Raw genomic sequence first — 72,089 nt, forward strand, 5'->3', positions numbered from 1 at the left:
AAACCAGAGAAAACCACGGTTAGAAACTTACCCAAAGCTCGGCTTATGATGGTCTTCAATGGTGGAACACACTCCCAAACTCCCAAGGCTTGCTTCCCAAGCTTGAATCCTCAAAATGGGTTCAAAAACCACAAAGAAAGGTGAAGAGAAGAAGGTACGGGAGAACTCTTTTGCATACTCTGTTTTTCCACCACTTTCTTTAGCTGTCAAAGGTTATATCTATCCTAGGGGTGAAATTTCCATTTTACCCCTAGGTCAATTAATAGTTTCTAAAGACTCCCAAGGGCATATTTGGTACTTCCCTCCTATCTCGTTAATCATAATTAACACTCTCCAATCCCCGCTATTCTCAATAATATCAAACACCAATAATTCACAACCCGTTACCCTTTATCTCCCGGTAATGTTCTAATCATCAAAATCACCCCGAGACTCAACCCAAGTCCTGACAGTTAAACTTGTTGTGACTAAACCGCTAATCAATATTCTAAGATCGTCTCATGCCGAATAGCTCGAACAAACCCACATCATAATGTGGTCTCAACACATATCATCGACATGCATACAATTAACATGATATTATAATATAATTCTCATAAACATGCGTAAACACATTTAATGGCATAATTAAACAATTATGGCCCTCCCAGCCTACTAATCCAGCCGCTAAACCACATTAGGGAATCCAGGGCATTACAACAGCTGCGTCTATTCCTACCATATCCTCATGACTCCAGGCGAATAAGTCGAGGTTGGCTTTCAAGAATTCTACTAGCTTCCCCTTCACGTCACCCACAAGGTTTCTTCATACCTTCAACTTTCTTAACAGCTCATTCATGACTGTGACTTCCTCCAACTCCTCTACTGGTTCAACTCTGGGTTCTTCTGCGACTTGTGGGTATAATTCGTGCGGGTTTGCACCTTTATGCACAACCATTGCCATAGGCGTTGATGGCTCTGTGGGCGTGCGGAGGGATGTGTTATAGCATTCCCTTGCTTCCTTCTTCTCTCCTTTCATCCATGTTATTGCCCCGGGAGTTGGGAATTTCATAGCTAAGTGGTATACAGAAGTTATCACCTTCAATTCTCTTAGGGAAGGTCTCCCTACTACTGCATTGAAGGCTGAGGCACAATCTACCACAACAAAGTTTGCCATTATGGTGGTTTGTCTGGGTTGTTCTTCCATAGTGAGGGCTAACTCGATTGCCACTAGGGGCTGTATTGAATCTCCCGTAAATCCATACAAGGAGGTACTGCAAGGCTTTAGGTGCTGGATGTTTAACCCCATCTTCTCCAAAGCTGGGCGATATAAGATGTCCACCGAGCTTCCATTATCCACCAAAACCCGATGCACCCTCATGTTAGCAAGTTGGACAGTCAACACTAGGGGGTCATTATGGGAAAATGTACACCTCAGGCATCTTCCTCAGTGAAGGTTATTGAGTCATTTTCACCCGTAAAACTCTTCAGGGGGCGTTGCTCCAAACTTAAGACACACAGTGGCGGACTTCATCTGGCCTCCCTAGCATATTTATCTCGCCCGTTCCTTGATTCGCCCCCAAATCCTGGCCCTCCAAAGATGGTCCTGACCTCTCCTTGTACTTCTGGGGCCACCTCTCGCGCCTGCGGCAAGGATGCTCCTTCTTCCGGCCTTTGGTTCTCCTTGTGGACATATCTGCCCAAATGTCTCCTGCGGATAAGCTCCTCGATTTCTACCTTCAAATGGTTGCATTTCGCGGTGGTGTGGCTGATATCTTTGTGATATCGGCAATATTTGCTGGGGTCTCTTTTGGACTGGTCTTTTTCATTGGCGGGGGCCTTCTAAAAGGGACCTGGTTTTTGTTCGTGAAAAAAATATGCTCTCTAGGATGGGTGAGGTCAGTATAAAAGGTGCAAGGGCCCTGTCTGTGCTCATCAATGTGATGATGCTTCCGGGGTCGATCAGCTCTCGTTCCCTCATATACCCTCTTCTTCTATGTACCACTTTGGCTTTCTCGGATTGAGGGTTTTGTTGGCAAGTGGCCTTTTCTGACCTTAAGGCTTTCGTGACCATCTTCCACACGAATATATTTCTGCGCCTGCTCGTAGAAATCATCCAAATCCGTGACCTCCCTCTTGAGCATGTTATCCCATAACTTGCTTCCCGGGCGTACTTCGGCTATGATGGCCATTTTCAGCTCTCTATGGGTCAAACTCCCTACTTTGGCCGCCTCCATATTGAACCTGTGAATGTAGCTCTTTAGACTCTCATTTTCTCCTTGCTTCACGTTGGCGAGGCTGGTGCCCGGCATTGTGTAGTCCCGCACGGCGTAGTGTTGCTAGAGAAATTCATCGGAAAACTGTTGCCAATATCTGATGGACCTTGGTCTAAGTCTTTTGAATCATTTGTACGCAGGTCCTTTCAACGTGACAGTGAAGCAATGGCATCTGGCCCCGCTACTAATCCCCTTTAACTTCATCAGGTCGTTAAATTCATCCAGATGGTATTTAGGATCTGTGCTCCTTTTGTATGGGGTCATATGGGGCTCCTTGAAGTTGGCTAGAAGCCGGCTGGCTTGGATCTCCTTGATGAAGGGCGACTCATGGTCGAACTCATCCTCAAAGGCTTGTCCTCCAGAGGCGGTGATGATTTTTCTTCGTAGGCTCTTCATTTCTATGTCTAGGTATTGTCTCCTCTTGTTCAAGGAGTCTCTCAGCGTGGATGGGTTAGGATCTCCCTTTCCTTTGCCTTTCTGGGGTGCCATAGGAGGCATGGTCCCTTTACCCGCCCTCTTTTTGTTGAGTTCCTCTCGTAAATCTGAGGGTGTTCTCCTTGAGGTGACATCGACATCGTTACGAGGGGCAGCGTTGGTCTTCGGCTCTGGCCCTTGGGGCTGCTTCAGTGGTCCGGGATGTTCGTGCTGCTTCGTTCGGGGGGTGTTACTGGTGGAGAGTCGAGTCCTTTAGTCGTCTACTAGGACGGTGGTTTCTACCCCCTCTTGACCTCTCCCTTTCCGCTTGGGGAGTGTTACATTTGATCTCCCTTGCAACAGGCCATTTAACACCTCTTGCATGTTTTCCGGGGTGTTTTCTAGCCTCTGGTTCTTACGGTGAAGTTCACGTATCTCTTCTTCGTAGAATCGAGACCTAGAACTCGAGCTCAGGGAGTGGACCTGAGGGTGCTTTTCAGGTCTGTGCGTCGATGGGCCTGGATCCTGCCGGCCGGAGTTTGGCACCTGCGGCGGCCTTGGAGGCAAGAACTCACCGACACCCCTTGCTGGGGAAATCGTTGGCCTTGGACAATCCTCTTCAGGTGGGACCACCAAGGATGAGGCTTCCCTTTCATCTCTATGAACTTCAGGCTCGTTTGGGGCCTCCACGTTTGCAGGTGGAGGAGGATCCTTCATAGAGCCTTTTAGCTGATCTCCGTCGAGATGGACCTCCACCTCTCGTGGCTTTCTTAATCATTTCGAATGTCGCAACATTTCTTTCTTATCGGAATCGATGGAAGAACAATGGCTTGAAACTTACTGTTCCCACAGACTGTGCCAAACTGTTGACGGTGAGAACTCGTCAACGAAGTTAAATTAGAAAAATCAAAGTATAGAGATTACCAATGAAGAACTTAAAAAATCTAAACAGAAACATAGAGAATAGTTGCTGAAAGAAAATGGTGAAAAGAACTTGTATTTCTTATGGTATGATGCTACAATGTTTTTTCCAGCCCCTTAACATGTGGAAGTGGGGCTCTTTTTATAGTGGGCTTTAATGGCCCCTAATACATTGTGGTCCGGGGACCAGATGGTATACAAGTACGCTGTTAGGTGAGTGGTCTCAGAGGTTAGTGGTGTTGGCTACAGTATAAGGTCAGGTTCTGTGGGGATGTCTCCAATTATTTTATACAAGTGTCAGAGGAGTGGCATTAGGCGTAGTGGTGGTGGTGGTGGTGTCGACTCTGACATCTCATTAGAAGCACACAAGCCATGTCCCCTCTCCCAGTACTCCCACTATTTATCTGGCATGAGTATTTGGATCAGACGTACAGGGTCTTACAGGTCGTACCCCATATGAGCTCCGTGCTTGTATGATCTTTTTCAAATTATACTTGTTCTTTTGCCTCTAAATGTTGGAGTTTCCGCAGGTCCTCATAGGATACACCGCTCTGAGGTGCCAGGCGTGAGGCCACCTGGGATGCCTTGGGCGCACGAGGTGCTGGCCTGGGTGAGCCACAAGAGGGAGCATTGGGTCGTTGGTGTGTGGCACTTGTAGGCGGGGGCGAGACACCATCTCGCGAGGCCCATGGCGAGGGGCCTTGGGTGTGCGGCCGAGGTGAGGGCGAGACACCGTCTCGTGAAACCCATGCAGTGGGGCCTTGGGTGCGTGGTCGAGGCATGGGCGAGACACCGTCTTGCGAAGCCCATGGCGCGGGGCCTTGGGTGTGCGGTCGAGGCTTGGGTGAGACACCATCTCGTGAAGCCCATGGCACGAGGCCTTGGGTGCACAGTCGAGGTGTGGGCGAGACACCGTCTTGCGAGGCCCATGGCACGGGGCCTTGGGTGCGCGGTCGAGGCGTGGACGAGACGCCGTCTCGTGAAGTCCATGGCCTGGGGCATTGGCTGAGCGGCCGAGGTATGGGAGAGACACCGTCTCGTGAAGCCCATAGCGTAGGGCCTTAGTTGCGCGGCCAAGGCGTGGGCGAGACACCGTATCGTGAGCCCCATGGTGCGGGGCCTTGAGCGCACGGCTGAGGCGTGGGCGATACCCTGTCACGCGAAGCCTGTGGCATGGGGCCTTCGGTGCGCGGCTGAGACGTGGGTGAGACACCATCTTGCGAGGCCCATGGCGCGGGGCCTTGGGTGCGCGGCCAAGGCAAGGTTGAGACACCGTCTCGCAATACCCATGGTGCAGCCGAGGTGTGGTGAGGCGCGAGATGCTCCTAGGCACGAGGCGCCTCCTTGTGTGGGGCTCCTCCTGGCGCAAGGTGTCTCCTGGCACGAGACGCTTGTGGACGAGGATTATGGTGAGGCATGGCGAGGCGAGGGCATAACATCCTCGTGGGGATGTGGGGGTGATGACCTCGTGTAGGTGCCTGAGGGGCTTGAGTGGCACACCTTCTAGGCTCGCGAGGTGCAAGACAGGGGGTCCTGGGTGGAACACTTACCGGGGCTACGTTTGTCAAGATTTCCCAATACACACCTAGGGACATGGGTCTTAAGCACGTACTTTAAGTCTTTCATCAGCGTGGAATTTTGAGCATCTACACAGATATCAAAACCATATTTCGAAATAATAATCGAATTATTATCAACAAAAACATTAAAACCTTGTTCATGCAATTTTGATAAGGAAATTAAATTTCTAATAAATCTAGGAATAAAATAAACATTGTCCAACACAATAAATTTATTATTACCAAAATCTAGGTGAGCTTTTCCAACTTCCACTGCCAAGATCTCATGTCCACTTCCAACTCTCATGGTCACCTCTCCATGAGCCAACTTCCTTGAAGTATTAAGAATCTGTGAAGAAAAAAAAACATGGTTAGTGGCTTCGGAATCAGCTATGCAAGATGAAAAATCACCTTCGACTAAAGAAGATTCTAAAACAAGTAAATCAAGTTTACCCTTCCTTTTGTCTTTCAGTTCAGCTAGGTACTTGGAACAATTCCTTTTCAAATGACTGTCAACTCCACAATGAAAGCATGCGCCTTTCAGTGCCTTCTTTTTGGAGTTCGTTGAAGAATTATTCTTCTTGGAAGACTTGTTGGTCTTCTCTAGTTGTTTGTCCTTTTTTTGTCATTTCCTTGGCTACCCTTCCTTTTCTTTGAATTACCCTTTGAAGAGGAAGGCTTGGTTTCAGCAACATTTGCCTCCTCAACCTTAGTGGAACTTTTGTTTAGATACTCGAAAGTTTGCAACTCATTTAGCAATTTGGGTCATATTGTAATCCAACTTGTTCATAACATAGTTGGTAGTGATTGCTGCAAAAACTGGTGTGAGAGATTCAAGTATCACACTTACTTGAGTTCTCTCATCAATGGTCACACCATGGATTTCTACATCATGCAATATGTTGATCATGTCTTGGACATGTTCTCTGACAAAAACATTTTTCTTCATTTTCATCTTCATGAAGCTTCTAGTAGCATCATGTCTGCACTAATCAGATTGCTGGCCAAACATGCCTTGTAGAGATTCCCAAATCTCATAGGCTGTTTCAACAGTTTCAAACTTCTTTCTGTGCAAATCACTCATACTAGCAAGCATAAAACATTTGTCCTTATTGTTAGATAAGATCAAATTGTCATATTTCTCTCTAGCAGTTTTAGCAGTAGCGAGAGCAGGAACCTCAGGACATTTCTCATTAAGGACAAACATGTGGTTTTCACATACCAAAACAATTTTCATGTTTGATTTACATTTCATGTAGTTATCACCAGTCAATTTCTCATTAGAAAGCAAAGTAGTTACAGGGTTTGGATTGGACATATTGCTGAAAATTAAATAAATAAAATATAATGAATTAATGCATATATTAAATATCAGTTTATATTTGGAATAGTAAATATGATGCATGAATACAACACATAAATAATTAATTACTAGTCTACGATAGATTAATTTGAAAATTAATTGATCGCCTTAGGGTAGGTCAGACTAATCACAAATTAACCTTGAGACAAGATCTCAACTCCATAAGTGAAAACTTAAAAGCTCTTTTTTCTCTTTTGACTTATGAATTACCGTTAGTTTGGTCAAGATGCACCAGTCGCGCTCGAAATCCTAGATACACCTTCAGGGTGTAACCCATTATTTTTTCGATCAATGACTTAACCCAACAGTGTGCCTTAGGGCCAGTCAAACAAGAAATACATCACTAATTTTAATCTCAGATGAGAAGTCAACCATGAGATCAAATAAACATATTCAGAATCCTTTCCATAGGGAGGTTGCAAACGGAGGTGGCACGGGGCCCTTCCTATGCCTCTCGATGTTTAACTAATAATGGAGACCATGGGACTTATTGTCATAATTCCCTCTCCCACTCACTATTTTAAAAATTGTGTTTTTCTCAAAATCAATTATTTTCAATTAGGTTGTAAAACAAATTAAATTAATTTTACCAAACGATATTCTAATAAATACTAATCCAATTATGAAAAATAAATAATTGTGCCCTAGATTTTATATTGCATTTTTAAATAGAATACCATTTTATTTAATAAAACAATTTTATTATATAAGAAAATAAACAACTTAAAATTCTTCTTCTTTTTTTTTTTTTTTTGGGAAAGGAAGAAAATTATATTCAATCAATAATCACAAAACAGATACAAACCCAGCAGTAGCTAATAGCTACAGCAAATAATAAGAAAAGAGGAGTTAAAGGGAGTTTATAAGGCCAATTACATCTCTTTCTCGTTTCTTAGCCTTAGTACAATTAATTCCCTTAACTCTAGCTTTGATAGCTAATTTTATAGATAAACTAACTACCTACACCGAGCTACAACACAAATCAAACATACATCTATTTCTATTACACCAAACATAATTGAACACTGCTGAAAGTATAGCATTCCGCACCGAAGACAGCAAGTCAGAACAGGCTTTGGTGCACCTAATCTTCCAAGCTTCAATGTTGGAAGGCCAGTCACTAAAACCAGACCAGGAACTAACATCCTGAAGCAGATTCTTAGTAAAAGTGCAGTAAAAAATGAGATGTTGATGGGTCTCAATGACACTTTCACAAACAGGGCAATAATAAGAGGCCAGCTCCATTATTTTCCCAAGATGATCATGAGTGAGAAGGTGATCATTCATCACTTTTCAAGAGATAAATCTGTGTTTTAGGACACATAAACGATGCCATATTGCAGAAGCATATTGAACTTTGCTAGCTGTTATAAGAGAAAGATAAAAAGATTTCGCTTTGAATTTACCTCTTAACCCCGAAGAATTAACAGCAGCACAATCAATAACATCCCTCAACTTCAAGAATTTCCGAAAGTACCAACTTGTGTCATTTTATAAAGGGACAGACCAAAAACCATGACCTTTAAGGTAGATCGAATCGATCCATTTGGCCCACAGGCAGTCCTGTTTGCTCGAAATTGCCCAAATGTGCTTGGCCATCATCACAATGTTCCATTTCATACCTTCAAAGAAGCCAACTCCTCCATACTTTTTGGGAAGACAGACTTGTTCCCAAGAAGTGAGGTGAAGCTTGCTCTGATTCCCTTTTAACCCCCAAAGAAAATCTCTACAGCTTTTATCAATGGCAGCAACGACTTTTTGAGGTAAGATGAAGATACTCATCCAGAAATTCCTAATGCCAAGAAGGACTGAATGAATGAGTTGGGCTCGGCCCGCAAAAGAAAGATTCCTGCTCGCCCAAGAATGGAGGTTCCGTTGAATTTTATCAATAATTCCCCCACAGTCTGCAGCTCTCCATTTTGTTGGTCTTAGATGAACTCCAAGATACTTAAGCGGGAAAGAGCCTTCTTCCATTTGAGCAATCTCCAAAAGTTTAGTTTTACAGTTATCATTAATGCCTCCAAAGTATATATGAGACTTTAAGTTGTTGATTGAAAGGCCTGTTGTAGCACAAAAACTACTAATGGCTGACTGAGTGAGACTCATTGATTCCTCATTACCCTTGCAAAAACTGACTAGATCATCTGCAAAACAGAGATTGACAAGTTTTAAATGTTTACATAAGGGGTGGAAACCAAATCCTTTCTGTTCAGAAGTCTGAAGCAATATCCGAGTTAGATACTCCATTATCAGAAAAAACAAGAGAGGAGATATCGGATCTCCTTGTCGAAGACCCTTTTCCCCTCTAAATGTGCCATGAAGCCGACTATTGAGCATCAGCGAATAAGAGGTTCCCTTTAAACAAACTAGTACCCAATGAATGATTCTCGAAGGGAAGCAAAGACCCTTGAGAAGGTCAGCCACAAACTGCCAATCAACTGTGTCGTAGGCTTTACTAAGGTTGATCTTCATTATGCATCTTGCTGAAATGTTTTTCCTCGTATAACCCTTGAGTAAGTCCTGAAATATAAGGATATTATGAGCCAGGAGACGATTTTTAATGAAAGCCCCTTGATTACTGTGGATCAATGAAGGAAGGACTTCAGATAAACGAGAACATAGAATTTTTGAGATGCATTTATAGAGCGTATTGCAGCAAGCAATAGGTCTATAATCTGCTGCAGTATGTGGGGAATCAATCTTCGGGATGAGGGAGATAATAGTCTCATTAAGTTCATTGGGGAGCACACCATCCCGAAAAAAAATTAGCACTGCCATGCTAAAGTCATTTCCTATCTCATTCCATAGACCTTTGAAAAATCCTGCACCAAACCCATCCGGACCGGGGCTCTTAATTGAGTGAATACCAAACATAGCTTCTTTCACTTCTTTCATAGAGAACGGCCTAATTAGTTTGACCTGCTGCATAATAGTAAGCTTTTCTCCAAATTTCAGACAGTAGATATCAATCTCTTTATTAGTCGAACTCTTCTTCCCCATAAAATTCCTGAAGTGATTAAAGTAATGCTCTACCACCTTGTCATAATCATCGTTCACCTCATCATTTACTACATAGGAAGTAATTCTATTTTCAGCCCTCCTCTTCTTCATAATAGCATGGATGTAATGGGAGTTTTCATCATTAAATTGCAGCCATGTTATTTTACTGGTTTGTTAGAGGAAACTAACATACCTCTTCCTTGCTTGAGTAAACTCTTAAAGCTTGGTCTGTTCAGCTAACTGGTGCACTGAGTTGAGCGGGTCGTTACCTAAGTCATCTTGGGCCAAATTGAGGTTTTCCTTAGCTACTTGATAGCTGTGAGGAATGTCTCCCAATTCCTTTTTGTGAAATTTCTTCAACACATGTTTCACCCTGTACAGCTTTTGAATGATGCCAGCAATGCCTTCCTTAGTTGTGGGCTTGTTCCAACTATCAAGAACAGTATCTTTGAACATGCTATGATACATCCAGCAGTCAAAGAACCTAAAAGGCTTGATTCCAGCATTCCCTATAACATGGTTCTTGATAACACAATAGCTGTGATCTTAAATACTGTCCCATTTACAAATTCCTTCAGTGTTTGGAAAGAGATCCAACCATTTTTCATTGGTAAAGACCCTATCCAACTTCGAATAAATTTGATCCCCTATATCATGCTTGTTGGACCAGGTGTAAGAGGCACCAGCACAGCGAATTTCATCCAATTGGCCGAAGGATAGCCAATTTTGAGCATCATAAACCTCTTTAGCAGTTATAGGTCTACCTCCATTTCTGTCTTGATAGCTAAACATAGCATTAAAGTCCCCTAAAACAATCCAAGGAAGCTTCAAATGCCCTAGCCCAGCAAGCTTATCCCACAAAACTTTCCTTTCCACAATTGAGTTTGAGCCATAAACAGCAGTTAGGAAGAACTCTGTTTTATGACCTGAAACTCTAATCTTGCAATGCACAAACTGAGTATCTTCATCAAGAATTTTAACTTGCACAAATTTCGATTGCCAAATTAGCAATATTCTGTAAGAAATCACCCTACTCGAGTAATAATCCCAGTTGGGAAAAATATTGCTAATTATTCCTGCTACTTTCTCATGGCGAACTTTGGTCTCAAAGAGCGCCATAAAACCAATATTATTCAATCGACACAAGTCACGAATATCTCTCTGTTTATTACCTTTATTCATACCTCGAACATTCCAACTAAAGATGTTACACTTCTCCATGTTAACTAGAATTAGAAGTGGTAGCCAAATCCCCATTCCCAGGCTCTTGGAGCGCTGCATAACCATTTCAAGTTGTTGCTTTAGAAGGCTGGACAGTAGTGATCTTGGTTCCTCTCCTTCTTGGTGTTATCCAATCACCCCCCATTCCTGTTTCATTAGCCACCCCTGTTTTGTTAACAGTAGCTTGCTTTGCTGCTGTAACTACATTAGTTTCAGCTGCCTTGTTTACAGTAACAGTAGCTACTTCACATGATTTTGAGGCATCCTGAGACATAGCAGTTACTGCAGTAACAACAGCTGTTTCACTTGAGGCCTCCTGAGAATTAGTAGCATCAGCATTGACCTGTTTATTATCAATAGAAAGCTCAGTAATTTTCTTATCAGTGACCATCTCTGTTTTCTTATGATCTGGTTTGAATTTCTTAACCCAAATGTGCCCCTTGTCCTTCGAACAGTTCACCACAGTATGTCCCAAATAGTCACAAGCTTTGCATTTAGAAGGAAGCCATTCGTACTCCAACAATTTTTCAACTAGTTGATCTCTCTCATTAACAAACAAGATAGTCTTAGGGGGGTTCTCAGAGATCTCCATGTCAACAAGAACTCTCGCAAATTTGACCATCGATCTATCACGAGTAACTTGATAAATCATAATGGGTTTGCCTATAGTGCTAACTAGAGCACTTAGACTATTACGACCCCAATATTGAAGCCCCAAGCCGATTAATCGAACCCAAATCGGAACCGATTTCACCATCTGCACTGTGTCCATGTCAGGTGTCCAGGGACGAAGAACAATTGGTTTTTTGTCGAAATGAATCACACCAGTTTCCAGGACTAGATCCCTAGTTGCAATCTCTCGAAAGCTAACCAGAGTAAATCCAGAATTCATTCGAACTATCCGATCAATACCAAGGTTACCCCAGACTCTTTTCACAAATCCTTCGAATACTCGAAAGGGGGGATTAGCACCCAAAACTACACAAACAATCGATGTGTGCCAAAAAGAAGCTTCAACCTCAACTTTGTCAATGTCTAGTTTAGCAATTATTTGATCCCCAACCTTCATAGGCTCTATGAAATCCAAGCTAGTAGAAGGAGTTTTTACCTGGTTGGCTTTGAATTTGCTCCACACATCTTTGGCTGAGTTTTGATAATCTGTTTTCTCCACCTCCTCGGCCCAACTAGCAGCATTGGACGAACCTGATATGCCCTCTATATACACAGGCAAAAATTTCTCAACATACGAATCAGCTTCCAAAACATCACACGGGTCATGGTATTCCTCAACGCTATTCTCCAGTACGACTTGTTCTTGAATTGAAGGGAGATCTGGTTTCGTCTAAATCAAATCTGTAGAAACGGCCACCGCCGCCGGCTTCGGCACCTCATTTTTCTTCCGACCCATGGGGAGAGAGAAGGAAGCTCCACACACCGATCACAACTTAAAATTCTTTTACCATCTTAACAAATTAAGACTAAATTAATTATATGAGTTATCAAATAAAAAACATATAATCTATCCTAAGCATGTTTCTAAAAAAATGCATGCTTAATATGTACTATGTGGGTAATGTGTATGGAATGTTATTTTTCATGATAAGTATTAAACAATTTAATCATGTTCAAATAAATAAATAAATGCGGGTTGGGTGTATTGGGTATTTCTAGAAATTACAACACTTGCAAAATATACACAAAAATAATTAAACTAACTAAGGCCTAATAAAGAGCAACTCTTTTGATCTTGGACCTTCTCTTTTAGTCTTTGGGCCATTACCATTTTAATTAACCATTATGAGTTAAATAACCTTTTAATTATTCTAAACAAGTTTAACATAATCAAACTTTGGATTTTAATATCCAACAAGTTATTGAGGCCCATTTTGAATTTGGACTCCCCGCAATTAACTCAAAAATTATAATTAAATATCCTAGATGGATAATTAAACATCCATTAGGGTTTTCTAGACACAAACCCTAATGGGTGTGTCAATGGTGGTCGGTGGCTGGCATGGGTGCGGCTGGAGGTGCGCTGGGGCGCAGGGCCGCAGGGGTGCAGGCGCGGGTGCTGGGTGTCATGGGCTGACATTTTGATAGCAAAAATTCCCGTGTGGTACCTTGACTCCTCTAAGCCAAGGTCAGCCTTCCAACCATTCGAATAATAATGGGCACATTTTTCGCGTGACCGTGTGCCTCTGCACACTTTCGTCTCTCGAACAACTCCCACTGATTCATGCTCCCAAGCATCTATGAGTGCAATCATGCATCAAGGATATCTAGCCAAGACACTCACACTATCCATAGGTTCTCGCTATGGCAAGGAAAATCCCAACATTGATGCTCACCCAGACACTCGCAATCCAAGGTAGCATGTGTGGCTAAGAGCCAACACCTCTCATCATGACTCATTGGATACTATCCGAATAACTCCCATCATAGACCAACGATTCCCATACATCCATAGTCCAATCCTCAAGGCACCATGCCTTCACGCATGTTAGCAGGCCTTCGAGACTAGCTGCCAAACTGAACAAGTACCCTGACCCATCGAACATATGAATTAGTGGGCTCCCCCACTTCAACTTGGGAATAAATTCTCTTTGCAAGGTATACCTCTCAAGTTATAGCTCGGAAGCTAACCGTTTTCTCTCGTGTGGTCCCTCGTTCCATTTATCACTTTTGAACATGATGTTGAACTAATGCCTCGGTCATTCTGACTCTTTGCCCCTCGACATCTCTACGTTGCCTTAGTGCCTGAGTCCTGCTGACTTTAACCTTAGGCAAAAGTTGCACTGATGTTACCTTAGTACCTGAGTCTTGACGACTTTCACCCTAGGTAACTAGCTGTGTCTTTGTCTTTAGTCTCCTTGAATTTACATCCTGAACAACTAACGATCTCCATGATAAGTCATGTCGACGCTTTTGTAATGAAACATTGGTATGCTATTTGGAAGTTTGAACCATGAAAGTCTATTCCCTACTTCAACTGTTGGTGTCCTCGACAACTTTCCCACACACAAGAATGTTTGACCACCCCAACTCTTCATGCACACAACAAATCTAGAAGTGCACCTCGCAGGATGTGACTCTCAAGTCAACTACTTCGTGTAGAGCCCCTGTCGATTCCCATATGCGTGCACTCTCCACATAGCTTTCCATATGATCCATTATAGCATCTCTCCCTTCCGAGCAGCTTCTCTAGGCTACTATGGTCACTAAGTCCCAATAGAAAGGCTCTTAGGCCCGCATTTAAACTCTAGCACCATCTCGACCTCCTTAAGCCCTCTTGCAGTGCTAAGTTGCCTTAACGCAACCCTCCAGCACTCAAGAAACTCTTGTACCATTATGACCACTGTACAACTCGACCTTTCTGACCTTTGATGTCTATATTCCACAACTCATCATCTCCTCTGATGCCTTATTGTTTCTTACAACAGCTAACATCTCTGTGAGCCAACACGTCCCACTCCATTGTCTTGGTGCCTCCCCTCTGGGCCTGAATAAGATAACATGTAAACACTTCCAAGTACGACTATCATCTGAAAATTGCGGCCACTACCACCTAGTTCTCCATGTGATGCCCTTTGGCACACAAGTAGCAACTGAAGCATTTCATGCTCATTTTTATATGATTCTTCAATGTTTTCCACTCTTGACCACTGTCGTGACTACCAAGCATTTGACGGCCACTATTATGCTTCCACACTCTTGCGTACAAGTTCCATTTTCAACAACAACGCTCTGTGAGACTTACACTATCACTCAGGTGAACCTAAACTAGTGAGCAAAGAAAATAACCTTGACCTCTCCATCAAACGTTTACTCATGTCAATGAGTTCCAACTCATTTGTAGTGCCCCTCCACAATTGCACATGGTTGTTGTCTTTCTAGCATCACTGAACTTTCTGATTCGAAGCAGACATAACTTGTCCCCTCTTTAGGATGTCCAATATTCCCACTAAGAAGAGTAACCAAGTCTCATCCTATCCCAACCTATTGGTCCTTTATAGGTGACTAAAAGGCTCAACGACATCTATTCAAGCATCCAGACCTTTCGGGTCCTTCTACACACCTATATCCCTTCTAGGATGGGCCAACCAGGTTCACCCCAAATTGAGATGAACCTAGCTCTGATATCACCTGTCACGGGCTGACATTTTGACAGCAGAAATACTTGTGCGGCACCTTGACTCCTATGAGCCAAGGTGTAACACCCTAAATTCTAGCTTTAATTGTAGAAAATAAAGATGTTGAAAAATAAATGTAATAAATCATAAAAGTGTTGCCTTCTTTATTGATAATTTAAAATAAATATAACACGGGTTTAGGAAAAATAAATAATAGTCTTTACAATAAAAAAAAATTAAAACTAGGCAACATTAAATCATAAAGTTCATAATTTCCCAAGAAAATAACACGCAGCTATACGACCCCCACATATTCACACCACTCTTGCTATTGGGAATCTGCTCGCCATCGGTCATCTAAGGTTAACTTATTCTGCAAAAATAAAAGAAATAACGGATAATTTCACATGCAATACTATAGTCATAACAGAAACCAAGGTCATAATCTATCCTATACCACCGTCATACTAAAAATTACACATAGATCTAGATCATAAATTATATCCTGCAATCATAACATTAGTCATAAGCACATCATAAATAACAAATCATATAATCACATAGTCATAACAATCATACCATCAGTTCATACAAGAGTTCATAACAATGCTAATTTATATTAATCATACAAGATCAAAATATATCCTAAGTCATAGGTCATAGTCATAGGTCATAATCATAGGTTATAATAACAAGACAGGTATAAGAAAAAGATAAGTGCTTATACAGGGGTGGCAATTAAGCCACGGACATAAGCCCATCATACACCGGACATCAACTTAGGTCCATCATAAAATTTTCGCATCCGAGCCTATTGGACATAAGTTCATCATACATAATTGGACACAATAGGTCCAGCCACAATTACCCCTTTATTGTACCTAAAATGTTAGATCATACAAAACATAAACTAGGTCATAAACTAAACTACCTAATTTTCCTTACCTTGAGTGTGGTGCATAGAAACTACACTTGAGTTCTTTATATGATAATCCCGCTTAAAATCATATTTCATAAACATATTGCCATTATTAAAACTTAAACTAATAGATCTAAAACTTAAAACAATCAAAACATAACTATACCTCAACCTTGATCTTGAAGAAAAACCCTAGATCCTTAAAAGCTTGCTTGTTAGGTTTTGACAATAAGAAAGATAGCCTCGGTCGTGTGGCCTCTTTGGGTACTAGGGTTTCAAAGATTTGAAGAGGTGATGGTGATGATGAATAGGGAGAGAGAGAGAGAGTGAGAGAGAGAGAGTGTGCGTGAGGGTCTAAAGAAGAGCAAGAGTCAATGAGAGAAAAATGAGAAGGAATAAGCTCTATTTATAGGCTCTCAAAAATCATAATTTCATTCTAACAATAATCCAATTTTAAATTTAAATAAAATAGAATCCTAACTTCTATAGAAAATATCTCTACATTATCTTATTAATATTTTTATAACATAATTGAAAAAATAATCTTAACATCAAACTAGCTAGGAAAAATATCTCAACCTCTAACTACATAAATCTCTTAAGTCTGGACTTATCACTAGTAAAAAAAACATAATTGGAGTTGTAGAAGTTCGATTTCAACAATATTTATACCATTAGAAAGCTAATTCAATTATCTACAACTTCTTAGAAATATTATTTTACCAAAATCAAAACATAACTGGGTCAGAAACAAGTCCGAAAATACAGTATCCTAAAGTTATGAAAACTGTATTTAATTATCTAAATAAAAACCTAATCCACAAATATCCTAACTAACCATAAAATAACAAATTCTAATTCTATAGGATGATTTTGAATTTACTAAGCCCAAAATCTTATTGGGCTTTAGGGCTTTATGTAGACTCGACCCGTAACAATTCTTAATAATACCATAATTAATTTATTCTTACGCAATCACCCATTTTTCACAAACAATGCTACTAATATCACAAAACTATACTATATTATAGTAATCATAACCACTAAATACTATAATCATAACCACTAAATATTTCAAAAGTTAAACCTTATTCTATCACCACAACTCAAGTTAAATCTATTATATAAAATAAAGACAATCGTTAATCACATAAATAAAAATGTCTAAGAGAAAGGTAACCTGGGTTACTACAATTCTCCCCTCCTTAAAGAAATTTCGTGCTCGAAATTTGTCTTACTAAAAACCTCAGGATATTGTTCCCTCATATCTTCCTCCAATTCCCATGTTGCCTCCCTTTCATTGATATTGCTCCACAAGATTTTAGCTAAAGGGATACTATTAGACCTTAACTCCTTAGTTCCCCACTCTAGAATGCGTACTCATAATCGAGAACATGGGATGGATCTGATACATACTTTCACAACATAGATATATGGAAAAAATTATGTGTTTCAGCTAATGATGGTTGTAAAGCCAACCGATATGCTACTTGCCTTACTTTGTCCAACATCTCAAAAGGACCTATAAACCTCGACCTTAACTTTCCTTTCTTTCTGAAATGCATAATCCCCTTCATCAAAGATACTTTGAGAAAAACATGGTCACCTACTACAAACTCTATGTCTCACCTCTTAGAGTCTGCATAGCTTTTCTGTCAACTCTGAGCTGTGACCATTCTCTGCCTAATCTTTTCTACCGCTTATGTTGCCTCTCTTACTGCGTCTAGACCCAACAGTTGCCGTTTACCTACCTCGTCCCAATGAAATAGGGTTCTACACTTATGCTCGTACAACATTTCAAAAGGTGTCATTCGTATCGTGGTCTGATAACTGTTGTTGGAAGTGAATTCCATAAGTGGTAAATATTTACTCCAAGACCCTGGAAAGTCTAAAGTACAAGCTCTCAACATGTCTTCCAAAATATGTATGGTACGTTCTCACTGACCATTTATTTGAGGGTGAAATACCAAACTTAGCTTTAACTTAGTGCCCATGGAATGCTATAGGCTTTCCCAGAACTTCAAGGTAAAAACCAATCCTCTATCAGAGACTATCGTCTTTGGGACTCCATGAAATCTTACTATCTCCTCCATATAAAGTATTGCATACTGCTCAGCGTTATAAATTTTTCGTACTGGCAAGAAGTGAGCAGATTTTGTGAGGCTATCTACTATCACCCAAACAGAGTCATGCTGCTTGGTGGTCCTTGGTAATCCCATCACGAAGTCCATCGCTATATCTTTTAATTTCCATTCGAGAATCTCTAAGGGTTGTATTGTTCCAGTGGGTCTCTGATGTTCGGCTTTAACATGTTGGCATGTAAGACATTTTACTACAAACTATGTTATGTCTTTCTTCATTTTTGTCTACTACCACTTTGTCTTGACATCGATTTACATCTTGGTCTATCCCAGATGAAGTGAATACAGAGTGTTGTGCGCTTCTTGCATGATATTTTCTCTTAATCCGTCCTGATTTGGCACACACACTTTGTTTCTATATCGTAGCATACCTTCCTTTGTTATTGAAAAATCAACATTTTCCGAGCTTTGTAGTGCTGCCTTTTTCTTAAGAAGAAACTCGTCCTCTTGTTGTTTCTCCTTAATTTACTCCATAATTGTTACTTGGTTGTGAGATTAGAAAATTGTCCCATTATCAGCTCAATTTTGGATTTCTTAATATCATCTTGTAAGGGTTGTGAAATTCCCTTAAGCGTCGATATGCTACCATAACTGTGTCTACTGAGTGTGTCTACCACGACATTAGCCTTTTCTAGATTATAAAAAATCTCATAATCGTAGTCCTTAACTAGCTCCAACCACCTTCATTGCCTTATGTTGAGTTCCTTTTGCGTAAAGAAGTACTTTAAACTCTTGTGGTCCGTATAGATCTTGCACTTCTCTCCTTACAGATAATTCCTACAAATCTTTAAAGCAAAGAACACTGCTGCCAACTCCAAGTCATGGGTCGGGTACCTTTGTTCGTACTTCTTTATTTGTCTCGAGTCGTATGCGACCACATTTCAGTCTTGCATCAAAACCCATCCAAATCCTTGTTTTGACGCGTCACAATATACTACATACTTGCCCTTGTCATTTGGGATGTAGAGAACTGGGACTATTATGAGCTTGTCCTTTAGTGTTTGGAAGCTAACTTCGCACTTCTCCATCCATACAAATTTATGTTGCTTCCTTGTCAAATTTGTTAAGGGCATAGCTATTTTGGATAAACCTTCAACAAATCTTTTGTAGTATCTTGCTACGCACAGAAAACTTCTTTCTTTGATGGTGTTCTTAGGCTTGGGTCAATCTTTCACAACTTCTATCTTGGTTGGGTATACTTCTACACAATTTTTGGATACGATGTGTCCTAAAAATGCCACCTTCTCTGTCCAAAATTCTCATTTCTTAAACTTGGCATATAATTGGTGTTTCTTGAGCCTTTCTAACATCAGTCAAAGGTGCCCTTCATGTTCGGCTTCTGTCTTTGAGTAGATTAGTATGTCTTCAATGAATACCACCATGAGCTTACCCAAGTTACCCAAGTAATCCTTAAATATTCAGTTCATAAGGTCCATGAACGCGGTTGGTGTGTTTGTCAATCCAAATGGCATTACTAAGAACTCGTAATATCCATATAGAGTTCTGAAAGACATCTTTGGGATATCCTCCTCTCGTACTCCTAGTTGGTGATATCCATGGCCGTGGATCTATCTTTGAGAACACCATGGATCCTTGCAATTGATCAAAAAGATCATCTATTCAAGGAAAAGGATACTTGTTCTTGATAGTCACTTTGTGTAGCTCTCGATAATCTATGCACATCCTCATGCTCCCATCATTCTTCTTGGCAAAAATCTTTGGTGCACCCCAAGGTGAAAATCTTGGTCTAATGAAACCCTTGTCTAAAATCTCTTGTAGTTGTATCTATAATTCCTTAATCTCTGTTGGCGCCATCCTATATGGATTTTTGATATTGGTGTCGTTTCTGGTGCCAACTCTATATCAAACTCGATCTCCCTAGTCGGAGGTAATCTCGGTAGATCTTCTGGAAATACCTTGGGAAATCCGCATACTATGTGCACATTCTTTGGTTCGAGTTGCATCTTTCGCGACTTGTCTACTACGCTGGTTAGAAATTCCTAGAAACTGCTATCGATTAAACGTTGAGCTTTGAGAGTTGAGACTATCATATGCGAGTTCTATAAATTATTTCTCTGTAAGTGAACTTCTAGCCATCTTCTGTTTGAAAATTGATTGTCTTACCCCTCACAGTCAATTGTTGCCCCATATTTTTCTAACCAATCCATTCCTTATATCATAGTCCTTAAGGTCTAACTCGATAAAATCTACTGGTAATTCTCTTTCTTTGATTCTAACTACAACGCTACGCACCCCTCTACTATATAACATTCTTTCCCCCCGAGGGTAATTTCGAGACGAACTTATCTCTAAAAAGTTCTCATGGATTATCTAAGCTATCAATCATATTCATAAAGGAAAAGGAATGCATCGCTCCTGAATCGAATAAAACATTGAATTGCTTGCTGGAGATTCTGATCTGACCCGATCCTAGTGTATTGCTAGTTTTTGCCTCACCTTATGTGTTGATGCTCATAATCTCATCGATAGAAAGCATGAGGCTGAGGCAAGGCCCTTAGGCCACCGTCGTCTCAGGAAGCCATCGCACCATCACAACACAAGTCTGGGTTCGGCTCACGTGGAGTCGATGCCAAGTGGCCTCGCTTGGCCTCGCCAGCCCATACTGCCAAAAGTGGCCTCGCGAGATGCCTAGGCCACATCCCTCAAGTGGCCTCGCAAAAGGTCTCGGCCACGCCACCCAAGTGGCCTCGCGAGACGCCTAGGCCACGCCACACAGGTGGCCTTGCGAGATGCCTAGGCCACATCCCTCAAGTGGCCTCGCAAGAGATCTCGGCCACGCCACCCAAGTGGCCTCGCGAGACGCCTAGGCCACGCCACCCAAGTGGCCTCGCGAGATGTCTAGGCCACGCCTCCCAAGTGGCCTCGCGAGATGCCTCGGCCACACCACACAAGTGGCCTCGCGAGATGCCTAGGCCACATCCCTCAAGTGGCCTCGCAAGAGGTCTAGGCCACGCCACCCAAGTGGCCTCGCGAGATGCCTAGGCCACGCCACAAAAGTGGCCCGCGAGATGCCTAGGCCACATCCCTCAAGTGGCCTCGCAAGAGGTCTCGGCCACGCCACCCAAGTGGCCTTGCGAGACGCCTAGGCCACGCCACACAAGTGGCCTCGCGAGATGCCTAGGCCACATCCCTCAAGTGACCTCGCAAGAGGTCTCGGCCACGCCACCCAAGTGGCCTTGCGAGACGCCTAGGCCACGCCACCCAAGTGGCCTCGGAGATGCCTAGGCCACATGTAACGACCCAATTTCGCTAATAAGGCTTTAGGACCTTGATTAGCGTGCCAGGAGGGCATGATGGGATTTATGTGTGACTTTGATGAGTTAAATGCATGATTATGATTTAAAGCATGTTATATGACTAGTTGTTTATCTGAGATGCATGACTATGTATATTAGTATGCATGTAGGCCCGGATCGTGTTAGAAGGGCATAATTGTAATTTGGCCATGTTGGGCATAACTGTATTGATATGTGATGATTGTGGAGAACACAGTGGTATGTGGGCGTATCTGTGATTTGTGACTTGAGGCGATCCCAGTGAGCAGGCTAGCGGAAAGTCATGGCGGGAATTTGTACCCGGCTCGGGGCGAGCCTGGGGTATGAATAGGATCTGTTGAGTTTATTGGCGTTTATTTTGATATCGAGGAATATTGTTTTGGTGATTTATCAGGTGTTGGGAAGCAACGGGAATATATTAGAGACACTTGAGGATTAGCGGGAATTGAGTAAAATGACTAAAATGGCCCTATTTGGACAAAAGGATTTAGAATTAGTAGGAAGGACATTTTGGTCATTTGGCTTTTAGAGATTGATTTATGAGGCTTTACACTTAGTGGGATTTATAGAGAGTGTTGGTTGTGGAGAGAAAGAAAGAAAAGAAAGAAAAAGGAAAGGAAGAAAAGAGGGAAAACAGAGGGGTTTTCACAAGGGTCGGTTTGTGCATTTTTGCACCATTCCGCTCCATTTTTCTTGGAGCAAAGCTTAGTGGAGAGCAATGGTAGGCTGTGCATCAAGGATCTTGGGTTAGACTTGAAGATTTGGCAAGAACACATCAACTTTTGAGGTAAGTTTTAGAGATTTCAGTTTTAAGGGTTTTTGATGGTTTGAGCTGAGTTGATGGGAATTTTAGGGAAATTCTGGGCAAGCTTTGATGATGAACAAGCTAGGGAGGCCTAGGGTTGAATCAAGGTCGAAATTTGCATCAATGGTAAGAATTATAAGCCTTTAACTTTGTTGTTGACTGAATTTCTGAGCTTAGGGTTGTTCATGGTAGATTTTGAGATTTGGGATAAATGTTCTTGGGATTTGAGGATTTGGGATGCTTGGGATGAATGGAGAGTGTTCATAAGCTTGATTTTGAGTTTGGTAAAGATTTGGGGAAGGTTGGTTGAAAGAAATCGCAGAAATGCGATTTTGAGTTTTCTGGGCTGCAACTAGCGCTACAGCGCTAGTCAGTGGGCGCTGTAGCGCTAGCCCCTGTTCTGGGGAGGTGAGTTCTACTTGTAGCGCTACAGCGCCCTCTTTAGAGCGCTGTAGCGCTGCACTGTTCACAGAGGTGGATTTTTGGGTTTTTGATGAGGGATTTTGACCTAGGGTTCGGGGCTGGATTCCGCCATTTTGTTTTGGGGATTTAGGACTTCCCGGGGGCTCGGAATTGGTCCCGAGGCTAGGTATTCGGACTTGGGGTTTGGTGTTGACTTTGATCTATGTTTGTGCCTAGGTGTGCGCTAAGGCTCGAATGGGATCATGCTCAAGGAGTCAGGTGATCTAAGCTATTGATTGGAAAGGTAAGAAAACTATAACACCCGTAGGATAGGGCATGGGCCCATAGTGTGATTGCGGGGCACGGCCCTATATTGCATGTTGCATGATGAGATGATTTCCGGGTATGGCCCTATATTGCATGACATGTTAGGATGCAGACTTAAATGAATTATTATTCGTTCGAATTTTGTTGTGTTATACTATATGTGTGATTATAATAAAATGAACGGCAAGGGCCGAGAGCGGCGTAGGCCGGGTGCGGCAGCGGGGCCGGAAGTAACACTTAGCACATGGGATGCTATAGTCAGGGCAGGGCCCGGTGGATACATGTGTTATCCTTACGGTGTGAACCGATACCCCAGGCTTCGGTAAGGCTTCTGGGGCGGCATGGCCGTGTTTGCTTAGTCTAATGGTTGACTTGTTTATCTATGGACTATCTGATATGATTAACTGTATATTTGCATATGTTATGTTCTGCATGAGTTTTCTTGCTGGGCTTCGGCTCACGGGTGCTCCGTGTTGCAGGTAAGGGCAAAGACTGAGTCAACCAACCATGAGTACGGAGAGTGCGAAGCGACGCGTACATGTTTGGCCTGCCCGACTGCTTTGGTTGAGGGTTTATTTGAAAATGGCTGTAATAATCTATGATTTTATAACTGATCAATTGCAAACTTATTTTAAGATGTAAATAGTTTTCAAACCTCATTTTGGGATCCCAAATGTTAAATACTAGAAGTTTTATTGAAACAATGCATTTTTCTAAGATTACAGCCTTAACTTTTAATTAGTCGCACTTTTGTTTCAAAACCTCGGTTAGCGAGTTCATTGCACACTGTTTTGTCTTAAAACTCACTTGGTAACGGCTCTAAGGTAGTAGGGCGTTACACCACATCCCTCAAGTGGCCTCGCAAGAGGTCTCGGCCACGCCACCCAAGTGGCCTCGCGAGACGCCTAGGCCACGCCACCCAAGTGGCCTCGCGAGATGTCTAGGCCACGCCTCTCAAGTGGCCTCGCGAGATGCCTAGGCCACGCCTCCCAAAGTGGCCTCGCGAGTCTCGGCGCCCCTGGCCTCATGAGGGCCACATCCACAACGCACTCGACCTTGTGGATAGCTAGGGAGCCACGCCCTCAAGGGGGTCGCAAGGAGAGCGTCTCGCCACGCATCCTCAGACATCTTCCAGGGCCACATGCCTATCGCTCAGACTCTTGAGTGACCTCAGGAGGTTCCGGATATCCCATACCAAGGACCCAAGATCTCCACCTCACACCAAGGGTCCCATTCCTTACACCTCAAGATCCCTATGCTTAGGAGATCCAGTACGAGTCGAATGGGGCATATTTGTAAGACCAAGTACTAAGTACGGGTACCAGTGCCAGTGAGATTGCTGGGGTAAGGATCATGGTCCGTACGTCTATGGTCATAGGTCAGAACCAACACCACTACCTCCTGCGCCACTACGCCTGCCACCACACATCAAACATGGGTACAGACAAGTAGTGGAGACACCCTCCTGACCCCTGCTCCTGTACAGGTTGTACAACCACGACCTCTGAAGCCACTCCCCTGACAGAGTACGTATGTCCCATTTGGTCCGCCGGACCACTATGTACCTAAGGCCATTAGAGCCTACTATAAAATGAACTCTAAGACCAACTGATAAGGGGTTGGAAATTTTACTGTAGCAGAGGTTTGAGTGTGAATGAAAGACAGAATTCTCAATTATTGTTCTATCCCAGTTCTTGAGTTATTGTTCAAGTTTTTACATTTTTCCGATTAGTGACCTCAATTTGATAATTTTTCCAACTTAACTTCGTTGACGAGTTCTCACCGTCAACAGTTTGGCGCCGTCTGTGGGAACGCTACTTTCAAGCTACTGTTCCACCATTGTTTCCGACAAGAAGAAGATGCCAAGATGCTCGAAGCGACTGAGGGAGACGCGGGAGGTAGAAGTTCACCTAAACGGGGTCTAGCTGAAGGCCTCCATGAAGGACGCTCTTCCACCCAGGGACGTGGAGCCCCCGAAAGACCCTGAAGTTCACGGAGGTGAAAAGGTGGCCTCATCGCCGGCCGCTCCACCTAGAGGGAGTCCTCCAAGAGCACCACCGGTACACGCTGATGAGTTCCCTCTTCCAAAACCGCCACAGGCACCGAACTCCGGCCGGCAAGACCCGGGCCCTACTGCCCGTAGACCTGACAAGCACCCCCGGGTCCACTCCGTGAGCTCGAGTTTGAAATCCCGATTTTACGAAGAGGAGATACGTGAGCTCCACCGCAAGAACCAAAGATTAGAAACCACTTTAGAAAACATGCAAGAGGTCCTTAACGGCCTGCTGCAGGGTAAGTCCAATGTAACCTTCACTAAGAGGAAGGATAAGGGCAATGATGGGGTGGAGACCACGGTACCGGTAAATGATGGGAGAACCCGACATTCAACTAGTAACACTCCCCGCGCGAAGCAACGCGATCACCCCGAACAGCCTAAGCAGGCCCCACAGCCAGCACCGAGGACCAACGCTACCCCTCGCCATGAGGATGAGGTCACCTCCAAAAGAACACCCTCAGGCTTACGTGAGGAGCTCAATAAGAAGAGGGCGGGCAAAGGGACCACGCCCCCTGTGGCGCCTAGAGAAGGAAAGGGAAAGGCGGATCTCGGCCCGTCTGCTCTAAGGGACACTCTCAGCAAGAGGAGGCAGGACCTCGACACAGAGATGAGGAGCTTGCGAAGCAAGATCGTCACCGCGTCAGGCGGACAGGCCTTTGAGGAGGACTTCGACCATGAGTCGCCCTTTGTGAGAGAAATTCAGGCAATCCGACTCCCTGCCAATTTTAAAGAGCCCAATATGACCCCTTACGAAGGGAACACGGATCCAAAATACCACCTGGATGCGTTTAATGATCTGATGAAACTGAGGGGGATCGGAAGTGGCGCCAAGTGCCATTGTTTCGCTGATACTCTGAAAGGACCCGCCTACAAATGGTTCAAAAGGCTAAGGCCAGGGTCCATCATGTCCTGGCAGCAGTTCTCTGACGAATTCCTCCAACAGCACCATGCCGTGCGGGACTACACGATGCCAGGTACCAGCCTGGCCAACGTGAAGCAAGGGAAGAAGGAGAGCCTGAAGAGCTACATTCACCGGTTCAATATGGAGGCCGCAAAAGTGGGGAGCCTAACGCGCCGGGAGTTGAAAATGGCCATTACCGCTGGGGTGCTCCCAGGAAGCAAGTTGTGGGACAACATGTTAAAGAGGGAAGTCACCGACTTGGATGACTTCTATGAAAGAGCACAGAAGTACATCCGGGTGGAGGATGGCCACGCAAACCTGAAGGCGGGGAAGGAGGAGCCCCATGTGAAGCCCCCAACTAACGACGGGTCGAATGTAGCAAAAAAGAAAAGGGCGTACGATGGGTCGAGGGATGACCAACAGAGGAAGACCAAACGAGGGGGTGATCATAGGCCAACGGCTTATACTTACTATACGAACCTCACGGACACCAGGGAGCATATTTACATCACCAACGAAGATCGGGTGCCTTTCAAGAAGCCCCCACCAATGAGGAAGGATCGGACCAAAAGGGACCCCAGTAGATACTGCCAATACCACAAGGACATCGGACACACCACGGCAGAGTGTATCCATCTGAAGGAGGAAATTGAGGAGCTTATCCACGGGGGGCACTTGGGCCGCTATGTCAGGGGAGAAAAGCAAAGGCTGGAAGGCGATCCCACAGCACCCCAGGAGCAAGAGCGAGCCCCAGAAATACAGGGGGAGGTCTGAACCATTTTTGGAGGTCCCGGATTTGGGGGAGACTCTAGGAAGGGGCGAGATAGATATGCGAGAGAGGCTCGGCGAAGTCCGCCTCCCTGTGTCATGAGTTTAGAACAGCGACCCCCAAAGAGTTTCAAGGGGGAAAACGACTCAATAACGTTCACTGAGGAGGACGCACGGGGAGTACACTTTCCCCACAATGATCCGCTGGTGTTGATAGTCCAATTGGCAAATATGCGTATGCATCGAGTCCTAGTAGACAACGGGAGCTCGGTGGACATTCTATATAGCCCTGCTTCGGAAAAGATGGGACTGGGCATTCGTCACCTGAAGCCGTGCCAGTCATCCTTATACGGATTCACAGGGGACTCAGTGCAACCCCTTGGAATGATCGAATTAACACTTACCATGGGGGAGCAACCCCGGCAGACTACAGTCATGTCTAACTTTGTCGTAGTAGATTGTACATCAGCTTTCAACGCGGTATTGCGGAGACCCTCCCTGAGAGAATTGAAAGCCATAACTTCAACATATCACTTAGTTGTCAAGTTCCCGACTCCGGGAGTGGTCGCAAGTATGAAGGGAGAACAGAAGGAGGCGAGGGAGTGTTACAACACCTCACTCCGCACGCCTGTAAAACCGCGTGAGCCAATGGCCATGGTGGTACATTAGGCGCTATGTATGCCCACGGGGGGTCCGCAGGAGCTGGACCCTTGGGTCGTGGATTATCCAAGAGCAGAACCGGTGGAAGAAGTAGAGGAGGTTACGGTGACGGAAGAACCATTAAGGAAATTGAAGATAGGGAGAAGCCTGCAAGATGATGTGAAGGAGGAGTTGACGAAATTTTTGAAAGACAACCTAGATGTGTTTGCATGGAGTCATGAGGACATGGTGGGCATAGACCCCAGTGTGATGTGTCACCACCTGAACATCTCCCCAGAAGCAAGGCCTGTCTGGCAAAAATGGCGGGCGCTAGACCCCACAAGATACGCAGCGTTAAAGGAGGAGGTTGACAAGTTGAAGGCCAACGGTTTCATCCGTGAGTCTTTCTACCCTGTGTGGGTATCGAACCCAGTACTTCTGCCAAAGCCGAATGGGAAATGGAGAACCTGCGTCGATTTCACAAATTTGAATAAAGCTTGTCCTAAGGACAGCTTCCCACTTCCCAGAATAGATCAACTAGTAGATGCAACAGCGAGGCATGAGTTACTGAGTTTTATGGACGCCTACTCAGGGTACAACCAAATCCCAATGAACCCGGCAGATGAAGAGCACACATCATTCATCACAGACAAAGGGCTATACTGTTACAAGGTGATGCCCTTCGGGCTCAAGAACGCGGGAGCCACCTATCAAAGGCTGGTGAATAAAATGTTCGCCAATCAGATAGGAAGGAATATGGAGGTGTATGTGGATGACATGCTAGTGAAGACCAAAGTAGCAGCAGAGCTCAACAAAGACCTTGGTGAGATGTTTGACACGCTCAGGAAGTACCGGATGAAGTTGAACCCAGTCAAGTGCACCTTCGGGGTATCCTCAGGAAAATTCTTGGGCTTCATGGTCAATTCCAGAGGCATCGAGGCCAATCCTGACAAGATAAAGGCACTCATAGAGATGAGCCCGCCAAAGAATAAGAAGGAGGTGCAGTGCCTAACAGGAAGGGTGGCGGCCCTTAATAGGTTCATCTCAAGGTCCACCGACAAGTGCCTCCCATTCTTTGACATCCTCAAAGGGAGCAAAAAGTTCGCTTGGGATGAAAGATGCGAGGAAGCATTTATCAGGCTGAAGAGCACCTGGGGAAGCCACCCCTGTTAGCAAAGCCAGAGAAGGGCGAGAGGCTGTACCTGTACTTGGCAGTGTTTGAGCATGCCATCAGCGCAGCCCTGGTTAAGGGAGAGAAGAAGCAGCAACAACCCGTATACTATGTTAGCAAGCGCTTGGTGGATGCTGAGAGCCGGTATCCAGAGATCGAAAAACTGGCTTATGCGCTAGTAGTGGCGTCGAGGAAGTTGAAGCCTTACTTCCATGCACATACAATTGAAGTCTTAACAGATAGTCCTTTGAGACAGGTCTTACATAATCCAGAGACTTCAGGGAGACTCATGAAATGGTCGATTGAGCGAAGACAGTTTGATATTATATACACTCCGAGGGCTTCCATCAATGGACAGGTGCTGGAAGATTTCATAATAGAACTCACCCATCAGCCGAGTGAAGGAAGGAATGAAGAAGAAGAGCAACCTATTACGGAGGAGGAGATAGGAGGTTCAGAAGAGTGGAGTTTGCACGTTGATGGGGTGTCAAATGAAGGAGGATCAGGAGTGGGCATCATGATGACTGGGCCCGAAGGGCATAGAATGTATTGCGCAATCCGATTTGGGTTTGAGGCCTCCAATAATGAAGCAGAGTACGAGGCGCTCTTAGCTGGCCTGCGTTTGGCCCAGGAGCTGAAAGTGACGTGCCTTCAAATCTTCAGCGACTCTCATCTGGTAGTATGCCAAGTAAAGGGAGAATATCAAGCGAGGGGACCCAAGATGGCAGCATACTTGGAGAAGGTGAGGGGCTATCTGGGACGGTTGGTGGCATATACTATAGAGCAAATCCCCAGAGAAAAGAACACCCATGCAGATGCACTCGCAAAGCTGGCATCTACCAAGGATAGTGATGTCTTGGAATCAATACCCGTGGAGTACTTGCCAAAACCCAGCATCGAAGGCGCGGACGTGCACATGATTAGTGCCCCGAGGGAATCATGGACTGAGCCAATCAAGAGGTACCTGGAAGAAGGAACCTTGCCTACAGATAAAAAAAAATCCCAGAGGTTGGTGTACAAGGCCACAAGATACACCCTGGTAGATGGGGTCCTCTACAAAAGAGGATTCTCAATGCCCCTCCTGCGGTGTGTAGAAGAAGAGGAGGCGTTGAAAGTGCTACAGGAGATACATGAAGGAGAGTGCGGTAACCACGAGAGCGGACCCTCCACGGCTAGGAAGGCCATGAGACAAGGATACTATTGGCCTTCCATGGAGAAAGATGCGCATGACTTTGCCACGAAATGCGACAAATGCCAGAGGCACGCCAACTACCCTCGGAGACCCCCAAGCGAACTGACCAGCATGACCAGCCCCTGGCCCTTCGCTATCGGGGGGATAGACTTGATCGGCGCTCTTCCTACAGGCAGGGGTGGAGCAAAGTACGCGGTGGTGGCAGTGGATTATTTCACTAAGTGGGTAGAAGCGGAACCCCTTGTGAAGATAACCGCCAAGCACATCACCTCTTTCGTCAACAAATTCATTGTGTGTCGATATGGAGTACCCTACAAGATTATCTCTGACAATGGTACCCAGTTTGAGGGAGGAGCCTTCGATGAATATTGTAAGGAAAGAGGCATAAGGAGGAGTTTCTCCGCGGTTGTACACCCCCAGGCCAATGGGCAAGTAGAGGCCATAAACAGGGTCCTTAAGAAGAACCTGAAGACAAAGCTGGAAAAGATGAAGGGAGCCTGGGTAGACGAGCTACCAAATGTGCTATGGGCTTACAGGACCACCCCACGCACGACTACTAGGGAATCCCCATTCTCCTTGGCCTATGGATGCGAGGCCGTGCTCCCAGTTGAGATGCGAGTTGAGTCCCACAGGGTACAGGCATACGGAGACGAAGCCAACCGTGTAGCCCTGGCCGAAAACTTAGACATGCTGGAAGAGAAGAGAGAAAAAGCCCAAATGAGGGTGGCGGTATACCAGCAGCGCGCCGCAAGGTACTACAATTCGAGGGTACGAGAGAGAACTTTCAGAGTTGGCGACTTGCTGCTAAGGAAAGTACTCCCAAACACACGAGACCCAGGCGCAGGAGTGCTGGGGGCGAATTGGGAGGGGCCCTATCAGGTTGCTCAGTGCATCCCCCCGAACACTTACAAGCTGGCTCGCATGGACGACATCCTCATACCCCGAGCATGGAACGCGGAGCACCTGAGGAAGTACTACCAGTAAGGCACCCATGTTCGATGGAAAAAGAACAAGTGTTGCACACAGCCTTAATATGATAGGAAGAAATCAAAGAGGTTACTTAGATAGCCTCCTAAGTAGGTGTGAGTCTTTTATTTTTGTTTTATATAAAAAAAAACTTCGTATGTACCATTGCAACTATTTGTATGAGACCATTTATTATGAATGTGATGAATGGAACTGCATGTTGTGGGTAAAACTATTCAACCTCATGTATTATTGTCCTTCGCTACGTGGGCATCAGCCAAAGTGCCTGCCGAAATAAATTTCACCAGACACTTGGGGGGCAGGATAGGAGGCGACAGCAGGCAGCTGGCAAAGGGAACCTAAAAAGGACCCTATAGCAAAGGATCCTAAAAAGGGACCCCTTGCCCTCCTAAAAACGAGGCCCCTAAAAGGGATCCTCTAAAGGGACCCCTTGCCCTCCTAAAAACGAGGCCCCTAAAAGGGACCCTCTACCAAGAGGACCCCTAGCCCTCCTAAAAAGGAGCACCCTAAAAAAATAAAAAAAAAATAAAAAGAAGAGGACCCTCTACCAAGAGTATCCTAAAAAGGGCCCTCTATCGAGAGAAGGTAACCCAAAACCAAAGAGACCCCCTACACTCGGGCCTTAAACGAAGTCCCTACAAGGCATCCATTGGGATCACAAGGATTAGCTACCCTTATGAACACCAAGGAAGGCCATAGGGACTTACAAAAAATGCATGGTAAAGACAATAATAATAAGTCTAGAGTGGCCACCAAGCCGCCTAGCCAAAAAGGGTCCCAAAGGAGACCCTTGCAAAAATAGTACTATGAATAACGACGAGAAGGACACTTCTCGCAAAGAAATAATAAGCGCGCGCAAGAAAAACATAAAAGGATAGCTAGGACCCAAAGGGTCAAAGTATCCTTATAGAAGCCACCAAGAGGCACCAAAAGAGGTCCCAGTGAACCCTCTCGCATGGGCTCCAAAGGACCTCCAGCCTGATAGATAAAAGAGGGGAACCAACTAAACCCCATCACACGGGCTTAAAAGGGCCTCAAATGCAATAGAACAAGAGATAAACAGCAGCATATGTATTTATACATTAAAAAAAAAAAAAGAGTTCTCGGGATAGTACAAGAGTTACTAACAGAAAAGTAGCACTAGTAATGATGTTACAAAATAAAAAGACGACAAAAAAAGAGCGAGACTATTTCAAGGTCTCCCATAGTGGGCACTCCACCAGGCCGCTCAAGCAACGGCCTGTTCGCCAAAAGAGGAGAAGTCGAAGTAGGGGTCCTGCTTCCACACATTGTAAAGAGCACGGTCTATGGACTTACGCTCGGTTATGACCCTCTCTGCCTCCAAAGAAGCCATCGCTGCCTCCCAGGAAGCTCTTGACGCCTCCCAGGAAGCCTTCTTCGCCTCCAAGGAAGCGACCTTCTCCTGAGCCGACTGTAGTTCAGCCCTAAGGGCCTCAACTTCAGTCTCCAGTTGAGTAACCCCCTCCTGCGACGCAGTCGCAGCGGCCTTGGCCCCCCGGAGCTCGCGCTCCAAGCATCTAGCCTTGCCCTTTAGCTCCTTGATCTTGGCCTTCAGCTCCTCCCTCTTCGACTCCGACCTGGCATACTTAGCCCGGGCCTTTGACAACTGGACCTTGGTTGCGCTAAGCTCATTCTCGAGCTCCTGGACCTGGGACATGAGACCGTCCCTCTCAACAGTAGATGCAGAGAGGGCGCCGGATGAGTCAGCATGCCGAAGAGACACGATGTAGACCTACACAAGAAAGTCAATGGCGTCAGTAATAAGTAAAAAAAAGGAAAACACATGCACACCTATACATAATATTAATCAACACAAGGTGCAAGACCTCACCCAGGCCGCGGCACGCCTTAGGATTTCCCCAAGATCTGGTTGGGTCACATGCCCTAGACCTCTCCAGTCGAAGGTAGGGAGGTCCGAGGCAATCTGAATGAAGCACTGGGCATAGGATGAAGCCATCCTAGTCACCCAAGGCTCCGCCTCCACGCTAGGAACATCTGGTTGGACAGGAACGGATGATCCACTCGCCGAAGCAGGAGGAGGCGCAGGGAAAGGGAAAAACTGGAACCCTGGTGCATTAGAAGGGGGCTCCGCGAGGTTGACATAATCAGCATCCGGCAAGCCAATATCATGGGGGACCTGGGGGAAGGCATCATTTCCACCAAGGCCAGGAGGAGCGTAACATCCCGCTGCGGCCTGCGTGTCCGGAGATTGACAGGCCATGTCCAGGTCATGGGAATCGTAAGGAGGGCATCCTTCGGGGGACAGGGGGCGCTGATGAGACCCCCCACATTCGAGGGGAACATCCTCCATCTCCACCTCAGCCTCACCATTGTGTAGAGACGGCCCAGCCGGCATAGCCATAGCCTTCTTAGACCCAGTAACCGACCACAGGAACTTGGGGTTATAAACCGGGGACAATTGGTGGCGGTTGAGATTCGCCACAGTAAATAGGACTGCTGCCTTTTTCAGGGCGGAGTCTGCAGCAAGGAGTTTGCCTATGGCCTCCGCCTCCGGCCCAATGACCGAGGGATCAGCAAATTGCCCTACAAGAAACACGCCAATATCAGTACAAGCAAGAGTGCAAAACAGTAAGTTCTAATAAGAAAAAGACAAAGACCAGGATACTTACTAGAGCCGGTGCGGAAGCCTTCACGAACCGAGAGAGGCCCCTCTACCCAGAAAAAATCTTGCTTCCAAGGCCCTGTGTTGGACATCGAGCCCTCTATTAAGGGAAGCTCACTGTTGGCCTTCTGCAGGTAGTAGAAGCCCTTGGACTTGGGCACTACCATAAGGTTATACAAGGAGTGCACCTCCTGCGCCGTCGGGGCTGGTTGGACGTTATCCTTGAACCAAATGAAGAGGCAACTTAAAGTCAACCAACTGTTGGGCGACAGTTGGAGAGGGGCCAAATCAAAATAATTGAGAACCGCCACGAAGAACGGGTGCAGAGGAATGGTGCCACCCGCCTTCAAAATCTGCTCACTCAAAGCCACAAAGCCCCTCTCAGGACGGTCGGCCCGGCAGGCCTCCTGAGGAGCATGCAGGGCGTATTCTGGAGGAGCCTGGTAGTGCTTCACGATTGCCTTCAATTTGTTCGGACACACGTGTGACACTAGACTTGACGCCAGTAGGGGGCGTCGTCCTCCTCCTGGGCGGACACCTGTCTGCGTGCTTTCGACATATCTGAAAAATGAAAAGAAATATGTGAGGAAGAGGCAGAACACTTAACCCTCCATTTTTTCTTCCTAGCAAGAGTTTTCCATTGAGGGAGCGATGGCGGAAGCACTAAGCTAGGATAAACTGAGACTAGGGGCTGGAGAGATGAGCTAGCAGCCCCATGACTGTCATTAGGCGAAGAGGGAGTAGGAGGTTCTGGCGGAATGTGTCCCTCCATAAATTCTAACTCCCACCGCAATTCAAAAAGGGTCGTCCTAAGACTCGCTATATGGTCACTAAGGCCCAGGGGTGAAGGTCCTCCATCCCCTCTCGACACCGAGTCAATTTCGCTCTTCACCACCCAAATTTTACGTCTAAGTTCGGTCATGCACTCAAGGTGGCGGATGCGGGCTTGTCTTAAAGAGTCATAGTCCTGGTGAGGGTTGCCCTCAGGGGACTCTGAGTCTGAGGACAGGTCAATAAACTCAGCCCTTGGGGGTATGTCGGACGGGCCGTCACTGGCCATGAAACCGCATCCCAACAGCAAAAAGGGGCTCACGTATGAACGAGGGGAAGGCTACAAAACACAAAGGAATGGGCTTAATACCTCTAGATGCAAATGCCCTAAAGGGACTACTACATGTTATATATAAAAAAAGGGAGGAGGGGCGTGCATATGGTCAAACTCACTACAAGCTAACACTAATGTACCCCATCCCAAGTACTGCTAGTTTAGACCCGACAAAATAAATAAATAAAAGAGAGAAGGAAAGAAAATATACCTCAAGCGATTAAAAGAATGAGGTTGGGATCCAAAGAAGGTCGGGGGGCGAAAAGCACCTAAGCGTCGAAGATGCGCGTCTGCAAGAATTAACCTGAAATGTGTGTTAGTCATAAAATACACACACCAAGAAATTAGTTCATAAAAAAAAATGAAGTGAAAAATTATGCAAAACAAATGAAATGAACTATGGTGAAAGTGAGGTTGTGGAGGATTGAACCCCTTACCTCTTGAAAGGAATAAGGGTCTATGCACCACTAAGCCAAGGGATTAAAGTGAGAATATCAAGCCATGCATGAGGGCCTATTTATAGGAATCAAGGTGAATAGTCTACAAGGGCACCTAAAGGTACTCTCCTAGACTGGGGGGCAAGTGTTGATGCTCATAATCTCATCGATAGAAAGCATGAGGCCGAGGCAAGGCCCTTAGGCCACCGTCGTCTCAGGAAGCCATCGCACCATCACAACACAAGTCTGGGTTCGGCTCACGTGGAGTCGATGCCAAGTGCCCTCGCTTGGCCTCGCCAGCCCATACTGCCACAAGTGGCCTCGCGAGACGCCTAGGCCACATCCCTCAAGTGGCCTCGCAAGAGGTCTCGGCCACGCCACCCAAGTGGCCTCGCGAGATGCCTAGGCCACATCCCTCAAGTGGCCTCGCAAGAGATCTTGGCCACGCCACCCAAGTGTCCTCGCGAGACGCCTAGGCCACGCCACCCAAGTGGCCTCACGAGATGTCTAGGCCACGCCTCCCAAGTGGCCTCGCGAGATGCCTCGGCCACGCCACACAAGTGGCCTCGCGAGATGCCTAGGCCACATCCCTCAAGTGGCCTCGCAAGAGGTCTCGGCCACGCCACCCAAGTGACCTCGCGAGACGCCTAGGCCACGCCACACAAGTGGCCTCGCGAGATGCCTAGGCCACATCCCTCAAGTGGCCTCGCAAGAGGTCTCGGCCATGCCACCCAAGTGGCCTCGCGAGACGCCTAGGCCACGCCACACAAGTGGCCTCGCGAGATGCCTAGGCCACATCCCTCAAGTGACCTCGCAAGAGGTCTCGGCCACGCCACCCAAGTGGCCTCGCGAGATGCCTAGGCCACGCCACCCAAGTGGCCTCGCGAGATGCCTAGGCCACATCCCTCAAGTGGCCTCGCAAGAGGTCTCGGCCACGCCACCCAAGTGGCCTCGCGAGACGCCTAGGCCACGCCACCCAAGTGGCCTCGCGAGATGTCCAGGCCACGCCTCCCAAGTGGCCTCACGAGATGCCTAGGCCACGCCTCCCAAAGTGGCCTCGCGAGTCTCGGCGCCCCTGGCCTCATGAGGGCCGCATCCACAACGCACTCGACCTTGTGGATAGCTAGGGAGCCACGCCCTCAAGGGGGTCGCAAGGAGAGCGTCTCGCCACGCATCCTCAGACATCTTCCAGGGCCACATGCCTATCGCTCAGACTCGTGAAAGACCTCAGGAGGTTCCAGATATCCCATGCCAAGGACCCAAGATCTCCACCTCACACCAAGGGTCCCATTCCTTACACCTCGAGATCCCTATGCTTAGGAGATCCAGTACGAGTCGAATGGGGCATATTTGTACGACCAAGTACTAAGTACGGGTACCAGTGCCAGTGAGATTGCTGGGGTAAGGATCATGGTCCGTACGTCTACGGTCATAGGTCAGAACCGACACCACTACCTCCTGCGCCACTACGCCTGCCACCACGCATCAAACATGGGTACAGACAAGTAGTGGAGACACCCTCCTGACCCTTGCTCCTGTACAGGTTGTACAACCACGACCTCTGAAGCCACTCCTCTGACACAGTACGTATGTCCCATTTGGTCCCCTGGACCACTATGTACCTAAGGCCATTAGAGCCTACTATAAAATGAACTCTAAGACCACCTGATAAGGGGTTGGAAATTTTACTATAGCAGACGTTTGAGTGTGAATGAAAGATAGAATTCTCCATTATTGTTCTATCCCAGTTCTTGAGTTATTGTTCAAGTTTTTATAGTTTTCCGATTAGTGACCTCAATTTGATAATTTTTCCAACTTAACTTCGTTGACGAGTTCTCACCGTCAACATTATGTAAGAGTGAAAACTCTGGCTGGTATTAGCTTTTCATCCTTCTTTTGGTCTCTCAATTTTGGGCAGTCTTTCTTGAGATGACCTTTGCCTCCACAGTAAAAAGAAACCTCTAGTCTTATATCAGCATTCTCCTGAATGTTTTCTCTACATATTGGGCATTGAGGATGTTCTACCTAAGGCTTCTTATTCCTATTTCCTTCCGACAAAGTTTTCCCTTTCTTGCCCACCTTTTGGTTATGACCATCATCGTGTTTCCTTTTGTGGTCGTTTTGTTCATAATTGCTTTTCTTGGTGTCTTTCCAGCCGCTCCTTCTTACTAGATTTTATCCTTCGCCTTCTCGGCTTCCTGAGCTATTTCCAACATTTCTACGTATGTGGCTATTCCCCGAACCATCTTTACATCTCAGGCTATCATTGGCGTCAGCCCTTTTTATGAATCTCAGTGGGTACCATGTCCACTGTGAACTTGGCCAGTCGGTCGAATTTTTTGGCGTATTTCGTCATAGTCGAATTCCCTTGAGTAAGCGCGATTAATTCGTCCACACTTGTGGCTAGAATCGCAGAGTTGTAGTATTTTTTTATGGAATACTTGGATAAACACTTCCCAAGTCATAATGTTTACATTTCGGGTTTGCTTCACTATATCCCACCAGATGCATGCGCCTTTCTTGAGTAAGCTTGAGGTGCATGAGATTTGATCCTCATTTCTCAAGCACATATGTTCCAATATGGATTCTACAGAACGAAGCCATTCTTCGGCTTCTTCTGAATCTTTTTAGTTCCTGCTCCATATTTTTTTTCCAGTTTCCCTCGAAAGAGAAAATTGTAAAAACTAAGACAAATAAACAAAAAAATTATAACCTAGCCTATTGTACTATTGTCTATTAGGCCCATCTATCTATTAAAACTATCCTATTACAATTAAGTTCAACTCGGGTAAATGGGCCTTAACAATTGAATCTTCCACGGAGGGTACCCACTACTAAGGCCCCCTAACTTCCACTTGGACCCAAAAGACAGGAATTTCAATGCTTTCCTTATTAATTATTATTCATTTTAATTAGATCCAATCGAATAATGCAAAGCAAATGGGCCTTCAAAAATGGGCTAACTCATAAGAGAGGAATTTAAACCTTACACTTTCAATTGAATCAAAAATAAATTTTAAAAACATTTTAATATTACAAAAATCCATAAAAATCCACAATATAAAAAAAATATATAAAATTTTTAAATTAATATAAAAATAAAAACTTTATTTATAACAAATATATATCCATAACGAACTAAAGGAAGTTATACTAGAACATCTTATTTTTAAAAAAAAATATCTACGAAACTAAAGATCTATTCTTCTATATCATATATGGCTCTAATCACATTATGATTCATTATTCTAGAATCTGAAATCAAAATAAGCTATAAATTACTAGGGACATAAATAATATAAACAAAACAAGGTACTTACTTGGTAACGAGACAGCCCCTTTTTCTAACTTGTATGAATATGTGAGAAAGTTCTGGACCAATATAACCGTGAGCTTTGATACCACTTGTAACACCCTAAATTCTAGCTTTAATTGTAGAAAATAAAGATGTTGAAAAATAAATGTAATAAATCATAAAAGTGTTGCCTTCTTTATTGATAATTTAAAATAAATATAACATGGGTTTAGGAAAAATAAATAATAGTCTTTACAATAAAATAAAATTAAAACTAGGCAACATTAAATCATAAAGTTCATAATTTCTCAAGAAAATAACACGCGGCTATACGACCCCCACATGTTCACACCAGTCTTGCTATTGGGAATCCGTTCACAACTGGTCATCTAAGGTTAACTTATTCTGCAAAAATAAAGGAAAGTATTGAGCTTCTAAGCCCAGTAAGGAAAATACACAACAATTCATACAGAAATCAATCATAAACTAACAACGAATAATTTCACATGCAATACTATAGTCATAACAGAAACCAAGGTCATAATCTATCCTACATCACCGTCATACTAAATATTACATGTAGATTTAGATCATAAATTATATCCTGCAATCATAATATTAGTCATAAACACATCATAAATAACAAATCATATAATCACATAGTCATAACAATCATACCATCAGTTCATACAAGAGTTCATAACAATGCTAATTTATACTAATCATACAAGATCAAAATATATCCTTAGTCATAGGTCATAATCATAGGTTATAATAACAAGACTGGTATAAGAAAAAGATAAGTGCTTATACAGTGGTGGCAGTTAAGCCCCGGACATCAACTTAGGTTTGTCATAAAATCTTGGCATCCGAGCCTATCGGACATAAGTCCATCATACATCATTGGACACCATAGGTGCAGCGACACTTACCCCTTTATTCATAATTTGGCCCGTTATGGGCGTAACTGTATATGTGTTCATATATGTGAAATATGTGAGAGAACACATTATTATGTGGGTTTATTTGGGTTACTCAGCACGAGATGATCCTAGGGAGCAAGTTTGCGGGTAAGTCACAACGGGACCCAATACCCGACTCAGGGCGAGTCTAAGGGTATTTTAGGTATTTAGCATTAAATTGCGTTATCGGGAAATGAGAATGAATAATTGAGGATATATTTGGAGTTAGTGAGTTTAGGCAGGAATACTGGGGATTTTGACCATTTTTCCCTCTGGGACTAGCTTAAGTCGTTTAAGCCCCAAGGAAACAAAACTCTCAAACCGACTCTCTCTTTCTCTCTCCCTCTCTTTGTTCTTCTCACGACTCTTTTAAGGGGAATTCTTTGAGAACTAAGGATAAATTGTTGACTGAAGCTAGAGAAATTGAAGGCTTAAGCTTGGGATTGGATTAGCTACTGCTTTGGAGACTGTAATCACAGTTGAGGTATGCTTTGGACCTTGATTTCCATTGATTTTTCTGTTTAGTTTGGTTGTTCTTGAGGTGTTATTGAGCCTTAAAGCTCAAGAGTTGAATTGGGAGTTTTGATGAGTTTTGCATCTAGGTTTTAGTTGGGTTTTGTTGCTGGGAAGATATTGAAACTATTATATAGATTGAATTATTGTTTTAGGGTGAAATTGGGATAGTTTTTGATGGATTTGGCTGATGAAAGATGGAGGAATTCTGGGTTTGCAGGGCCAAGTCGTGGCCCTGCTCTTGAGTGGCCATGACCCAACCGAACCTAGGGCCTTGGGAGGCTTCTGTATAGGAGGCGCGCCATGCCCCTCAAGGGGCAGGTCGCGGCCTGTGTCCATTATGAGGGGAGGAGGGCCTCTGACTTAAGGTGCGCGTCGTGACCCTAAAGGGCAAGTTGCGACCCGACTGGGCTATTTTGACCATGCTAAGTTTTTAATGACAGTAATCCTTTACTTAGGGCACGGGATCGATTCTAGTACCCAATTTAGTAGAGTTCGAGGTTCCGGAGGCTATGACTTGGTCTGGAAGCCTTTATTTGCTCGTTATTGATGGAATCCAATATTATGGTTGTGACTAGGTTATCGCTAAGGGGCTTGGAACCGGGATCGTGCTCGAGGGTCGCTTTTATTTTACGCTATACTCGGACCTGAGGTAAGAAAATAGCTCCCAATACGTGTTATATGTGATCAGGGCTAGGCTGGGCTGTTAATAACAATTATGATTAGGGCTTGGGCCCTTAAGAACATTTATGTTTAAGTTATCATTTTCACTTATTGGTTAAACGTTCTTGAATATTCTTACTTGCTTAAGTGTTGCATGACTGTTCGCATGGTTCGCATGGGTAGGGCATGGTCCTGTTAAATAAGCATGATTATTACTATGATTACAGTTACCTGATGATGGTATGTGATTAACATGTATGGGTGTTTATCTTGTTGGGGTATGCCTATCCATATCTACTTCTGTATTGATATTCGAATACCTGGTTCAAGGCTTGACTTATTACTTCAGGGTTACAATAGCTCGATGCGCACTGGTCGAAAGGCAAAGGCCTAAATCAGCAAGGTACTATTACGTTGGCCGACCCAAAGGTCATTGGAAAACCAGAGGTGTTTGGCTAGCTCTATGGCTAGTTACTCAGACTTTAGGTTGACGGCCCCAAGTGGCTCTATGGTCACATAGCTTGGGCATAGGGCCCCGGGGTTGACTCTATGGTCAGCTATTCAGAGCAGCGGCCCCAAATTTTTCCAATGATCATTTATTTGTAATTGAATGATTGTGTGAGTAGGTTATTTGTAACGCCCTACTTCCTTAGAGTCATTACTAAGTGAGTTTAAAATGTGCAATTAACTCGCTAATCGAGGTTTTAAGACAAAAGTGTAATTAAACCATAAACAGAGTCTTATACTTTGAAAATAATTCCATTAATCGAAAATCATAAAGCATTTAACACTTCGGATCCCAAAATACTGTTTAGAAATATTTACAACTCAAAAATATTACTAAAGTCGGCTAAACGACAAAATCTCGGTTTAGTACAACTATCTCCCAAAATAAGCCTGGTCGTGGCAGCCAAGCAGGCCAAACATGTACGCGCTACTTCACGCTCTTCGTACTCATGGTTGGTCGACCTTCCCCTTGCCCTTGCCTACACCATAGAGCACCCGTGAGTCAAAGCCCAGCAAGAAAACCCTCACAAGCAGATAACATAAGCATATTTCACATTCAACATATAATCAAGCCATCAGCAAGCTAAACACATACGGCCATGCCGTCCCAGGCGCTTTACCAAACCTTGGGTTCGCGGTCCAAACCGTGAGGATATCCCCGGTATCCTTAGGGTCTCGCCCTGGTAACTCGCACTCCGCATGCTAAACGTTGCTCCTGACCCCTTGCCGTTCTCGGCCCTTGCCATTCTCGGCCTTCGCCGTTCCTGGCTCTTGTCGTTCATTCACATATATGCACACATAGCATAACTAAAAAAATACTTAAACACAAGTAAATTTAGTCAATGGGGCTACGCCCTGCAACACAATCTTACATGGTCGTGCCCTGCAACACAAGTTATAGGGCCTCGCCCTGATCTACGGGTACAGCAATTTTCTTACCTATGTCCCGAGCTTCCAAGCACCGATGTCTTGAGCATAGTCCCCTAGTCCGAGCCTCATTGAAACCCTAGTTACAACGTACCAATAATATCCATCCATCAAGTTCTAATCCATTAAATAACTTTGGGTCATAATTCTAGTCTCCAAGACATTGAATTCTATCAATCCGGGTGATAAAATCCATCCCAAGCCTAAAACCTCTTTAAAGCCCGAAAATGCACTAAGCGTCGCGGCCCCAAGAACCCATGCTGCGACCCCCAGCTCAACCAAAGGCCCTGCCTCATTTTTTCTCACACTCACTCCACTTTCAGGGGCCCAGAGGTTCTAAGGGTCCACAGCTCAGCAAGAACAATGTCGTGGCCCGACCCCTTGAGCCATAAGGGATTCTAGGAGGCCCGGACCTCCATTTACAGGTTTTGGTAGGGGCGGAGGCCCCAATGACTAGAAGAGGAAGGCTCCAGCTATAGTTTTAGCTTCAGGGCAAGATAGGAGGCCACGAGGCATACAGATGGGCTGCCAGGGTGGCAGTGAGACCTGGAGAGCATTCCTAGAGAGTACCCGGTGCAGGAGGCGCCATATTGGGGAATGCCGGGCGAAGGTCTGCTTTGTTTGTGGCAGTGTGGGGCATTTGAAGAAGGACTGCCCGAGAGCTACAAAGGAAGAGTCGATGAAGGTGGATAGCCTGATGCCAGCTCGGGTGTTCACCTTGACCTAGGCAGAGGCCGAGGCTAGCCCCTCGGTGATTATAGGTAAGCTTTCTAGTGCTAGAACCTTTGATACTGTTTTTATTTATTCGGGTGCTACGCACTCTTTTGTTACTAGTAGGATTATAGATGGATTGTGTAGATCATGTGACTTCTATTCTGTGGGGTTTGGTACTATGCTTCCTACTAGGGAGTTAATGGTTTCAAGGAGATGGGTTAGGTCTCTACCAGTTACAGTGGATGGTAAGGAATTATCAGTTGACTTGGTAGAATTGGTAATGACTGATTTTGATATAATTTTCGGTATGGATTGGCTAGAGAAGTATGGGGCAATGATAGATTGTAAGAAAAAGATAGTAACCTTTGAGGGTGAGGACCCCTTTGTATTCATTGGCACTATGCATGGACCCCGTATACCTATGATATTTATACTTAGAGCTAGAGATCTATTGTAAGCGGGATGCATAGGATTCTTAGCTAGTGTGGTGGATACCACTCACGCCATGCCAGTGGGACCAGAATAGACCCGATTAGTCTGTGAGTTTCTGGACGTGTTTCCAGAGGACCTGCCAGGGTTGCCTCCTCACAGGGAGATTGGGTTTGTGATTGAATTGGCGCCAGGGACAGAGCCAGTGTCTAGGGAAAATTATAGGATGGCTCCAGCTGAGTTGAAGGAACTAAAGGTTCAACTACCGGAGTTACGATTTGGGTTTTATTAGGCTCAGTTTCTCTCCATGGGCCGCACTAGTTCTCTTTGTGAAGAAAAAGGAAAGTTCTCTGAGGATGTCTATCGATTACAGAGAATTGAACAAGTTGACTATCAAGAACAGATATCCACTGTCGAGGATTGATGATTTGTTTGATCAGTTGTAGGGTAGGACGGTGTTCTCCAAGATTGATCTTCAATCTGGTTATCACCAGCTAAGGATTAGGGAGGAGGATATACCAAAGATAGCCTTTTGCACCAGGTACGGGCATTATGAATTTTTGGTGATGTCATTTGGATTGTCTAATTCCCCAGCATCATTTATGGATCTGATGAACAGGGTATTCAAAGATTACCTGTACCAGTTTGTGATCGTCTTTATTGACAATATATTGATATACTCTCTGTCAGAGACAGAACACGAGAAACACCTCAGATTGGTACTATGGAGATTGAGAGAGCACAGGATGTATACGAAATTCAAGAAATGCAAGTTCTGGTTGCCACAGGTAACTTTCTTATGTCACATAGTCATAAAGGATGGAATTAAGTTGGATCCAATGAAGATTGAGGCAGTTAGAGATGGGCCAAGACCGAAGAACACTTCAGAGATCAGGAGTGTCTTGGGATTGGCAGGGTATTTCAGACATTTTGTAGATGGGTTTTCCAAGATTGCGTCATCACTGACAGAGTTAACACGCAAGAATCAGAAGTTCATATGGCCAAAAAAATGTGAAGACAGCTTCTAGAAGCAAGAGTTTGATCACCACTCCGGTTTTGAGCCTTCCTACAGATTGGGACAACTTTGTAGTTTATTATGACGCATCAAGGTAGGGTCTGGGTTGTGTTCTTATGCAGACAAGGAAGGTGATTGCCTACGCATCACGCCAGTTGAAGGAGTATGGGTAGAGATACCCCACGCATGACTTTGAACTTGCAGCAGTGGTTTTTGCACTGAAGGTGTGGCAGCACTACTTGTATGGTGAGAAGTGTGAGATATACACTGACCACAAGAGTTTAAAATACTTCTTCACCCGGAAGGATCTGAACATGAGGCAAAGACATTGGTTAGAGATGGTAAAGGATTATGATTGTGAGATTCTCTATCACCCTGGGATGCCCAACGTGGTAGCAGATGCCTTAAGCCAGAAGGGTCTGGGACAGTTATATAGTGCCAAGGAGATATAGAGGGAATTGGCTGATGATATGGCTAGAGCAAGAATTGTGTTAGTGGAGGGCCAACTAGCCAACATCACCCTACAGTACTCTTTTGGAGAGGATTAAGGTGAAGCAGTTAGATGATCCCAGTTGGGGTAGATTAGAGGAAACGTCCTAGCTGGAGTACCTAAGGACTATACGGTATCAAGCATAGGCTATTTTCGATACAAGGATCGGATCTACGTTCTGATGGACACCGCGATCAGACAGGAGATTCTGGATGAATCTTATACTACCACGTATTCTCTACATCTGGGCACCACGAAGATGTACTAGGATCTGAAATTTTTATATTGGTGGCTTGGGATGAAGAGGGACGTGACTGAGTATGTGGCAAAGTGTCTGACCTGTCAGCAGGTTAAGGCTAAGCATCAGAGGCCAGCATAGCTATTACAACCTCTGGATATCCCAGAGTGAAAGTGGGAGGACATCACGATGGATTTTGTGGAAGGGTTGCTCAGGACGGTGGGACAACATGATTCTATTTGGGTCTTTGTGGATCGATATACAAAATCAGCTCATTTTCTACAAGTGAGGCTGAATTATATAGTTAACCAGTATGCAGATCTCTATGTGAGAGAGAAAGCTCGCCTTCATGGGACCCCGAGGTCTACCGTGTCTGATAAGGAACATATCTTTACTTCCAAGTTTAGGGGAAGTTTACAGAGAGCAATGGCTACGCAGCTAAAGTTCAGTATAGCTTATCACCTTCAGACCGATGGTCAGTCTGAGAGGACTATTCAGATATTGGAGGACATGTTGAGAGCATGTGTGTTGGACTTTGAAGGGTCATGGAGTAAATATTGGCCTTTGATAGAATTTTCCTATATCAACAACTACTAGTCTACCATTGGAGTTGCACCTTATGAGATGTTTTATGGTAGGAAGTGAAAATCGCCTATTCACTGGGATGAGATGAGTGAGACAAAATATTTAGGTCTTGAAGCATTAGACGACCACTGAGGCTATTGAGAAGATTAGAGCTCGGATACTCGTGTTTTCGAGTGGACATAAGAGCTATTCAGAACCAAGGTGGAGGAACGTGGAGTTCCAAGTGGGAGACTACGTCTTCCTTAGGGTTTCACCTCTGAGATGGGTGAAGAGGTTCAAGAAGAAGGGCAAGTTGAGCCCTAGATTTTTGGGACTGTTTGAGATCCTAGAGAGGATCGGTAGAGTGGTCTATAGGTTTGCCTTACCCCTTGCATTGACTAGTCTGCATCATGTATTCCATATTTCCATGATAAGGAAGTATGTGTCAGGTGGAACTCATGTACTGAGTTACGAGGATCTAGAATTGGAGGCAGACTTGTCCGATGAGAAGCAACCGGTTCATATTTTAGACAGGAAGGACAAAGTCCTGAGGAACAAGACTACACCTTTACTTAAGGTATTATGGAGGAACAACAAGCTCGAGGAAGCGACTTAGGAGTTGTAAGCAGATATGCAGACTCGATATCCCGACCTATTCAGGTAAAATTTTGAGGATGAAACTTCTGTAAGGGATAGTTGTAACGTCCCAAAATTACCTAATAAGGCTTAGGTCCTTAATTAGGGGACTAGGATGGCAATATATGGAGGTAAAATGTTTATTTGATATATTTGATTGTGATTATGTGAGTTATATGATAATATAACTAGTTATGCATGTTTAGGAGTATTAAATATGGATGTGGCCCCGTTTCTTACTAGAAGGGAAACTTTTGTAATTTGGCCCGTTATGGGCACAATTTTATATGTGTGCATATATGTGATATATAAGAGAGACCACATTATTATGTGGGTTTATTTGGGTTACTCGGCACGAGACAATCCTAGGAAGCAATTACCGGGAAATTCACAACGACACCCAATACCCGACTCGGGACGAGTTAAGGGGTATTTTAGGTATTTAGCATTAAATCGGGTTATCGAGTAATGGGAATGAATAATTGAGGATATATTTGGAGTTAGTGAGTTTAGGAGGGAATACTAGGAATTTTGAACATTTTGCCCTCGGGGACGTTTTCGGTTCCCCAAGCCTCGAGATTAGCTTAAATCGTTTAATCCCCAAGGAAACAAAACACTCAAACACCTCACACACTCAAACCAACTCTCTTTGTTTTTCTCTCAACCCTTTTAAGGGGAATTCTTTGAGAATTAAGGGGAAATTACTGGCTAAAGCTTGAGAGATTGAAGGCTTATGCTTGGGATTGGATTAGCTACAACTAGGGAGACTTTAATCATAGTTGAGGAAAGCTTTGGACCTTGATTTCCATTTATTTTTCTGTTTAGTTTGGCTGTTCTTGAGCCTTAAAGCTCAAGAATTGAATTGGGAGTTTTGATGAGTTTTGCATCTAGGTTCTAGTTGGGTTTTGTTGCTGGGACGATATTAAAATTGTTATATGGATTGAATTATTTTCTTAGGGTGAAATTGGGTAGGTTTGGTTGGATTTGGCTTATGAAAAATGGAGGAAATCGGGGTTCGCATGGCCAAGTCGCGGTCCTGTTCTTGAGGGGTCGCGACCCAACCGAACCCAAGGCCTTGGGAGGCTTCTGTCTAGGAGGCGCATCGCGACCCTCAAGGGCCAGGTCGCGGCCCGTGTCCATTATCAAGGGAGGAAGGCCTCTGACTTGAGGGGCGCACTGCGACACTCAAGAGAAAGTCGCAGCCCGCCTGGGTTGTTTTGACTATGGTGAGTTTTTAGTGACGGGAATATTTTCCTTAGGGCTTGGGATCGATTCTACTACCCAGTTTAGTAGAGTTCGAGGTCCCGAAGGCTAGGACTCGCTCTGAAAGCCTTTATTGGCTCGTTATTGATGGAATCCTATATTATGGTTGTGACTAGGTTATCGCTAAGGGCTCGGAACCAGAATCGTGCTCGACGGTCGTTCTTATTTTATGCTATACTCTGACTTGAGGTAAGAAAACTATACCCAATACATGCTAAATGTGATCAGGGCTTGGCCCGGATGTTAATAACAATTATGATTAAGGCTTGGAACCCTGAGAACGTTTATGTTTAAGTTATCATTTTCACTTATTGGTTAAACGTACTTGAATATTCTTACTTGCTTAAGTGTTGCATGACTGTTCGCATGGTTTGCGTGGCTAGGGCATGGTCCCGTTAGATAAGCATGATTATTACTATTATTACGGTTACCTGATGATGTTATGTGATTAACATGTATGCGTGTTTATCTTGTTAGGGTATGCCTATCCATATCTACTTCTGTATTGATATTCGAATACCTGGTTCAGGGCTTGACTTATTAGTCAAGGACGACAATAGTGCGATGCGCGCTGGTGAAAATGCTTAGGCCTAAATCAGCAATGTAGTATTACGTTGGCCGACCCTATGGTTGTTGGAAAACCAGAGGTGTTTGGCTAGGTCTATGGCTAGTTACTCATAGCTCAGGGCGAGAGACCTAGGTGGCTCTATGGTCTCCTAGCTTGGGCATAGGGCATCGGTGTTCAGTGCAGCAATCCCCAATTGGTCCAATGATAATTTATTTGTAATTAAATGATTGTATGAGTAGGTTATTACTGCTGGACAAGCTAGATAAGTATTTGGGAATCTTTATTTTCTGTTGATGCACAGGTTTAAGTTTTCTTGCTGAGCCTTGGCTCACGGGTGCCCTATGGTGCAGGTAAGGGTAAAGGAAAGCTTGACCAACCATGAGTTGGAGAGCTTCAGTGGTGGCGTGTACATATGTAGCTGCTCATCCACCACGGCCGAGGATATCTCGGAGGAACTAGGGTTGTAGCCCTGATTCTTCCGCTTAGGTCGTCCGGTTGTAATTTTGATGTATATACACCTTTTTAAAAGTTTGGTTGTAATATTCTGGGATCCCATGTATGTATATACTTTTTAAATAAAATTCAACAATTCCTTTGACCAAAGTTTTTAACCCTAACCCTTGACATTAACCTTAGTTACACGTTTATAACCAAATGACTTGATTAACGAGTCTGACACAATTTCAAATACATAGTGTAACGGTCCTGGATTAGGAGGATGTTACATGCCAACACCTCTCATCATCCCCATTCGATACTATCCGAATAGCTCCCATCATAGACCAAGGAATCCCATATGTCCATGGTCCAATCCTCAAGGCAGCATGCCTTCATGCATGCTGGCAGGCCCTCGAGACTAGCTGCCGACTAGTAGCACACAAAGGACCTTTGTCCTTTGCCAACATTGTGCACCCTTCAATGCATGTATGCTAGCAAGTCCCACGAATGACTTCCAATGCCATCTTCTATTAAGACTCATGGCCATGGCACGCCACGACGTCTCTCGAAGGATTGGGCCATGTTCCACGCAAGCAGCATACCGGCAAGCCAGGAGAACCGTACCCATAAACCTCTAGCATCACACTTCAAAACACTACCAGGGTGACCCGGTATTGTTCATGAGTATTCTTACCCACGGAAACATATGAACCCATTGTTGTCCTCATATGCCCGTCCTACTAGTCCTCCTAACTAGTAGTAGCTCCCATGACGCACCTGCGCCAGGGGGGGTGGAGAGCTGACACCAAGTGCTCCCTTTACAAAGAGCCTTTTGAACTTTTAGCCTTCTACTAGGAACATATATGATTTTTGCTTGGGAGACATATTTGGCTCTCAGCTCGCCAATTCTCTAAATGTCCCGAATCTGATCGTACAATTGCATTCATTGACCCTTCAATATGGAACCTACCAAGTCCCGTCCATTTCTGTTCAATATTGAAGATATTTACGAAAATGTCACTGTCGTACAAACTAGGTATCAACATGCTCACCAGCCTGCACCATCGTGTATGCATCTAACTGAGCACCAACCTAGCTTGTTACATGCCTTCAAGGCCGGCATGTTACACTGGGCGCACAGGGGTGTAGGTGCAAGGAGATGGGCGCTGGGTAGAGGCGCAGGGGCACTTGCGTGGGGTGCTGGGCCCTGGGCAGAGGCGCATGGGTGCTGGGCGTTCCAAGTTGCACGTAACTGTAGGGGAAGCGACTCGGGGCCTTGAGGTTTGTGCTCGGGGCTTGTGCCATTATAGAATTTCAAAAAAAAATACAAAATATCTATGCCTCAAAATGGCTTACAAATTTTTGTATATCTAGAAAAATTAAGTACTTTTCCTAACCCAAAAACATCATGAAAACCAACCCTTAAGAACATAAACTACTCATACACAAACATCCATCCATTAATATTTTATAGATAATACAAAAATGCATATGATACCCACACAGTAATTAACATATGCAGGGATTAAACCTGGTTCTGGTACCAATTGTTAGGAATGGTTCATAGTGCACAGCGGAAATTGCGGTAATGGTATACAATAAAAATTTCAAATAAACAATCTTTATATGAGGATCCTTTAATATGCAATATGTTATTCAATATATAATATGAATATGAAAAATAATACGAAACAATTTACCTCTTGTAGCCTATCAAGAATCCTTGAATCTATTCGTATATGTTTCGATTTTCCTATCCTTGCTAGAGCACTCACACCTAGATCTTGTTGGGAATTGTGCCCTGAAAGCATATGTAGTAGACATTGTTTTAAGAAATAAATAAATAAAGTGAATTTTTTATGCATATATTTTATGAACTATATTATTCTGTGATAATATAAAGTAAATATAAAAAATATTCCTAAGTTAATATATGTGATCTCAACCACGTATTGGTACGGGAGGATTGTGTTTGAGAAGACAGAACTTGAATAGCTCGCAGTAAAATAAAGTTATGGAATCTTAAGATTAATTACATCAAGTACAACCCACTAATATTATGAATACATGTGATCTTGATCCTGATCACTAGTGTAGTAGGACACTTTAGTGGAGGTACTTTATATATTAGAGAATATATAGAACTGGACCAGATATGTTTATTAATACTTAGTTAAATACCGTTTCGAAGTATTAATTAAATATATCAACAAATGATCATATAGAAATAGATCTTAATCCTGAAGTTAATATGAACTCATGTTTATGTTATATGAGTTATTTGATTCACTCGTTAGGGTCTGTCAGAATGATCAGGCTAGAAACTTTTGTTTTGGGAACTCATTAATGTAAATGGCTGGGGACATAGTATACATATATGGAATCTTTACCTTCTCGTAAGAGATTGAATAATGGTTCTCTTAAGGGTTGACTTTTGGGACTGAAAGGTTATTGAGCTCAAATTCATAATTTAGTTATGAATTAACCTTCACTAGTAAAGTCAATGGTACTTAAGGAAACAAGATATAATTAAAAGGTTAAAACGGTAATTGTATTCCTAATTAATTATGAACCATTATTAGAGTGTTAATTTTTATGTAATGATTATATCAATGGACGCTTTATTATTATAAAGTACTCAGTAAATGAAATGTCTATAATTACAAGAGTGTAGACTCATATTTATAGTGGATTAATCATGAGATTAATAAATTAAGATTATTTAATTAAAGAGTTTAACTAATAATCTCAAATTTATTAGAACTTGGAATTATAGCTCCATAGGTCCCCACAGAGGTTCCATCAACATTAGTCAAGGCAAAAGTTGATATAAATGGAATAATGGTGAAAAGACATATTTAAGAAGAAATTTGTTCTTCGGGCTAAATATGCAATTATGTGATAATAGTGATTAATTAATTAATTACAAATTAGTTGTAATTAAAAAAATTAATTGATAATTAATTAATATATAATTTTTGAAATTATATTAAATAATTAATTAATTATAATTTTTGAAATTATAATAAAATTAATATTTCATTTTTGAAATTAGTATTAATTAAAATTGGGTTTAAGTAATTAGTAGAATTAATTAAAAATATTTATTTGAGTAGGAGATAATAATCTGATAAGTTCAAATTGGATTTGAATTCAAAAGATTGATATTAATTCAAATAATTAATTATATTTGATGATTAGTTAAAAAGATAATTAATTCAAATTTGAATTAATTATGAGGTTGTTGGATTTTATCTGATAAGGTTGTTTAAATAAATGATTAAATAATTGTGGAAAAATCAAATATCCCTAAAATATAGGGTGCTACACAACACACACAGTCCCTGGACTGTGTGTGGCGTGAGCCACATATTTTTCAGGGATAGATTTTTCACTTTTATGTATTTAATGAATTATTTAATGGAAATTGTTGACCTGTGAAATTGGCCAACAGTCATATGTATGGTATATGACATATTTTGAACGAAATAAATAGAATAAACGACAGAGTACGATTATCTTAAGTAAACACATAGAAATTTTATAGTGGTTCAGCCCTGTTCTGATGAAAAGTAATAACCTAATCCACCTAGCTTTTAGTGTTGAATCACTCGACAATTACACTAAGGAACAAAAGTATTCACTCGTTTCTGATTTGTCCAGAATTTCTCCCCAAATGTTCTTCAGATCTCCAAAATTCCAGAAAAAGCGATCAGGGAAAAAGTCCCCTTTATGAAGCTCTGGGTCCTTTATTTATAGTACCCAAGGGCTGTTACATGATCAGTAGTACCGGAGATCGTGGTTTGGTACACGATCATTGTGAGTAAAGACACGTGTCCACCTCCTCATGATTATGAGATCGTGGGTCTTCCTGTTGACTTCTCTAGATCGTGGTTGATAATGCATGATTGAGACCCTCGAGAAAACACTGAGTCTTGATTGGTCTATGAGACTTAGGTGCTAGGCTCGATGACCTTTCAGATCTTGGGTGCTAGGCCTGATGACCCTTGGGGTGCTGGACCTGTTAATCCTCTGGGTGTTGTACCTGCTTGATCTCAGTTTGAACGAGTGCGAGTATTTATCAGTGAAGTGTACTTGGGAGTTTAAGTCGACCACCCTATGAAGAATAGGGTAGGCCAACCACCCAGGTGGTTCTTGAGCAAGTCAGACTGACCACACCTAGGGACTCTTGGACACACTGGGGCTGACCACCCTTGGGGTAGGGGTCAGGCCGACCACCCCTAGGGCTCTTGGGCCTACTTAGGCTGACCACCCCTAGGGGTAGGGGTCAGGCCGACCACCCTAGGGGGTCTTGGACACACTGGGGCCGGCAACCCGTGGGGTAGGGGTCAGGTCGACCATCCCTAAGGCTCTTGGGCCTACTTAGGCCAACCAACCCTAGGGGTTTTAGGCTTGGTCGATTTCCCTATAGGTCTTGGACCTACTTTTTTTCCCATCGGTCTTTTCTCAATAATTCGTCGTTTTTTCCCTGATTTGTGATGTCACGTGTCGCATTCTCATTTGCCATGTCATCCTCGTATTTTTTAGGGATAACATTTGCCCCCCAAGTTTATTGTAATGTTTTCAACATTATGGAAAACTTGATCCTGGCCCGAGAAACATACCGTTGTAGTACTTAAATAGTCAAGTTCCTCGGGACATTACGTAGTACTTTTTTAACTATCAATAATTTGCTCAGCACGAATTTTTCAGAGATAATTAGTAATTCCTAAAAATAATTAGGGTTTTCAAGGAAAATTAATTTCCTAAAAATCTAATATATTTTTCAAGTAAATTTGGAATCCTAAAAATATAACATATTTTTAAAGGAGTTTTGACGTCCTAAAAATATAATATATATTTCAATGATATTAATTCCTAAAAATACAAAATATTTTTCAAGGAATTTTAATTCCTAAAAATATAATATATTTTTTCAAGGAATTTGATTTCCTAAAAATATAGATATTTTTCAAGGAATTTTAAATTCCTAAAAATGTAGATATTTTTCAAGGAATTTGAAATTTTAACCATACTAGATATTTTTCAAGGAATTTTGAATTCTTAAAAATATCTTGTCTGGCTGAGAGGTTATAAGTAGGGCTTCTCTTCTTATTCTTGCTCTATGAGCCTCACCCAAACGATTTCCAAGCCTGATTTCTCCAATTCCTCATCAAACTCAGATCTTTGGTAAGTACTTTCTTCTAATCCTTACACCGTTTAATTCAAATGTGCTTAGATTTAGAAGAAACACTTTGAATCTTTGAGGAATTTTGTCTGAATCTTCTTGTTTTGTTTTATTTTGGTCAAAATAATTGTCTTACTTGAATCAAGTTAAGATTTCTCTGTAAAATTTCTTAGCCTGGACAATTTCCAGGGTTACAAACCCTAACACAGGCAACTTTACGTTTGTGAAATCCTAGATGGGGTGATTTCCAGGGATGTAAGACCCTAGGCCGACCACCTCATTTGCCTGGCGATTTCTAGGATTCCAAACCCAAGCAAAGACAATTTCCAGGGATGTCTATTCCCTCATGGGCTGAGCACTCCTAGGGCTTCATTATGGGCCAAGCACCTCCACGATTTCTTACATTGTGCGATTTCCTGGTCTAGAATTAGGGTAAGGGCCGACAACCTAGAGTTTCTAATCATGGGCCGAGTACCTCCAGGGCTTCCCTTCCCTTGCCTTATGTGATTTCCAGGTCTAGGATTAGGGTTAGGGCCGACCACCCCTAGGGCTCATCATGCGCCAAGTAGTGTGTACCTCATGGGTCGACCATCATACCCTTGGGAGATTTTTTAGGGATCCACGATGGTCGACCAAAGCATAAGCCGACCACCTGAGACCCTAAAAATAATTTTTCTCCCCACAACTGATCTCTTTGGGGTTCTTCCTTGTACTGTAAAAATTATTTTTTCTGGAGACTTGAACAGTCCTCTGGCATTCTTCTGAGGCTTGCATCCCTGGGGTGGTCGATCTATGGTGGTAGGTCGACCACCTATGCCCCATTTTTCATGCTTTGTAATTTAATGGATTCAAAGTTGTCAGCCAAAGCTTAGGCTGATTGGGCCGACCCCCTATATAGAATTTTTCTCCTGATTTCTTCATTTTTGCTCCTTAGTTCATGGATATGCCCCATTTATTGGCTTCATTATGCTCACTTACTAACTTTACTCTTTATTTTTCTTCTATTGCATATGTCTTACTCCTCTTCATTAGACAAGTCAATAAGTGAGCGTACTCCCCAGGAGTTCTTAGAGAGGGTGAAAAGGATTCTCCTTCGCTCCGCTTTATATTTGTTTAGTGAGGAAGATTTCTTGAAAAGGTACTGCCCAATGGCGAGAGTAAAATAGACGACTCGGCAACCCTCTGAAGATGATCCTCATATTTCCAGGCACATCACTCAGGGCTCCTCGCCTGGCTCTTCACAGATCTCCTCCCAACACAGTACGCCCCATGGCTCTCAAGACACATCTTAACGAAGTCATTCTTCTCAGCAGGATAGTTCAGGTCAGCGAGACTCATTGCAACGCCCTTTCCATCGAGATACTAGTCAAGCTCCTCATCCATTTTCTTCTCATTAAGAACATACCGAGGCCCTCATTGCTATGCTACTCATCTTCAGGAGCATCTATTCACAGGTTCCGGCCTAAGGTGGTTCGCCCTCCTTCCAAGAGCAAGACAGTCTCACTAGCTGCGTAGTAGAAGAAGAGATGACAAAAGTAGTTCCATTCATCAGATTCTGGGGCCACCTTTGCCAGTGAGATCATATGGAAACTGGCTGAGAAGCCTCGCCCTGCTGATCATGAGGTTTTTTGGTTCAAGGGTCATGATTGAAGAGAAGGTAAATAACTTAAGGAAGACCTTTTACCTCTCCGGCGTGTCTATTACTTTCCCTAGTCCAAATGACAGAGTTGAGGACCCCCCCCCCCTCTGGGTATGTGCGCTTGGACACGTTCTGCCATTAAGTATGGTGCCCTACTCCCTCTTCATCCATACTTCTGTAGAGTTGCGAACTATTTTGGTATTATTCCATCTCCACTGGCTCCTAATGCGATCTTGGTCTTATCTGCATTGTACATTATCTATCACCGCAGAAAATGGGTTGCTCAAGTGCCTCACAAGATCCATTACTTGTTTTACCTAAAGACGTTCCCTTCTTAGTGCAACTCGGATTATTTCCACTTCCACCATTATATGAGCGAGGGTACCAACACCTTCTTTGAAGAGATTTCTGAAAATAGCAAGGCCTTTAGATACGTCGACAACTATTTCTTTACTAAGGACACAGAGGCTAACTATTCCAAGTTTAAGCATGTTGGGCCTTTTTATAGACCGCTCCTGACCCAGGCTATGACAGTGAGGGCCAAGGCACTGATTGCAATGAGCCCTGAGGAGAATAATGTGAAGACTCTTGTTACTCCAGAGAACCTTAGGAAAGTGGGGTTGTTTCCTCCTACTATAGCCGATGTTCCGGATGACGATAGTCCTGATCTCATGACCACCATAGACTCCCCGGGACCCATTCATGTCTAGGAGGTACCCTCTTCGGCTGTGCCAGCTGGACAGGAGGGTGATGAGGTGGGTGCATCTATTGCATACTCATCGCTTGCTTCGGACGACTTTGATGAGACGACGTTCGAACCCAAATCTCATTTAGAAGGTTCGACACTTTATCAGTTTTATTTTATTATTCATATGTGCTTAATATCCTTCTAACATTCGATCTTCTTTTGTTGGCTCAGACATGTTTGTTTTTTTTCATACCCAACAAAGGTCGACTCCAACCAAGGCCAGTCCTTCTATTCGAGAGGCAAAAAGGGCCAGGGTTGAGAATGAGTCAGTAATGGAGGTTCCTTCTGAGGTGCCTCCTCCGACTCCTTTGGCATCTAGTCCAATTCTTTTGTTGTCTAGTCCTATCGCAGAGGTAGGGCCATCTTTGTCTACACCAGTTCCTCCAATTTTCATTGATGTGGGGGCTTCCCGTTCTGGGCCTGCTCCCTTACCTGAGCCATATCAGTCTGCTATACGGAACTTAGGTGCTCTCATGGACCAAGCATCTCATCTGGAGCAAACAACAAAAACTTTTAATGGGATTAGGAATGAGGACTTGAGCACCATTCTATTGAAGTCACTCCTAGACATTCAGAGTGTGAGTCCTTTATAGTCTTCTTCTTATCTCGTTAGCTCGTGTTTTGACATTTATCTAACATTTGTATGTTTTTTGCAGGCACTGATGTTTGTCTCTCATGTCCATGATAGGTCTGTGGAGTATAATTCTACGCTCTCAAACCTTCATTCTGAGCTTGAAGTTGTCTGCCGAGAGGTGTTGAACCTTAGGCACGTTCTTGGCTCTAGGGATGCTGACATTGCTTGAAAGGATGAAGAGATCAACACCCTCTGTAGTATCGTGGAACTCAAATAGCATGAAGTGACCGACTTGACTCTCAGGATAACCAAGATGGAGGAGAAATTTGTCGATCAGCTCCAACAGTTTGAAGTTGAGAAAGAGAAGTTGATAGCTGACATGGACCAACTACGGAAGGATGCTCTTGTTTAGAAGGAGCAATAGGTCAAGGCTATCTGAGACAAGACTCGAGAGGATATTCAGAGACAAATTTCTCTTGCTTCTACTTGATCTGGAAGTCCAACAAAGATCTGAACTTGGATTTCTTTCCCGAGAAGACGAGAGTGAAGGAGCTTAAGAAGTGTCTAGCTCGTGAGGTTGCCGAGGCTCAAGGTGGTCTTTCAGATGGTACTCCTTGCCCTAGTTAGTCTTCTTTTGGTCTTTTACTCTGTCTTTCCTTCCATGCCATTGGTGGGACACCTTGTACTTGACAATTTTTCATATGACATTTTATGCCTCTATGCTTTTTTGTTATGAGTACCCAGTGTATTGATTGAAAATTTTTATTTCCAATGCTTACTAAGTATATCAACTCACAACCCTCATTGGTTTAGGTATCAGTATACTGTGAACACATGTATTTTACGTGTCATACTATCCTTACTCCTTTACATTTTTCATGCTAACAACCATAATAATATAAATAGTATGACACTTCACCAAGTACCATGAACAAAACAGGTCGACCTCCCTATGGGTGATAGGCCGACTACCCTATAGGGTTGATGATCTGGTCGACCACCCTATAAGGGACTTGGCTATGAGTCTCCCTACCAATGCCTTTTTTGTTTTTTCTTTTTTTTGCATTTTCGGAACATATGTTGAACAAATGTCCTAGAAAAGCTTGAGCTTTCTTAGTTCTTAAGGTTACACCCTCATTGTTTGTGTATACCCCGATCAGTATGTACTATATGCCCCCCAAGTGATCATGGGTTTAAAAGCCTTGGTCACTTGCTACTTGACCATGCCTTGCTTCGAGCATTTAGACACATAGTGTTATCCTTTTCACCCAATGATGCAAGCAGCAAATCCTTCTCCCTCATTGGTAGTCGGGTGATGGTTTCATACTCAATAGTAATGATACCTATACACAGATGCAGATTGTGTATCAAGTGTCGATCACGATCTACGTAATCTCTAGTATATTCGTTATAATGATTGTAGACAGAAGTGTCTAAGTTAGACCAACCGGGTCCAGAAGGGCTAATCGAGCCTGTAACGAGTCTTAGATCAAATTATCGATCGGCCCCTCAAGGACCAGATTCAATTATGATGCCATGGCAACTGGTCTTTGGACCAATCTCTTGTTTTTTGAACGTATGGGTCGATAGGTTCCTCAAGAACCAGGATCGAATGTGATATAATAATGGCGACTGGTCCTCGGACCAGTCTCTTTTGTTGATCGTATGGGTCGATAGGTTCCTCAAGAACCAGGATTGAACGTGATCAATAAATTTAGCGACGAGGTCCTAGGATCTATCTCTTGTTTGGATCATATAGGTCGATAGGCTTCTCTAGAACCAAGATCGAACATGATCCATAATTTGGCGACAAGGTCCTAGGACCTGTCTCTCGTTTGGATCATATGGGTCGATAGGCTCCTCAAGAACCAAGATCAAACATGATCCATAATTTGGCGACAAGGTCCTAGGACCTGTCTCTCATTTGGATCCTATGGGTCAATAGGCTCCTCAAGAACCAAGATCGAACATGATCCATATATTAGTGACAGGGTCCTAAGACCTGTCTCTCGTTTGGATCGTATGGGTCGATAAGCTCCTTAAGAACCAAGATCGAACATGATCCATATTTTGGCGACAAGGTCCTAGGACCCGTCTCTCGTTTGGATCGTATGGGTCGATAGGCTTCTCAAGAACCAAGATCGAACATGATCCATATTTTGGCAACAAGGTCCTCGGACCAGTCTCTTGTTTGGATCTTATGGGTCGATAGGTCCCTCAAGGACCAAAATTGAACATGACCCGATGGGGTTGACAGGTCTAAAGGACAAGTCCCTCATTGAAATAAATTTAAAGAATTAAGTGAAACTTGAGAAATTAAATTCATTCATTGAAGCAGAATGACTGTTGCATAGATCATTTGAAAAATACTACATTTGCAAATTAAAACTTATGTCGCTGCTGAACAACTTCACTAATAGTACTGGTGGAGGTGTTCACCATTCCTGTTGTTTTTTATTAGTTCTCCATTCAGTCAAGCTATCTTGTACGTCCCTGGTGGGATCACATCCTCCACATGGTATGGCCCTTCCTAGTTAGGTCCTGCTGTAGTGTCCTTCGTGTTTAGGAACACCCTCCTGAGTACTAAATCCCCTACTTGGAATTTTCAATCTTTCACTCTGGAGTTGAAGTATCTGGCCACTTTTTGTTGATGTGTTGCTACTTTGAGACTTGCCTTTTCTCGTATTTCTTCGATTAAATCGAGTGACTCTTCTATTAGTTGATGGTTCCTCCCCTGATCGTATGTCTCATATCTATGTGATGGGGGAGTGAGTTCAACTGCCAACATAGCTTCATACCCAAATGTAAAAGAGAATGGTGTATGCCCTATCGCAGTTCGTGCCGTTGTTCGATGTGAACATAGGACCTCCAGAAGTAATTATGGCCAGGCCCCTTTGGCTTGTTCAAGGCGTTTCTTCAATGTTTCTTTGATAGTCTTGTTCATTACTTCTACTTGCTTTGTTCCGATCACTGGGTTCTACTCCTTGGTTGAGATAGTTAATAATAGGGGTCATCCATGTATCTCCTTACTCAACAGGTAGTGCCTCTTGCTTGGTTATGCTTCTTTCCGCCAAGAATTCAACAAGAACGACATTTAGGGTGTCTGCATCTTTGGCAGTGGCAAGCTTGGCTAAGGCAACAGCATTGTCATTCTGCTATCTCGGGACTTGTATAATTGAGTATTTCTTGAACTGTGTCAACAAGTCCTTCACCTTGTTCAGGTACTGCACCATCCTAAGTCCCTTAGCTTGATACTCCCCCAGTACCTAGTACACCACTAGCTGGGAATTGCTTAATATCTCCAGGGATTGTGCATATACATCCCGAGACAAGTGTAATCCTGCTAATAATGCCTCGTATTCAGCCTCATTGTTTGAAGCGTTGAATCCATATCTGAGATCGCAATGGATCCGATGATTCTTTGGAGTGATCAGTATGATTCCTACGCCTAAGTTGTGTTCATTGGATTCTTTGGAGTGATCAGTATGATTCCTGCGCCTGAGTTGTGTTCATTGGATGCTCCATTAATATATAGCTTCCATACAAGAGTATCTCCTTCCTTCTCAGTATGTCCATTTTCCGATTGGTAGGAAGGGTCTTCAAGGTTGGTGCCTTCGACTATGAAGTCCGCCAATGCTTGTCCTTTTATCATTGTCCTCAAATGATAATTGATATCAAACTGTCTCAGCAGTTGATCGGTCAAGACTCGGATCGAGTGAGCTTGGAAATATGGACGCAACTTTCGAGAGGCGATTACTAAACAGTAGGCTAGCTTTTCAAGTGGGGGATACCTAGACTCCGCACCTACCAGCCTTTTACTGATATAGTATACAGGGTGTTACACCTCGTTCTCTTCCTTTACCAAAGCAGCACTGATTGAATGCTCAGTGATTGGGTGAGGTGTTCCTTCAGGGCTTGAAAAGCTTCCTCACATTCCTCGGTCCATTGGATCTTCTTGCTACCCCTGAGTATGTTAAAGAAAGTGCCACATTTGTCTGTAGACTTTGATATGAACCTAATGAGGGCAACTACTCTCCTGGTTAAGCTTTGCATTTCTTTGATTGTGTAGGTGACTTCATGTCGATCAATGCTTTGATCTTCTCAGGGTTAGCCTCGATTCCACGTGAATTGACTATGTATCCGAGAAACTTACCAGAGCCAACTCCAAATGAGCACTTGAGAAGGTTTAACTTCATGCTATACTTTCTAAGTATTGCAAAGCATTCCTCCATGTCTTGAACATGTCCTCCAGCTTCTTTGGACTTGACCAACATGTCATTGACGTATACCTCCATATTTTTGCTGATCAAGTCTCGGAACATGCCATTCACTAAATGCTGGTAGGTGGCTCCTGCATTCTTCAAGCTGAATGGCATCACCTTATACCAGTACAATCCCTTGTCTGTCCGAAAGCTGGTATGTTCCTCATTGGGAGGGTGCATACTTATTTGATTATACTTAGAATATGCATCCCTGAATGAGAGTATTTCATGTCTTATCATTGCATCGACCAGTTGGTCTATTCTGGTAGTGGGAAGCAGTCTTTGGGGCAGGCCTTATTTAGATCTGTGAAGTCCACGCATGTTCTCCACTTCCTGTTTGTCTTTGGGACCAGCACGGGGTTTTATATCCAATGTGGGTAGTAGGCCTCCCTTATAACACAGTTTTCCTTGAGCCGCTTGACCTCCTTCTTCAGGGCTTGAGATCGATCTTTGTCAAGCAGTCTCTTTTTTTGTTGCACTAGTGGGTAGTTCTTGTCTACATTGAGGACATGACTTATCACGGATAGAGAAATTCCAACCATGTCCTTATGTGACCAGGCAAAGACATCCTGGTTTTTCTTCAAAAAGTCCACCAACTGTGCCTTAATTTACACCTTTAATTCCTTCCCGACTTTGATTACTCTAGTCAGGTCCTCCTCATCTAGTAGGACTTCGTCAAGATCTTCGACTGGTCCTACCCCCATGACGTCATCCCCAAAGTGAGGATCGATGTTGTTTCCCTTGCTTTGGGAAACTTGCTATAATAACAAATCTTCATTAAAAGGAGCCCCTAACTCCAGTACAGTGTTTCTTTCAACGTCAACTTCAATGTTGAAAACCTCATCGGTTCCTTCATTCTCTTCGCAGCAGGTTACTATCATATTGTTTACGCATGGTCCTTCCTTTGCCTTGACCATTGGCGCATATAACATTCTCGTGCCTCCCTTTGGTTACCCTATACGCATCCTTTCCCTGCGCTTGTGGGGAACTTCAAAGATACATGCCATATAGATACTGTAGCGTGTAACGCCATCAGGAGGGGTCTCCCGAGCACTACATTGTAAGCCGATGAGCAACCTACCACCAAGAACTCTGTCATCACAGTCTCGTGCCTGGGGGCATCCCCCACCGTGACCGGTAGTCTGATAGTTCCTGCTGGTGCTAGGCATTCTCTAGTGAACCCATATATCACTTGGGAACACGGTGTCAGGTCCTTGACCATGAGCTTAATCTTCTCGAGGGATGATTTGTAGATGATATCTATTGAGCTTCCCGTATCCACCAAGAATCTCTTCACTCAAGCATTGGCAATTCGAATGGTAAGGACCAGAGGGTCATTGTGGGGTACCTCACGTGCCTGGCGTCATCCTCTGTAAAAGTGAGAGTTTCACTTTCATACTTTGAATTTTTTTTTAGACCACTCCTCGACTGCCATATACTGGGAAGACACCCCTACCTCATGTCTAATAGTTCTTCATATCGCTCATGAGCATTGTTATTGTTGCCTGCTATGTGGGGCCCCCCACATATGATATCCAGTGTGAAGTATACGACCACTGGCTCCAATGGTGGACTCCTATGCCTTCAAAATTTTGGATTCCTACTCGGGGTTTCGATCTTGACTTGGTACCTTGAGAGTTTTCCTGATCGGAGAAAAAACTCTATCTCATCCTTCAAATGTTTGCAGTCATTTGTGTCGTGTCCATAATCATTATGGAAACAACAAAACTTATTCTTGTCCTTTTTTCCTTATGAACGCAAGGGTGGTGGATTTCGGTATGGTACATCCTGGTATGTTGCCAAGTAAATCTCAGCCCTTGCTGTAGTCAGGACGGTATAATTGGTGAACCTAGGCTGGTAGGGTTGATGCTTATGCTGTTGTTAGGAATGAGTTTCCTAATACGCAGCAAAATGGTGGTGGATTGGCCCAGTGTACAACAAAAATTTTGTAACATATTTAAACTACCTTTAAATATGCAGATCCATTTATATACATACATTAATCATAAGCAAGTAAATAGAAAACATATCTCTTGATGTCTATCAAGTGTCATTGCTATCTTTTCGTAATTTGAACAAACTTCCTATCCAAGCTGCTCTCAGGTACTCACACCAAGATCTTCCACAATGTTCTATACACCTGAAGAAGTGTGTGGGCACTTAGAAAATAAAGGATGGTTAATTTCTTATTCTATTTGATGTACTCAACACATGAGATCAAAAGAATAAGGTCTGAAATTGGTTCTGTATCTTTTTCAGGGAGATTAAGAAAAGTATCGTTCTTTTTCACAGAGCGAATAATTGTCTTTAATATTTTCTAATAAGTCTAACTTAAATAGAAAATTGTTAAATTTAAAAAATATCTGTAACCAATTTACAATTTATCTTTTAATTAATTAATTATCTTATTAACGAAAAATATCCAAAAGCTAATTTTTGAATTTTCCATTAATTAATTAATTAAATAAATAAAATTAAAAAATATATCCCTGAAAATTATGCAGTACACGCCACACACAATCCATGGACTGTGTGTGGTCGTGTACCACCCTATATTTTAGGGATATTTGATTTTTCTATTTTTATTTAATTATTTATTCAAACTACTTTGTTAGATAAAAATCTAACAACTTGATAACTAATTCAAATTTGAACTAAATATCGTTTTAACTAATTATCAACTATAATTAATTATTTGAATAAATATCAATCGTTTAAATTCAAATCTAATTTGAACTTATCAGATTATTATCTCTCACTCAAATAAAGATGTTTAATTAATTCTACCAATGAATTAAAACCAATAATAATTTCAAAATTAAATATTTAATTTATTATAATTTTGAAAATTATAATTAATTAATTATTTACAATAATTTCAAAAATTATATAACAATTAAATATTAATTAATTTTTATAATTACAATTAATTTATAATTAATTAATTAATCACTATTATCACATAATTACATATTTGGCCTGAAATTCAAATTTCTTCTTAAATATGTCTTTAACAATTTTTCCCTTTATATCAACTCTTAACGTGAATAGTGTTGATAGAGCCGTTGTGGGGACCTATGGACCTATAATTCCAAGCACCAATAAATTTGAGATTATTAATAAAACTTTTTAATTAAATAATCTTAATTTATTAATCTTATGATTATTCCACTATAATTATGAGACTGCACTCTTGTAATTATAGACATTTCATTTACTGAGTACTTTATAAAATAAAGTGTCCATTGATATAATCATTACATACAAATTAACCCTCTAATAATGGTTCATAATTAATTGGGAATAAAAGTACTATTTTACCATTTTAATTATATATTGTTTCCTTAAGTACCATTGACTTTACTAGTGAAGGTAAATTCATAACTAAATTATGAATTTTAGCTCAATAACCTTTTCAGTCCCAAATGTCAACCCTTAAGAAAACCATTATTCAATATCTTACGAGAAGGTATAGATTTCATATTTGTATACTATGTCCCTAGCCATTTACATTAACAAGTTTCCAAAACAAAAGTTTCTAGCCTGATCATTCTGATAGACCTTAACGAGTGAATCAAAGAACTCATATAACATAAACAGGAGTTCATAGCAACTTCAGGATTAAGATCTATTTGTATATGATCATCAGTTGATATATTTAATTAATACTTCGAAACGGTATTTAACTAAGTACTAATAAACATATCTGGTCTAGTTCTATATATTCCCTAATATATAAAGTACCTCCACTAAAGTGTCCTACTACACTAGTGATCCAGATCTAGATCACATGTATTCATAATACTAGTGGACCGTACTTGCAGTAATTAATCTAAAGATTCCATAACTTTATTTTACTGCGAACTATTCAATTTCATTTATCTCAACACAATCCTCTCATACCAATACGTGGTTGAGATCACATATATGAACTTAGGAATTTTTCTTATATTTACATAATATTATCACAGAATAATATAGTCCATAAAATATATGCATAACAAATTCAATTTTTTTTATTTATTTCTTAAAACAATATCTACTACATATGATTTTAGGGCACAATTCCCAACAATCTCCCACTTGCCCTAAAGCAAATGAGGCATATCTCTAATTCCCGTGTGTTGTTACATGCTCCTTAAAAGATTTCATGGATAAAGTCTTTGTGAAAGGATCTGCAAGATTATGCTCTGAAGCTATCTTCATAACTGCAACATATCCTTGATGAAGTATCTCTCTAAGCGAGTGATACTTCCTCTCGATGTCCTTTCCCCTCTTGTGATTCTGTGGTTCTTTGAGTTAGCTATTTCCCCACTGTTGTCATAGTATAGGACTAGTGGCTTATCCACATCTGGAACTACTTCCAGATCAGAATAGAACTTTTTTAGCCACACAGCTTCCTTAGCTGCTTCACAAGCTGCTATATACTCGCCTTCCATGGCGGAGTCTGCAATTCTGGTTTTTTTAATAATTCGCCAGGCTACTGCTCCTCCTCCAAGAGTAAACACTGATCCAAAAGTCGATTTCCGACTATCTCTGTCTGATTGAAAATTAGAATCAGTGTAACTAGTGGTGTTCAGGTCTCCACCTAAATATACAAGCATATAATCTCTAGTATTTCTAAGATACTTGAGAATATTCTTCACTGCAATCCAAAGACTCATTCCAGGATTAGATTGATAATGGCTGACTATCCCTTCTATATAACAAATGTCAGGTCTTGTACACAACATGGCATACATTAGACTGCCTACCACTGAGGCATAGGGATACTGTCTTATATCTTCCTATTCCTGAGGTGTTTTGGGACACTGCTCCTTGGAAAGGAATACTCCAGAACGGGTTGGCATATCACCCTTTTTGAAGTTTTGCATATCAAAGCGTTCTAGAAGCTTATCAACATAAGTTGCTTGAGACTGTGCCAAAGTCATGTTCTGTCTATCTCTAAGAATTTTAATGCCCATAACATGCTTGGCTTCTCCCAAATCTTTCATTTGGAATTGTTCAGCTAACCAGTTCTTTACCTTTGATAATGATGTTACGTCATTTCCAATCAGTAATATATCATCAACATAAAGAACGAGGAATACTACTACACCATCTTTGATTTGTTCAACGTATTGTTCAAAACAAAACATTTTAATTGTGTCATCAAATCTAAGATTCCAAGATCTAGAATCTTCTTTGAGTCCATAGATGGACCTAAGAAGCTTTCAAACTTTTTTCTCTTGACCTTTTACTTCGAACCCTTCTGGTTGAGACATGTAAATGGTTTCGTCAAGGTAGCCATTCAAAAAAGTTGTTTTGACATCCATTTTCCAAATCTCATAATCCATGCACGTAGCAATGGACAAGAGTATACGAATGGATTTTTGCATGGCTACAGGATAAAAGGCTTCTTCATAATTAACCCCTTCTTTCTGTGTGTAACCTTTGGCTACAAGCCTTGCTTTGAAAGTCTCTACTTTCCCATTCACTCCTCTTTTCTTCTTGAATATCCACTTGCAACCAATGGGTTTGATATTCTCAGGTGGATCTTCAAGAACCCAGACAGAATTGGAATACATTGATTCCATTTCTTGGTTCATGGATTCTTGCCATTTGTCCTTGTCGGAATCATTCATTGCATCTTTAAATGGCAATGGATCATCTTTGTTTGTGTCAGACACAAGCATTTGAACTACGTGTTCATAGCGTGTGGGTTGCTTACTAACCGTCCCACTACGACAAGGTTCTCTACTATTCTGACTAGAACTAGAAGTTTCCTCTTGTCGTTTTTCATTGGTTGTTGCTGGTGACTTTGCAACTTCATTCAAGACCATCTCCTCTAGTACAACCTTACTGCGAGGTTTGTGGTTATTAACATAGTCATGTTCAAGAAAAGTTTCATTTGTCGATACAAATGTTTTATTTTCTTTTGGACTATAGAAAATTCCACCTCTAGTCTCTTTGGAATATCCCACAAACATGCACACTTCAGAGCGTGATTCCAACTTCCCGGTCTTTCCTTTAAGCGCATGTGTAGGACACCCCCAAATTCAAAACTGGTGTAAACTAGGTTTACAACAATTCCATAATTCTATGGGTATCTTCTGGATAGACTTAGATGGAACAACATTCAATATGTATAGAGCACATTGAATCGCATAGCCCCAGAATGACAGTGGTATTGATGAGAAAATCATCATTGATCTAACCATATCTAATAATGTTCTGTTCCGTCTTTCAGAAACACCATTTTGTTGTGGTGTTCCAGGTGCTGTGAGTTGGGATTGAATGTCATGCTCACGCAGATGGTCCTTGAATTCAAAATCCAAGTTCTCTCCTCCTCGATCAGATCAAAGAACTTTTAGTGATTTACCTAATTGCTTTTCAGCCTCTGCTCAAAATTCTTTGAACTTTCCAAAAGTTTCAGATTTTCTTTGCATTAAGTATAGGTAACCATATCTTCAATAATCTTCAATGAAAGTGACGAAGTATTCATAACCTCCTCTTGCTTTTATATTAAGTGGATCGCAAACATCCGTATGTACCAGCTGAAGTGGTTCTATAGCTCTTGAACCTTTAGCAGAGAAAGGTCTCTTGGTCATTTTGCCTTCCAGACAAGATTCACAGATAGGGAGAGATCCAATAGATAGTTCTCTGAAAGGACCATCCTTTACAAGCCTATTAATTCTGTCTAGACCAATATGGCCCAATCTCAAGTGCCACAGATATGTTTCACTATTGAAATTAGTCTTTTGTCGTTTAATAGATCTAGGATTAGCTGTTTTAAATAATTCAGAATTATAAGCAGATTTCTCTTTAGCTTGCACTTTATAAAGCCCATCAATAGATTTTGCAAAACATATCTTAAAACCATACCTTGAAATAAAAATCAAATTATTATAAAAAAGAAATTTTAAAACCTTGTTCATGCAACATAGAAATAGAAATTATGTTTCTAGAAAATCCAGGAATATAATAAACGTTCTCTTAAACAAGAAATTTATTCTTCTTAAATTCCAGATGGGCTATTCCAACTGCTACTGCAGAGACAATCTAACCACTACCTACCCTCATAGTCACCTCTCCATCAGCAAGCTTCCTCGTTGAACTAAGAATCTGTAGAGAAAAACAAACATGGTTAGTGGCTCCTGAATCTATTATCCAGGATGAGGAATTGTCTTCCACCAAACAAGCTTCTAACACAAGTAAATCAAATTTACCTTTCTTTTTCTCTTCCAAGTCAGTGAGATACTTTGGACAGTTTCTCTTCCAGTGACCATCTACTCCACAATGAAAACAAGTCCCTTTAGGGGTCTTCTTTTTGGAGCTTTTGGTGTTCTTGTTCTCTTTGCCTTTGGATGACTTTTTAGGCTTCTTTGAATTCTTTTCTTTTTCTTTCTCCTTGTCCTTTCCATTTCCATTTTTCCTCTTTTTGGTTCTAGCCTTTGAAGAGGATGGGTTAGAATCAGCAGCATTTGCTTCTCCTTCTTTCTCAGAATCTTTGTTAAGAGATTCATAAGTTTGCAATTCATTCAATAGCTGTGTCATGTTATATGATAATTTGTTCATGACATAGTTGGTTGTGAAACCCTTAAAAGCTGGAGAATGCGATTCAAGCATAATGCTTACTTGAGACCTTTCACCAATGATTTCCCCATGGATAATGGCATTGTGCATTATATTGATCATGTCTAATACATGTTCTTTGACAGAAACTCCTTTCTTCATTTTCTTGGTCATGTAGGATCTGGTGGCCTCATGCTTGCACTGATCTAACTGCTACCCAAAAACTATATTGAAGGGTATCCCAGATCTCATAAGCACTTTCTGTGTTCTCAAACTTCTTTCTGAGCACATCGCTCATACCCACAAGCATATAACACTTTGCTTTGTTGTTTGATAAGATCCAATTATCAAACTTTACCCTTGCAGTTTTGGCAACAGTAACAAGAGGGACTTCAGGACATTCATCAGTCAAGAAAAATTTGTGGTTCTTACATATTAATACAATGTTCAAGTTTGATTTCCATTTCATGTAGTTTTCACCAATCAACTTTTCATTTGCAAGTAACGAAGATACATGATTTGAGCTAGACATGATTGCTGAAAATAAATAAATAAACAAAAATGAATTTATGCATATAATAAATATTAGTTACTTTCGGAATAGTAAACGTAATGCATGAATGCAACAATTAAAGAACACTTAAAAAATAATTACTAATTCCACGATTAATTAATTTGAACATTAATGGACCAGCCTTAGGATAGGTCAGACTAATTCCAAATTAATTTTGAGACAAGTTCTCAAATTTATAAGTGAAAACTCAAATCAATATTTCTCTTTTGACTTATTAACAACCGCTTGTTTGGCCAAGAATACACTAGTCTACTCAAAAGCCTAATGTACCTTGTGAGTGTAACCCATTATTTTAGATCAATGACTTAACTCAAGAGTGTGCCTTAGGGTCAGTCAAACTTGAAATACATCATTAAATCCTATTCTTGAAAAAGAAGTTTGCCTTGAGAATAACACAGTTGGAAGCCTTCTTTAGGGGGACACAAGCAATGGTGTCGCGGGACCCTCTCCATGCTACCTCGGTGCCAACTAATAATGGAGACCATGGGACTTATTGTCATAACTCCCTCTCCCACTCACTATTTTAAAATATGTGTTTTCTCAAAACATCCTATGCTTTTTAATTGGTTTGTAAAAATAAAATGATCTATTTTTACCAAATGATATTCTAATAATTACTAATCCAAGTAAGCAAAATTAAAATTATAGAACTATAGCCTAATTAATTCAATTTTAATTTGCTATAATTACTAGGAATATCATTTATTATTTAATAAAACAATTTTATTAAATACAAGAAATTTAAACAACTTTTAAAATCTATTTCTGCTCTTGAACTAGTTAAAAACTAGATTTATTATTTTATGGTCCATCACATAAAGCATATAATCACAAAGGATAATCCTAAGGCATATTTCTACTCATATGAGATGCATGCATAATTTTAAATATTGTGTGGGTTATATGTATGGCATGTCAAAAATGCATGATAAAGTATTAAATAATTTAATCACATTCAAACATTTAAATAAATAAATACTAACTAAATAAATAAATGCGGGCCGAGTGTCTTGTGTATTTCTAGAAAAATTACAACACTTGCAAAAATATAAACCAAAATAAAAGAGACTAAATAAAATCTAAAGATATCTCTATCTTCAACTTTGGGCCTTCACAAGTAGTCTTGATCCTTTAAGCCATTTAACGATTTAATTTTGAATTAAAATAACTTTTAATTATCTTAAACAAATTTTAAGAATAATTAACTTGGGCTTTAATGCCCAATAAGTTATTAGGCCCAGTTTTGAATTTGGTCTCATACAATTAATTAAAAATAAAACAATTTTTAATTATGGGCTAAAATTAATTAGGCATACAATTTAAACGGAGTGCAAACCCTAGGATAAAAAATCCTAGGGCCAGCGGCACACTAAGGCTCGACATGAGCCTGCTGGGTGGTGCGTGGCTACTGGAGGGTGCGGCTGGGGCACACGGTGTGTGTGCGACAGGCGCAGGCGCAGGGGCGCGCGAGGTGCGGGGCGCGCGGCTGGGCGAGGTGCGCAGGGGCACATGGCTGGGCGAGGCTCAAGCTTCGGGGCACAGAACCCGGGGCTCGGGCCTTATAGATTTTTTTCAAATAATTTAATGAAGAAACTTAAATTACAAAAAATTCCTATGCCCCAAAATGGCTTACACTTTTCATCTAGAAATTTAAGAACAATTCCTAAACCCAAAACACCATATAATTAATGACCCTTAAGAATAAACTTTAAATATACATACAACCATCCATTCACATATATTACATTAACACAAGAATGCATATTATGCCCTCATAGTAATTAATGTATGCAGAGATTAATGACCGCTCTAGTACCAATTGTTAGGAATGAGTTTCCTAATATGCAACGGAATGGTGGTGGATTGGCCCAGTGTACAACAAAAATTTTGGAACGGGTTAAAGTATGTTGCAGAAGTAGTAAGGTCGAGGGAGCGACTTGGGAAACTAGAATTAGTTGTGCGGAATTTATATTCCGGGCCGTTCAGATAAATTTCGAGGAGGAAATTTCTATAAGGAGGGGATAATTGTAAGGCCCCAAATTTCCTAATAAGGTTTAGGACCTTGATTAGGAGGCTGGGAGGGCCATAATTGATTTATTATGCTATTTAATGATAATATGCATGTTTAGGTGTATTAAATATGTATGTGAACCCATTTCTGATTAATGGGGTGATTTTCATATTTTGGCCATTTCGGGCATATTTGGCATATATGTGATATGTGTGTGGTGCTTCATTATTATTTAGTTATGCTAGGGTTACTCAGCACGAGATGATCCTAGGAGGTAAGCTAGTGGGAAAGTCACAACGGGATTTATTCTTGACTCGGAGTGAGTCAAGGGGTATTTAGAGCATTACCGGGTTATTGGGTAATGGGAATAAGTATTTATTGATAAATTGGGAGTTAGAAAGATCAGGGGCAAATTATTGAGGTTTTGACTATTTTTCCCTCGGGGACGTTTTCGGGACCCCAAGCGTTAGGATTTGTTTGAGGCTACTTAAGCTTGAAGTAACCTGTTAAGAAAAAAAAAACGTTCACTAAGTCTTGTCTCCCTCTAAGTTTCACTTTCGTCTCCCGATCGCATTTTCGAAGGAAACTTGAGTTCTAGGACTCAGATTCAAGCAAGGATTGAGGCATAGCGATCCTAGGGAAGATTAGAAGCTTATTAGCTGGAGGATTTAGTTGGGAAACGAATTAATTAGAGGTAATCCAAGTTTTAAGTTCTAAGTTTTAGAAGTTTTTAAGCTTGAATTGGACTTTGTGTTTTGATGAGTTTTTGATTGAATTGAAGCTTGGGTTTTGTTGGTTTTGGATCATGGGGATGTTTGGGAACATTGATTTTTGAGTTTGGAGATGTTTGGAAAGGTTTTTGGAAGGTTTTAAAATGGTAAAATTGAGGAAAAATGGCGGGTTCGTTGTTGGGTCGCGGCCCTGTTCTTGGGCACCGCAGCCCAGGCTCGATGAAGCAGGTGGAGGATTTTGATGGGCCTAAGGGCAGCAGCGCTTGTCAGGGGGCCGCAGTGCTTGAGGCCATTTGTGGCCAAATTAATGTTTTGATTATGGGAACTCAAACCTTAGGCCTCAGGATCGTTCCTACTACCCAGTTTAGTGGGATTCGATGTCCCGGAGGCTTGGTCTTGGTTTCGGGATTGGTTTTAAAACTTGAACTCAGTGGATCACTATTTATGGTAATGACTAGGTTATCACTAGAGGCTTGGAATCAGGATTGTGCTTTGGCTCATTTATTGGTAACCTATGTTGGGGTTTTATGCCCTAATTAAAACTCAAATTCTTTGTAATCTCATTTTATTATCAATAAAAGAATAGAAATCATTTTTTGACTTGGTCAATCACTTTGCTCACATGTTTTATTTTCATGATTATCTATTTAATATAAACTTCTATTAAATCCCGAGCATATAGCTAATCTTATTTATAGTGACGTAATCACAGTGGAATATAAATATGATTATATGTTCAAAAATAAGTTAGTCCTAAGATTAGTCAGTGCACCGGATTTACACTGACTTGCCAATCTACGATATGATCTACTTACACATTACAGTGTTATGTTCTTTCCAGAACATTAGCAAAGTAGATAAGATCGGATGTATTTGTTACATCGGACAGGACCGATATTGACAGTTGATAAGATAAGTAAACATACCATTATT

The sequence above is a fragment of the Humulus lupulus genome, chromosome 7 (assembly GCF_963169125.1).
Source record: "Humulus lupulus chromosome 7, drHumLupu1.1, whole genome shotgun sequence".
Classification (NCBI taxonomy): Eukaryota; Viridiplantae; Streptophyta; class Magnoliopsida; order Rosales; family Cannabaceae; genus Humulus; species Humulus lupulus.